The sequence below is a fragment of the Erpetoichthys calabaricus genome, chromosome 13 (genome assembly GCF_900747795.2).
Source record: "Erpetoichthys calabaricus chromosome 13, fErpCal1.3, whole genome shotgun sequence".
NCBI lineage: Eukaryota > Metazoa > Chordata > Cladistia > Polypteriformes > Polypteridae > Erpetoichthys > Erpetoichthys calabaricus.
Genome location: NC_041406.2, coordinates 140,250,867 through 140,322,955, shown reverse-complemented (window position 1 = coordinate 140,322,955; position 72,089 = coordinate 140,250,867). Strand labels below are relative to the sequence as shown.

The 72,089-nt window shown below is 40.8% G+C and overlaps 1 protein-coding gene across 1 annotated transcript; it reads right to left on the bottom strand.

Annotated features, from left to right (window-relative positions):
- Nucleotides 1–32,089: 32,089 nt before the first annotated feature.
- On the bottom strand, nt 32,090–69,634 carry LOC114663662 (tumor necrosis factor receptor superfamily member 11B-like). Its single transcript, XM_028817554.2, has 5 exons — nt 69,266–69,634; nt 57,694–58,054; nt 37,394–37,609; nt 36,737–36,961; nt 32,090–34,609 (listed from the first exon to the last, which is right to left on the bottom strand). The coding sequence occupies exons 1-5, from the start codon at nt 69,296–69,298 to the stop codon at nt 34,218–34,220; spliced, it is 1,227 nt and encodes a 408-aa protein (XP_028673387.2). The 5' UTR covers nt 69,299–69,634; the 3' UTR covers nt 32,090–34,217.
- Between the last annotated feature and the right edge of the window lie 2,455 nt (nt 69,635–72,089).

The following is a 72,089-nucleotide window of genomic DNA, read 5'->3' as shown; positions in this document are numbered from 1 at the left end:
AGTTAACATAGAAAGGAGTAAGGTCTGATGGCCAGGGTGGACAGAAAAAACAAAAAAAAAACTCGATGCTGATGGTCATACAACAGGACACCGGAAAAGGAAACAGAAGAGAGAGTAGGGGTTAGTACAGATTTTGAATGAATAATTATAATGAATTGGATGTACAGAGTGTCAGGATTAAATTACAGTGAAGTTATGAGAAGGCCATGTTAAAGTAATGTGTTTTCAGTAGTTTTTTAAAGTGCTCCACTGTATTAGCCTGGCGAATTCCTACTGGCAGGCTATTCCAGATTTTAGGTGCATAACAGCAGAAGGCCGCCTCACCACTTCTTTTAAGTTTTGCTCTTGGAATTCTAAGGAGACACTCAGTTGAGGATCTGAGGTTACGATTTGGAATATAAGATGTCAGACATTCCGATATATAAGATGGGGCGAGATTATTTAAAGCTTTATAAACCATAAGCAGAATTTTAAAGTCAATTCTGAATGACACAGGTAACCAGTGTAGTGACATCAAAACTGGAGAGATGTGCTCAGATTTTCTTTTCCTGGTTAGGATTCTAGCAGCTGCATTCTGCACTAACTGCAAACGATTGATGTCTTTTTTGGGTAGTCCTGAGAGGAGTGCGTTACAGTAATCTAGTCGACTGAAAACAAACGCATGAAGTAATTTCTCTGCATCTTTCGATGATATAAGAGGTCTAACTTTTGCTATGTTTCTTAGGTGAAAAAATGCTGTCCTAGTGATCTGATTAATATGCGACTTAAAATTTAGATTACAGTCAACAGTTACCCCTAAGCTTTTTACCTCCAATTTGACTTTTAATCCTAATGTATCCAGTTTATTTCTAATAGCCTCATTGTATCCATTATTGCCAATCACTAAGATTTCGTTTTTTTCTTTATTTAATTTGAGAAAGTTACTATTCATCCATTCTGAGATACAGGTTAGACATTGTGTTAGCGAATCAAGAGATTTGGGGTCATCAGGTGCTATTGATAAATACAGCTGTGTGTCATCAGCATAGCTGTGGTAGCTCACGTTGTGCCCTGAGATAATCTGACCTAATGGAAGCATGTAGATTGAGAAGAGCAGTGGACCCAGGATAGAGCCTTGTGGAACACCATATAGAATATCATGTGTCTTTGAGTTGTAATCACCACAACTAACAAAGAATTTTCTCCCTGCCAGGTAGGACTCAAACCAATTTAAGACACTGCCAGAGAGGCCCACCTATTGACTAAGGCGATTCTTAAGAATATTATGATCAATGGTGTCAAATGCGGCCAAATGCGGCACTCAAATCTAAGAGGATGAGAACAGATAAATGGCCTCTGTCTGCATTTACCCGCAAGTCATTTACTACTTTAACGAGTGCAGTTTCTGTGCTGCGATTTGTTCTAAAACCTGACTGAAATTTATCAAGAATAGCATGTTTATTGAGGTGCTCATTTAACTGTATAATGACTGCCTTCTCTAGAATTTTACTTAAGAAAGGCAGGTTAGAGATGGGTCTATAATTTTCAAAAGCAGAGGGATCGAGATTATTTTTCTTAAGTAGGGGTTTAACTACCGCAGTCTTAAGACAGTCTGGGAAGACCCCCGTATCTAATGACGAATTTACTATGTCAAGAACATTATCACTAAGCACGCCCGATACTTCTTTGAAAAAATTAGTTGGTATTGGGTCAAGGGCACAGGTGGAGGGTTTCATTTGAGAAATTATTTTATGTAAATCAGGTAAATCTATCCTAGTGAAAGACTTTAATTTGTTTATTCTAGAGGCAAATGTTCACGTTGATCACATTATTCCTTCTCCTGGCTGAAATAATCTGAATATTTCAGAAAATGCAACATTTATGTTGATGAGCTGAACTTACAGAGCAAAATTCAGCAACACAATCTCGGGAGCAGTAGGGTAACACATTAAAAGTAGTCCATGGGTGCCGCCAGTGGGATCTGAAGGAACAGACCGTCCCCACTTTAAAGAACTTCACCTGACCAGGAAGCCCTTCCTGGATGTGCTGTGGTGGCACCAGAAGTATTCCTGGGTCCGGCATAAAAGAAGCTGAGTTTCCTGTATGGGTGGTCAGAGTCTGGAGGAGGCTGGATGAGACTACGTGGGAGGGAAGTATAAGGAGACAGGAAGATTTATATTAGTGCAGGGAGATATAATTGTGGAAAAGATTTGGAGGTACTGTAAAATAAAAAAAAATGTTGTGTTTGAACCCCGGGCTGTGTTGTGTGGTCGTGTATGGGGGTTTGGGGTGATGCTACACCCCCTACTGGTCACAACAGACACAACAGTAAAAAAGATTTTCCTAATACAGACCTGGGGGGTATTTTTCGTACGTGGATTACTCGTTTAGCCGGATGTAATTGTTGACGGTTTGGCCTGATCCTGATCCGTCTGTTTTTCGAAACTCTTGCTGGATGTGTTGTCATAGCAACACATCCAAATCCGCAAACCTGCTCGGAGCAGTTTGTTCTGCGTAAACAAGGATTAGTTTACACACGTGATCAGTGACGGTGCGTGGAAGTCATCCAGTCAGGGCTTCGCCGTTCATGAATGAGCAACCAATTGATATCGGTGCGCAAATTATACGAAGAGAATTTCATACAGAGAGGGTTTTGCGCAATCAGCAAGATCTTTTATTGCCCCCGGAGGAAATTCTGTACAAAAGATACCGCTTTAGCCAAGGGGGAATATTGTACCTCAAAGATTTATTAGCTCCGTATATTCGAAGTCAAACTCTGTGAAGTCGGGCTCTCACCACCACACAGACAGCAGGCATTGCTTTGAGGTTTCTTGCAAGCGGCACTTTTTTATATACTGTAGGCGATGCGGAACATCTATCGAAAAGTGCAGTTTGCCAGGCAATTCGTAAAGTCTGTTTGGCTCTGAAACATTTCCTTCAGGTTTTCATTGTGTTTCCTGGACACCTGCGTGTGCAGACAATAGAAGAGGCGTTTCATGCCATTGCAGGTAGGTAATACACAGGCAAAAACACCCACAGTTCCATAAAGAATTTCACAATCAGCCTAACATTCTCATTACCAGGATTTCCAAATGTGATTGGGGCACATGGAACTGATCAGAGTGGAGTTTGATCAAACATTATTTGGAAAATGTACCTCTCCTCCTGATGAATAATCAGACACAGTGTCTTCATCAAATATTTGACCTTCGTTAATATCTCGTTGGTCAGACACAGGTTCAAGGGATATGACATTCCCTGCAACTGACCCAACAAAAAAGAGGGCTATATGGGACATACCTATGGCACACATGGAGGACAAATATATGCAATGACCATCCTTTACCTGACATGAAGTGACCACTGCATCCTGCCACTGGTTCTGAGGAGGAGCTTCACCCTGGAATGCCCTCAGAAACTGGGCGATGGGCATTTTGCTGGAGAGCCAACTCTTCTGCAGGGGTTAGGTCTGGACCGCATGGACCTCCACTTGTTTTTTGCTTGTCTGCCTTCATATTAGCTTTAAAATTAATGTTTTTTATATTATATATGATTCTTTATGTCAACAATTCTTTAAATAGTTATATACCAATATTTACCAGTTTGAAGTATATTCTTGTACTTCACTTTAAGCTGTTCTCGTGTTCTCCTTGTGCTCACGTTTGATCTGGAATTATGACATATTAAATAATAATTAATCTGACACATAGGAAATGAAACGCTGCTTTCAGTAAGTACAATGCACACTACTTAGCGTTTAATTTGTCAGTCACTTTTTGCCAGCCGTCTTTTCTGGTTTGGGCTGCTTTTGCAGTGTTACCCCTTGTGCATATTAAATCTTGAAATTCTTCATGTCCTTCGAATAAAAGGGCCTGCTCCGCTTGTGTGAAAAAAAAAATGCGCCCGTTCTTTCGTCATTTTGTTACAGCCTATCAAAGACTTGCTGATCGTGTTTTCTAGACTCAATATATATGGGCTTTTCACTCAGTGCGGGCGCGCGCATTCATCTCAGATGATTAGATCCAGCTCGACTAATCTACTACACAGCTGCGTTTGAAAAACCAACTTATCTGGATGAGTTTCACTGGCATTAACTTATCTAAGATGAGGCATCTGATCTCGGATGATTTAAGCGACGTATGAAAAATACCCCCCTGTTCTTACCACATTATTTTGAAACAAGAGCATCGGATTTTCCACAAACTTATGGTGCAGACGTAGACTTTCTTGGTGGCGTTTTTCAGATTTAGCATGGCTGACCTTAGGGGTGTGTGAATATTATGCTGCAGTGTAATGTCTTGCGATCGATGAAATCCTCATATTGATCTGCCTTCTTTTTATTCAGATTACTGTGGCTACCTTTAAGGTAGCAGATGGTCCTGGACTTTTCATACGTCTACAATGGCATGTGGTGCCTGACCTCAGCTGGGAAAAGCTTAAACAAGAGGGCGGAAACACATAATTAAAATAATGATATTAATAATAATAATCAGCATTCCACATTTTAATACAAGTGATGACATTTAAGCCCCATCACTAAACTAGACGGTTCAGGTTGCACATGTGCACTGACAGCCAAAGGGTTCAGAGAACACTGCAGGGCCAATAGGTCCACCTCTCAGCTGGTAGCAACTGCTATGAAGATAATTTCACACGACTACAAAAGGCGAGATTTTAATAAATTTCATAAAAATTTGAAAACAAGAAATGCTAATGAAGACAAAGCTGAGGGTTATAGAGTATGTGAATTTAATAAAGTATCTATCTATCTATCTATCTATCTATCTATCTATCTATCTATCTATCTATCTATCTATCTATCTATCTATCTATCTATCTATCTATCTATCTATCTATCTATCTATCTATCTATCTATCTATCTATCCTAAACATTTTAATAAGAATTTAAATTACTAAGAGAAGTTTATTATTCATTTTGCATGACATCAGCCGGCACTGAGCCCCACTGGCCGTATCCACCTTTTGTTTGAGGTCTTCTGTTTATTCCTCATCTTGCCAATTGTTTGTTTAGTTCTGAATTAACAGTGCGGGGCTTCACACTAAGTCTGCAGTCCTTACATCCTGTTATGGCTTCTTCTTCTTCTTCTTTCGGCTGCTCCTGTTAGGGGTCGTCACAGTGGATCATCTTCTTCCATAGTTTCCTGCATGTCCTCTCTCACCACATCCATGAACCTCTTCTTAGGCCTTCCTCTCCTCCTCTTAACTCACAGCTCTATCCTTAGCACCCTTCTCTTATTATACCCAGCATGTCTACTCTGCACATGTCCAAACCAACACAATCTCGCCTCTCTGACTTTGTCTCCTAACCGTCCAACCTGAGCAGACCCTCTAATGTCCTCATTTCTGATCCTGTCCATGACTGACATCCTCAATTAATTTTTAAAATTTAAAATTAAGAGTGTCATTTTGTTTCAGCACCAAGTGCCGCCATTTTGAGAGTATCACTCACCTGTTGTCCTGGTGATGCAACCAACCGATAATTCACCAGGTCAGTGCGTTGATGACATCATTACCGCATCTATATAAAGTTCACTCCTCTCAGTTCTAATTCATCAGAGATCAAATAAAAACTCTTAGCAATTCCATGCAACCATGATACCTTGTTGTTTTGGTTTTTGTTTTCTTTTTTTTGACTCTGATTTGGTTAGCATCAGTGGCTTGATCATCATGCTGGTTTTCATCTTCACTTGGTTTTTCGGGCTACGTCTTTTCTCCTGATCTTTCCTCATAAAATCTTCCCTGACAATTCTTTTCCTGTTAGTGCAGGCCACAGTCACCTGAGAGGCCTATAAAAGACTCCTGTTGGCTGACTGTTCTTTGCTCGCTGCGCTTTGCGGTGTTCTTCCTTGTGACTTTGCTCTTGCACTGGAGTTTTTCCATCTCTTTTGAGATATTTCCTTTGCGATGAAAGTGTTGGTCTGTCTTGAGACATTTGGTTAGATCAGGGGTGGGCAGATTCAGTCCTGGAGGGCCGCAGTGGTTGCAGGTTTTTGTTCCAACCCTGTTGCTTAATTAAAAACCAATCCTTGTCAATTATTTAATTTCATTGCGTGTTAGTGCTTTAACTCTGCTATGTCAGGCCATTCTCATATCCTAGATTTATTTTCCTTTCTAAGGATATCATCCAAATGATTTGAAGTCTAAAACAGATGAGTAATTCTCAGTGTTTCACTTTTTTCTCTTCAATTTCCTTCTAAGTATTTAATTTAACCCAATAGTGCATGAGAAATACACACAGAGGTGTAAATGGAAACAAGCTAAATGTAGAAATGCTGGTCTCTTTTGTCATTTGCATCTTATTGCTAATTAGGAGCAATTAAAAACCAAGACTACAGCTGTTTAAGAGTAAAATAAGCAATAAGGGTTCAAAATCTTAACGAGTGAGATAACTAAAGTGAAGCAGAAGTGTTACTTCAGCAATACATGCTTCTTATTAAACAACTGGGTTGGAACAAAAACCTGCAGCCACTGCGGCCCTCCAGGACTGAATTTGCCCAACCCTGGGTTAGATAATTGCCTCATTCATTTCTCAGAGGTATTTAGTTTAAGTATTGTAATTATCTTCTCTTTTGACTCATTGTTTTGGTCTTGACTACTGGTAAACAATTCCTGGATTTGTGACTTATGGTGTTATTCCTGCTGCACTTCATTTGTTTTGCTTTCTCTTTAGCTTTGTACCGTTGATAATTTAATTGTTTATGTTGTGACGGATGGCCGGGGCTCATGCCTGGCTGGGATGCCCCTTCACTACATCCGCCAGGGGGACATGCTGGGAAGCCCTGTATCTCCCCCTGGATGCTAGATGGCAGCCTCCCTGGGTTGTAGCGGTGCCTCGGACTCCCCCAGGGCTTCATGGGAGTTGGAGTTCTGTGTAGCTCTGTGGGGTTCTGCAGGCGCCACAAGGGGGTGCTGCAGCAGGAGCTGCAGGCCCCTTTCAGGCACTGGTTTCGCCTTACCCGGGTACCCAATAAAAGGAAGCCAGCAGCCAGAGTTGGGTGGGAGGAGGACAAAGCTTGCTGAGGAGGAGTGGTGGTAGAAGAGAGAAGAAGAGTGTGTGATTTATTTGTGTGTCTGTGCTTTGGGACTGTGTATTGCCTGTGGGACATGGGGAAGACGTGCGCCCACAGGGGAAGAAAAATAAATAGCTTATTTAATTTACGCATGCCTCCCGTGTCCAATCTGTGTCGGGTCGGGAGCTATATAGCGTCTCTCTTACAATTTCTACGTTTAGAGGGAGTTTGTTGTTTGATTTATCATCACCCTTCCATTATATCAGTTTTAGTATAAATTATTTTTAAATTTTCAGCTATGTGATTCAATCTGTATATCTGTATCATTTAAATAATGACATCTTTGATGAAATCTCTGCATAGTCTGAACTCCTCAGTTTGGGAAATTTGTTTTTCTCTTTCCCAATTAGCTAATTACAACACAAGTGTTGTATTTTTCTATTCGCTCTGTACAACAGCAGGTCGTGTCACTTGCAGGAATTCTCTGATGATTCTGCACTTATGGGATGTATTAGTAAGGGGGTTGAACGTCAGGGGGAGAACTTTGTCTGCAACTTAACATCAGTGGAATCAAGGAACTGGTTATTGACTTTCAGCACACCAGAGAGTCTCCATGTCCGGTCACTATTCAGGGAGTAGACTCGGAGGTGGCCTACTCTGACAAGTACTTGGTGGTCCACATCAATAACCGGCTGGATAATAGGAACTAGGGCGGCACGGTGGTGCAGTGGTAGCGCTGCTGCCTCGCAGTTAGGAGACCCGGGTTCGCGTCTCGGTTCCTCCCTGCGTGGAGTTTGCATGTTCTCCCCGTGTCTGCGTGGGTTTCCTCCCACAGTCCAAAGACATGCAGGTTAGGTGCATTGGCGATCCTAAATTGTCCCTAGTGTGTGCTTGGTGTGCATGCCCTGTGGTGGACTGGCGCTCTGCCCAAGGATTTGTTCCTGCCTTGCGCTCTGTGCTGGCTGGGATTGGCTTGTTAGGATATAGCAGGTTGGATAATGGATGGATGGAAAATTGATTAAACAGAACAGACATGTTCACACGACTGAGTCCAAAACAGAACTGATTTGCTGCCTTAAAATGGCGGCCTTTAGAAGTGATGAAGTGATGTCATCAGGGCCGCAACTGGAAGTGACGTCATTGGCTGCCCCGGATCTGGGCGGGATTTCCCAAGAATGGTCTGTAAGGAATTGAGAGAGATAATTAGTGCACCTCGCCACCCCCTGGTCAGACATGGTATTACTATTATTCAGGCCCTTTAGTTGTCTCCTAATTCGCACGTGTGTGACACTGTGACACTGAGCTCTTGTACCAAATCAGCTTCTAAGTCACCCACAGGTAAAAAGCAGACCCATCTTTGGATGGGTGGAAACAGAGTTTCTTGCACTCCGATTGTCTTGTTTTTATTACATGGTGTCACACACGTGAAAATGGGAGACAGCTTCTGGGCCGAATGAGGGGTTGGCGCTGTGCTTTAATACGATCTCTCTTCCTCATTTTGCAGAACAGAAAGCTGATGGCTGCTGCACCATTGACATCACTTCTGTTATCCACCCTCCTGGACCGGCCCCTTCATGCCTGGAACCCATATGACCGGACGATTAGTCATTTTGAGTTCAGTTCAGTTCTGAGCTCCTGTCTGAGAGGACATTATCCAACAACTTGTTGTATGTTTTTCCTTGCTTTCTTAATTCAATTATATGGGGTCACCGGGGTGGTGCCCCAACACTTTGACATAATTTTATCTCGTCTTTACAATGGCCATTTCCCAACTGGTTACCCTTCACGGAAGAAAAACCATATTCCAACATGGCGGATACAGAGGAGTTGCTTCCCATGGCGCTTATTGTGTTGTTTACCTTTCTGTCACTGATAAGACTGCCAGTCTGTACCTTCAGCCTCTTTACTCTCCTTAACAATTCTTCATCATTGTCACTCCAAACAAAACAATGTTTTTTTTTGTGTGTTTTTTCCGTATTCACTATTGCAGTTTTCTGTGTGTTGTCTTGCATGTGTTCATGGGCGCCAACTTCCTGGCTCCCGGGAGGAGAGGAGGCTAAAACTGTCCTCTTCTTATTCCAGTGCTGCCAGTCTAAGACGGATTGAAATTGAAATGATCAACGCAGACCTCAGTGTTACCGTCAGCAGTGCAGTGCACCATCTGTTGGTATGTATTGTGTAATGCATGTAGTGGTAAAATGCATTGCATGTGTCACTCCAACAGATGGCGCATCACAAACATTTGTAGTGATTTGACTAATAGATAGATAGATAGATAGATAGATAGATAGATGTGAAAGGCACTATATAATAGACAGATAGATAGATATTAATTTTAGTGTAGTAGGCAGGATTGATAGATAGATAGATAGATAGATAGATAGATAGATAGATAGATAGATAGATAGATAGATAGATAGATAGATAGATAGATAGATAGATAGATAGATATGAAAGGCACTATAGATAGATAGATAGATAGATACTTTATTAATCCCCAAGGGGAAATTCACATGTTTGTAACATTTACTGTTGTGAGATTTACATTTGCACCACTAGCTGGTTAAAAAAATGACTAAAGAATAACATTTAACAAATGAATCCAATGAATTCCAGGGGTGTGGAAATCTAATTTTTTTCTACTTGTCCACAGACAAGTAAACTTAGAAAATCCACTTGTCTGCCAGTTAAATTCACTTGCCCATAAAAAAATAACAAAAGTGAAAAATAGTTTATTTTTTCTGATCTCTTTTATTGATACCAAAACTGCCTTCCATTTTAAAACTGAAAAAAGTTCTTTCAGGGAGTAGTATTTTGCCACCTTGCTCTAGAACATTCTATAAAAGATTCTCTTATCATTTTAACTCACTAATAAACAATGCCTTCATTATAGCTACACTAGTTCTGTTTCACGTATTACAGTTACATAACAGAACACTGTCCTGATTCATTTTCTGCCATGTTCTTCAGCTTTTGTCTTGCAACATCTTCTCCCCCAAGAATCTTTACCATCTCAGACAGCATGGGCTGAATGCTGTTCATTTCTGTTTGAGCTGAACTGCATGGTTCCTGGACTGATGGTCCTGCAGAAGTGGATGCTGATGACTCTTCAGGTTTGTTATGAGTGATGTGCCTGTTGCCAGATGACAGCCAGAATTCCACAGCTGGCAGTGGGTCAAACTCTTCTAAAGGTTTGCCATCAACAACAATGCGCATCTGGTTTTGAAGGTTTTCCCGAGTCAGGCAGGTTCTTAGAGAACTCTTTACGAAATTCATATTGGAGAATAATCTCTCACGAGAAGAAAAAATAATCGTGTCTAAGTGAAGATTTTTATAGATATTTCATAACATTTGGAAACCGTTAGAATGTTTTCTTTATTTTTAATAAACTGACAGCGCGAAACCAACTTGTTTTATATGAAAAATTCTCTAATCAAAAACGATCTATAGACAGCCCATCAAAATTGATGTGGTCACACAATAAATTTCTTAACTCCTCAATACAGTATATCACAACCTAAGTGAAATCGCAAATTTCAGGAAAGATTATCTGCCAAACAAGCTTTGTTATGTGGTGAAAACAATCGCATTGTAAGTAAAATGACCGCATTTTTATGTAGAAACAATAAATTTTATCAATCGACTTCTATAATACGCTACCGTGGCTGTTCGTTTATCTGTCCAGGATTTTAAATCACCTGTAGCTCGCAAACCGTTTCACCTATTGACTTGAAATTTGGTACACATATACTACATGACGTCTACTATCTGCTTTCGGGGGTGATGATTTGTATTACTCTTCATTTTTATTTAATTGTTGAATCAACTCTCTGCACCGCATAGCAGGGAGGTCGTGTGGCGCATGCGTATATGCGCCGTTCTCATTCCTCACCACCTTCGCTAATCATTCTTGTGGCAGATTGGCACTTAAGTGAAAAATTAAAGAAAACGTACTAAGTAATTGCTACACAAAAACTAACTTAATCAGTTTTAACGCGAAAAGATGCCAACGAAAGAAGAGAAGCAGTGAGCCGCTAGGGTGGAGAAAAGAAGAGCTGCTCGGGAAACAGCAAGCGCATCAACCTCTGAGCAAACGAATGGTAAACGTACAGAGAAAGAGGATGAAAACTAGGAATGTCAAGTCAAGTGTATTCACTGCACGTTATCCAGGGCTGCTGCTGGCCAAATGGGTGCCCTAAGCAGAAATTTACTTTTGTGCCCCCTCCCCCAAATATTACGGAAGTAAAAATAAAATAATAAAAAAAACACCTACTATAGGGGCCAAAATAGAACTTTATTTAAATAAGGTGTGCTTAGCCTACTCTGCGTTCACCGTAAAATGCAACATATACGTTTATATTTTTGTTTATTTGTATACTGTATGTATATTATTAATATTAATTTATTATTATAATATATAAAAACGATTTTTTTTGAGCAGCTGGGATGGTGCCCCCCTGGGAGTTGGTGCCCTACGCAGACTGCGTACTCTGCGTATAGGGAGCGGCGGTACTGACGTTATCGTGCAGTACGCCGTTACTGGTAATATATAAAAGTTATTGATTAAAATGAAAAATCATCAGATTACATCGTAATGTCAGCATGAAAAAAATGACCGCATCTCCAAGCGTGTAAATAGTAGGATAAAATACTTCTGTAAGACCGTAAGAGCGCTTCCCCTTTGAAAAATCAGCCGTCATTTTATAAACAATATTGAAGACCAATTTCAGACATGAAGAACATGCTTAAGTAGACGGTTTCCGCACGAAGTACGTACCCAAATGTTTAAAATGTGAAAGTAGTGGTAAAGATGTGCCCTTCACAGCACATATAATTATTTTTTCTCTTGTATCTTACACTTGTCCGCGGACAACTGAGACCAGAAAAACACGCTTGTCCGACGGTCAATTTACAGGTGTCGTACGAGTCGGGCGTTGGATTTCCGCACCCCTGAATTCAAATTTCATGTCACAAACGTTAGAGCTTTAAATGTTCTTTTCAACATTTGTGTATAATCAGTCTTTACAGTTTTACATTACTCTATTATATTAGAACTCTTGAAAGATGAGCTTTTGTTACTCTGTTTCCAAGCTATCTGTGAATATTAACAGGACTGACGTTACTTGTAGTCAATTAAGTTTATCCATTCAAATATATGACATATGTGCTTTTACGATGTTCGTCACATCTCAGGGTTTATACTTTGGAGCATTCATCTTCCTTTTAAAAAAACAAATTAATGACACACATTTAGCATCTACATATTTGTATTCACAAATGAATTACCGTGTGGTTTTGACGTCTTAGATAACCCATTTCGGTCAACTCAGTTGCACATTTTGTATTAACAGGAAGATGTGCTTGAATGTTATATTGGTTTTAACAAATGGTGCAGCTTATTTCATTGCCAATTCCTCCCACATCCCAGAGTCCCATACACGTCATTGTGAACGTCTGCGAGTTTTCCCCTTGCAACTCTGGATAACAATACACAGTTAGGTCCATAAATATTTGGACAGAGACAACTTTTTCCTACTTTTGGTTCTGTACATTACCACAATGAATGTTAGATAGATAGATAGATAGATAGATAGATAGATAGATAGATAGATAGATAGATAGATAGATAGATAGATAGATAGATAGATAGATAGATAGATAGATAGATAGATAGATAGATAGATAGAAATGAAACAACTCCGATGCAGTTGAAGTGCAGACTTTCAGTTTTAATTCAGTGGGGTGAACAAAATGACTGCATAAAAATGTCAGGCAACTAAAACATTTTGTGAACACAATCCCTTCTTCATTTCAGGAGCTCAAAAGTAATTGGACAAATTAAATACCTGGAAATCAAATGTTCATTTCTAATACTTGGTTGAAAACCCTTTGCTGGCAATGACAGCCTGACGTCTTGAACTCCTGGACATCACCAGATGTTGGGTTTCCTCCTTTTGAATGCTCTGCCAGGCCTTTACTGCAGTGGCTTTCAGTTGCTGTTTGTTTGTGGGCCTTTCTGTCTGAAGTTTAGTCTTCAACAAGTGAAATGCCTGCTCACTTGGGTTAAGATCAGGTGACTGACTTGGCCATTCAAGAATTTTCCACTTCTTTGCTTTAATAAACTCCTGGGTTGCTTTGGCTGTATGTTTTGGGTCATTGTCCATCTGTATCATGAATCAATGTGACTGCTGTATTGAGCTGGATTTGAGCAGACAGTATGTCTCTGAGCACCTCAGAATTCATTCAGCTGCTTCTGTCCTGTGTCACATCATCAATAAACACGAGTGTCCCAGTGCCACTGGCAGCCATGCAGTCATCACCCAAGCCATCACACTGCCTCACTCCACCGTGTTTTACAGATGATGTGCTATGCTTTGGATAATGAGCTGTTCCACACCTTCTCCATACTTTTTTCTTGCCATCATTCTGGTAGAGGTTGATCTTGGTTTCATCTGTCCAAAGAATGTTTTTCCAGAACTGTGCTGGCTTTTTTAGATGTTCTTTAGCAAAGTCCAATCTAGCCTTTCTATTCTTGAGGCTTATGAGTAGCTTGCACCTTGCAGTGCACCCTCTGTATTTACTTTCATGCAGTCTTCTCTTTATGGTAGACTTGGATATCGATACGCCCGCCTACCCCCTGGAGAGTGTTGTTCACTTGGTTGGCTGTTGTGAAGTCGTTTCTCTTCACCATGGAAATGATTCTGCGATCATCCACCACTGTTGTCTTCCGTGGACGTCCAGGTCTTTTTGCGTTGCTGACTTCACCAGTGCTTGCTTTCTTTCTCAGGATGGACCAAACTGTAGATTTTGCCACTCGTAATATTGGAGCAATTTCTCAGATGGGTTTTTTCTGTTTTTGCAGTTTAAGGATGACTTCTGTCACCTGCATGGAGAGCTCCTTTGACCGCATGTTGTCTGTTCACAGCAAAATCTTCCACATGCAAGCACCACACCTCAAATCAACTCCAGGCCTTTTATCTGCTTCATTGATAATGACATAACGACGGACTTGCCCACACCTGCCCATGAAATAGCCAAAGAGTCAATTGTCCAATTACTTTGGAGCCCCTGAAATGAAGGGATTGTGTTCAAAAAATGCTTTAGTTGCCTCATATTTTTATGCAATCGTTTTGTTCATCCCACTGAATTAAAGCTGAAAGTCTGCACTTCAACTGCATCGGAGTTGTTTCATTTAAAATTCATTTGGTGATGTACAGAACCAAAATGAGAAAAAAGTGGTCTCTGTCCAAATATTTATGGACCTAACTGTATGTCAGTTAGAAATTGAATGGATTCTTGGATGATCATCATTATAATCAGAGAATGAATGCACAAGTCTCCACTCCCAAATCAGGACTGTGTAGGCCGCGCGTTTTTAAAAAGAGATTCATATTACCATCATTTTATCTCCTCTTACAAAAATTGTGACACTTCAAGTTTAACAACTGAACATTAGAAAGATTTAGATGAGAACTGGTCATTCAGCCCAACAAAGCACACCAGTCCTATCCACTTTCATGATTTCTCCAAATTAAACCAAGTTGAGTATCGAAGTCCCTAACATCCTACTGTCTACCACACTACTTGGTCACGTATTCCATGTGTCTGTGGTTCTCTGCTTTGTGTCAAATGTCCCCTTAACAAGTTTACAAACTGTGTCCCCCGTCACACACACATACGATTAAGAGACAGGCTCTGAGGTTAGGGATCTACACTGACAATCAGAAGGTCGCCGGTTTGAATCCCATAAATGCCAATAGGGACTCTGCTCTGTTGGGCCCTTGAGCAAGGAAGGCCCTTAACCTGCAATTGCTGAGCACTTTGAGTAGTGAGAAAAGCGCTATAGAAATGCAAAGAATTATTATTGTTATTATTATTAGGCTCGAGTAAGTGTGATTATCCACCAGACCAGGGGTTGGCACTGTTAGGTAATGCTTTCTCTCTTTCCTCCTCTGCTGACCATCAGAAAGAAGTCCTGCCTGACAACCTCACTTCTGGTCCCAGCTCTAGTGACCTCACTTCCTCCTCTAACTATGTAGAGCCACCATTTTGTCTGCTGAATTTCAGTTCTTTTTTTCTTCTTGGTATGAGATGACACTATTGTGCTTCATTTCCTTGATAATTGTCAAGTGTACTGGGTGCTACCCCAAACCTTTTTGTTGTTCTTGTGATTTCATCACACCCCGTGTTCTTGATGAAGTCATTTTAAAGTCACCGTCTTGATCCACTGGACTAATTCCCTTCATAATTTCAAACTCTTCAATCATACCTGCTGTGGCGGATGGCCGGGACACCTCTTCTGTATATGGTCCTGGGGAACAGGCATGGAGTGAACAGTACCTCCCCCAGAATGCTAGATGGCAGCCCCCTCCTGGGTGGCAGTGGTGCCTCGGATTATCGCAGGGCTCCATGGGAGATGGAGTTCTCTATGACCCTGTTGGGATCCGGGGTAGCCACCAGGGGGCGCTGCAATGGTTCCTGAGCCCATGTGGGCAGTTCTTCCACCACACCCAGAAGTGCAGTCAGAAATGGGTCATCAAACACCTGGAGCACTGGGCTATAAAAGGAGCCAGCGGGAGCCAGAGTCGGGAGGAGGGGGACTGAGCTTGACGGAGAGCAGTGGAGAAGAAAGAATAAAAGAGATGAAAAATTGTGTGGTACTGTGCCTGTCGGAAACGGGGCAGGTGTTGCCCACAGATGATGAAAAAGAAAATAACAACATTTATTAGTTTTACCAGTGTGCCTCCTGCGTCTGTCTGTGTCGGGTTGAGTACTGGTATAGAGCCTTTTGTTACACTGCTTTCAATCTCCTTCTGCTTAAGCTCTTTTAATCTTTCCTCATAACTCATCCCCTGTAGCCCTGGAATCAGCCTTGTCGCTCTTCTCTGGACTTTTTCTACCACTTCCATGTCTTTATGGAGGCTAAAACTGCACCCAGTACTCCAGACGAGGCCTCACAGAACCTCCATGACTTGTTCTTCACACGTCAAGGCGCTATATAACCTGACACTCTGTTAGCCTTCTTAATGGCTTCTGAACTCTGCCTGGCTGTTGATAATGTAGAGTCCGCTACGGCTCCTAAATCCTTCTCATAAGATGGACTTTCGATTTTCTGACCTCCTGTTGTGAATTCAAGCCTCACGTTTTTGGTTCCACCATGTAATGCTTTATCTCTACTGACTTTAAATTTCATCTGCCACAAATCTGACCAGGTCTCCAGATGAGGCCTCACCAGTGTGTTATAAAGCTTCATCATAACCTATATGGACTTGTACTCCACAGATCAGGGCGCTATATGACCTAACATTCTGTTAGCCTTGTTAATGGCTTCTGAACACTGTCTGGAAGTTGAATCCACGATGACTCCTAAAACCTTCTCACGAGGTGGACTTTCGATTTTCACACCACCTATTGTGTTTTTTAATTGTAACTCACATTTGATTGATTATATCATTGCATGCACAAATCTATTTCTGAACTAACTACCTTATGAGATAAAAGTAGAAATAATAAAGAAAAGTGTGTGTGTGTGTGTTTGCTTTGACTTTTATTTTTTTAATAATAAGTACAATTTCTACAATCGAAAGTTGAAATTCTCCTGCCTTGAACAGAATGCAATTCCAGACGTGACTTTTGCTGTTTTTCTTTTAAACGTCTGTTAATGCAGTACAGTATCATCACCACTATGAGACATTTTCAGGTGTGTGAGAAGCACCTACTGCAGTAGTCATATCTGTCTGTCTGTCCACACGAATCACTCGTCTGCCACCAACAACGGACCGATTTTGTTGAAATCTGGCACACGTATTCTTCCACGCAATTGGTCAAGACAGTTTTCATTGAACTAACTCTAACAGATTGTGCAGTACATACTGTGGTGGGCTAGTGCCCTGCCTGGGGTTTATTCCTGCCTTGCGCCCATTGTGCTGGCTGGCATTGGCTCCAGCAGACCCCCGTGACCCTGTGTTAGGATATAGCAGGTTGGACGATGACTGACTGACTGACTGACTGACTGACTGACTAACAGTACATAGTTACACAATTTCAAAATCTCACATTGAAAAGCTTTGGCAAATTTACAAACCTGTCAGCCTTAAAACAGAGAAACTAAAACAGAGAAACGTTTTAACGTGGATGATTTGGCACATTCTGTACATGTAGGCGGTCAGAACACTGTATGCCTCAGCACTTTTCCATTTGCAGGAAGACAATCTAATCTGTCTAACAGTCCAGTTTTCCACACTATATGGCCAAGTATGTGGACCCCCTGCTCCAAGTGATTGAGTTCAGGTGTTTCATTGCTATCAGGAACATAAAATCAGCAGAGACTTTAAGTGTGACACTGTCCCAGGATGCCACCTTTGCCACAAGTCAGCAGGTGATATTTCTGCTCTGCCAGATCTGTCCCGGTCAATTTTGAGTGCTGTTAATGTGAAGTGGAAGCATTGAGGGTACAATGACAGCTCAGCTACGAAGTGACAGACCAGGCAAACTTACAGCGAGGGCCAATCAGCAGCTGAAGCACAAACAAATGACGTATCCCCTGTGGCATCACTCACAACAGATTTCCAAACTGCCTCTGGAAGCAACATCAGCTCTAGAACAGAGCATCAGGGGCTTCAAGAAATGGGTTTCTATGGCCGAGACCTGAGATGACTACGTACCATGCCAAGCCTCAAAAGCATGTCGCCATTGGAGTGTGGAGCAGTGGACATGTGGTCTCTGGAGTGATAAATCACACTTTAATATCTGGCAGTCCGATGGAGGAATCTGGGTTTGGTGGATACCAGGAAAACTTTACCTTCTAGTAGTGCTGGGTGGTATGACCAAAATTCTATATCACGGTATTTTTCAAAATTATACCGGTTTCACGGTATTCAACGGTATTTTTTTTCCATGCATGAGTGGATGTTAACCATATTTTCCTCTGCAATTACTGCAGTAGACTGGCTAAGAATTACCTGTTCCACTGTCATGAGCATTGTACATTATACAAAAAACATTTTAATGTCACTCAGTCAGTCATCTTCCAACCCGCTATATCCTGACACAGGGGCACAGGGGTCTGCTGGAGCCAATCCCAGCCAACACAGAGCTCAAGGCAGGAACAAATCCACAGGCAGGGCGCCAGCCCAATGCAGGGCACACACACACCAAGCACACACACTAGGGACAATTTAGGATCGCCAATGCACCTCACCTGCATGTCCTTGGACTGTGGGAGGAAACTCACTAAGGGAGGACCCGGGAAGTGAACCCCAGGTCTCCTTATTGCGAGGCAGCATTTTAATGTGCACACAAGTATTAATACTAGTGATAGTTTTCAAGGGGGTGGCACTAATGAAGAGAAGGAATCACATTGCATGATAGTTGCAGTCAAAACATAGAACCTTTTTATTGAACGCATTTTGCAAACAAACTATAATTTTGACAACATATTTTCAACCATCCAAAGAGGCATTTAGACTTAGTCCAGAGGTGCTTGTCAAACGTTGTATGGCACTGAACACGTCTTAGAAAAGGAATACATAGTCAATATTTTTTGTAAACCAACTCCACTTTCTGTTCATGTTAACAGTCTCTGTCCACTGACACGTTAGCTATATGGATTGTAATGGCGTTGGTTCTCTCGATCCACCGCTTGCTATTATTGTCGTAGGCAGTACCTCCAACAAACGCGTCTGACTCGAGTGTCCTCTCACTTTTTCAGTTTTACCTGAGGATGTGGTGGATGCCAATCTTAGTTCCATACATTCATGGTACTCCAGAGCGTGTTTGTGGCTAAGATGGTGCAGCAAATTGCTTGCGTTGCTGCCTCCAGTGACAACTTTAGCTCGACAGCATTTGCAGTAAATAGTTGTCTGGTCCACATCCGAACTTTTAAAACCAAAGTAATCTCCAGACAACAGACACGGCTCCTTTTTTCAGCAAAAGTTCTTCTGTGTCATCATGTCTGCTACAGCTTCAGTTTCGGAATGTTGTCTGTCCATTTTCACCGCTCAATACCTCGACTAACGCATGTACTCCGTTGCATGCATGTTTAGTGGTGTAGCAGTGAAAAGGTCCCCCCTTAAACAGTTTCCCGCTATGCCACATTCCAAACGTTGTTTAGGCTATTTAAACCAGTGTTGTGGTATAAGAAAAATCCACGTCATAACAAAAATAAAAAACGGTTTTCGGTATGAACCGGTATACCGCCCAGCACTACCATCTAAACTGCATAGTGCCTACTGTAAGTTTGGGGAGGAGGGATAATGGCAGGGTTTAGGCTAGGCCCATACTGTTAATGCTACAGCAGACAATGACATTTTAGACAATCGTGAGCTTCAGTTGGTAGAAAACCCTTTTCTCTTCCAGCATGACTGTGCCCCTGTGGTCCATAAAGACATGGAGGAACCTGCACAGACCCCTGACCTGAATTAGTACTGAATATCTTTTCGATGAATTGGAACACCCGTTGCAAGCCAGGTCTTCTCATCCTACATCAGAACCTGACCTCACAAATGCTCGCTTGGTTGAATGGGCACAGATTCCCATAGACACACCCAAAATCTTGGAGAAGAAGAGGTGAGGTTGCTTACAACTTTATCTTAACACTGTAGTTACATACAGTAAGTGCAGAGTCACTTAAGAATTTCTGTAGTGACTGCTCTGGTGTTATATTTGTACAGAGTGAAGAGAAAAGGAGACAGGACCGTTCCTTGTGGTGCTCCAGTGTTGCTCCTAGTCCTTGATCCTCACAAACTGTGGTCTGCCCGACAGATGGTCCATTATAGAGGACACCATGTGCTCCTCTGTCTACATATCTCGAGAGTTTACCCCTGAACATGGATGGCTGAGGGGTACTGGGGAAGTCAAATAATAATAATTCTTTTCATTTATATAGCACTGTTCTCACATCTTAAAGTGCTTCAGTGAGTGGGGAGCCACTTCAACCACCACTCATGTGTAGCACCCACCTGGATGATGCGACAGCAGACATTTTCATGCCAGTACACTCACCACATGCTAACTGTTAGGTGATAAAGCAGTGAGAGCGATCGTTAGCCAATTAAAGACAGGGGATGATTAGGGGGCCAGAATGACCGAGCCGTGGTCAGCAATTTTAAACAGGACATCAGTATACACCCTACTCCTTACGAAGAGTAGCTGACTGCAGCACCTGAGGGTTGTTACCCCAACCAGCGGTCTCACTCTTCCTCTATCAATAAATCTATTAATTAAACTAACAAAAATAAATATTTGTTTGCGATATTTCATCTCATATCTCACATATTCCAGTGACAACAAGATAAAAAAGAAGAATAATCTTTGACTCACTGAGCTCATGTGGAGCAGAGTCAGACTTTTGAAACTTGAAAATTTTATGTGAGTCAGAAGCAGTCACCCGAGTACTACAGCTGATTTGGAATAATAATGTACGATCATCAAGTGTCAAAGCAGTAACATTCCAATAACTAAGCACTGGTCAGAATGATCTGGGAAAAAAAACATCAGATGACAATAGAGTTACCAGCAGATTTGCAGCTCTTAAATCACATGGAATGATATTTTTAACTTCTAAAATGGGAACTCCACACATTCACTCCTAAAGATATCAGAAGATGTCTAGGATGTCTCAAGACAGCAATTGTTTCCACCTCATGAATCAAATCTCTTTCTGGCTCTATGGCAATGAAGGAGGAAATTGAGGAGGAGGAGGAGCCGTAAAAGATGCGTGAACACGATGACCTGGCATGGAGTAGGAAAGACCACTAGAGAATTGGGAAATGGCTTCAATGAACAACAGACTGAACTGAAAGGAGCTATTCTACCTTACAGATAACGTCTTGCTAGGAAATAATGAAACATGCTATGCACTACATAGATAGATGTGAGATATTTTATGGTAGCACAAAAGGAGCAAAGCTGTAAAACATTTTATGAAGAAAAAACTTCCTGAAACGTGTAAACATAGCCATTCATTGACATGTTTGGGTTTCATCGCATTGTATGTTAAAAATATTTGTAAATGTGTACAATGTGTGAGCTTTTTAAATGCACAGTTCATTCATCCGTCCAAAGATAGTATTTGGCGTAGTAGGCAGGATTAGATAGATAGATAGATAGATAGATAGATAGATAGATAGATAGATAGATAGATAGATAGATAGATAGATAGATAGATAGATATTTTAGTGTAGTTGGCAGGATTAGATAGATAGACAGATAGATAGATAAATAGATATAATGATAGAATGACAGAATATCATTTTGCGCTCTATATAAAGATTCTTCAGTCCCAGTTCCCTAGCCTCACTTTTGCTCACCTATCACAGTTAGACAAGATTCGATTATGCCAGCCAATTATTCTTCCTGCTCAGCATGTCCTTTGACACAGTTCATTACTCAGCCATTGCTGACATCACCAATCTGTCACGATTACTTGTTCTGGTCACACTTTTGACCTATTTCACTCAATGTAATGCCTTATACTGCACTCTTGAATCTAGTGCAACACTTTCAAAAATTAAATTTGCATCTTACCCATCTAATCTTACACTGAGTTAATGTTCAGCTCCATTTCTACTTTTTTAGAGGCAGGATCCTTTTCTCGGTATCATCATCTCTTCTTCAACTCCACATTTACTTATGTGCTGAATCATAGGAAAACAGTACAAAATACAGCAGAGCAGGTCAATATTTTCAGACCTACTTCATCTATTTTAAAGTAGCAGGTAGCTGCATCAGACACAACACAAACCATGGCCTGGGATGGAGTGCAAGTTCAATGAAAAGAACGCAGTGGAAAAACTCAAGGATGCCAATAAACCAAACAGACTCATCTCAATATGTGGAAAGAAATGAGAGTATCTGAAAAAAGCCTACAAAGACACAGGAAGAACAAGCAGACTCCATATAGACAGCAATCTGGCAGTGCATTGGGACCTCGGATGCTGGATCTGGGAGGCAACAGAGTCCACACATAAACTGGGCAGACATCCAGCAATTCACGATTGCATATAATAATAATAATAGTACATTTTACTGATATAGCACCCTTCCCATGCTCAAATCACTTCTCAAATATTCAAAAAGGATGCAAAATGAATACTTGCCTAGAAAAGGATGAAATTAGTATTGCTGGATACAAACATGAAATGGCATTAAACAATACATTAATGTACAAAACACAAAGTTCAGAATTAGAATACGGAACAATAAACACAAAATGCTAGAAGACAGCTGTGAAAAAATAATTTGTGTAAGGTTATTTGTGAGAATAGCAACAGTGATATGAAATCATCCAACAGAACATGCAAACCTCCACACAGACAGGGTTCCGGGTCCAAGAGTCATCAGCACTAGCCACTGTGCCACCACGTCACCTGGACAGGCAATGTGTTCCTCATAACTGAAAGCTGCCTTTATTTGTGCCATCACAGGGCCAGTGCTGATCCATGGTGCAAATCCAGTACCCCGCCAGATCTCTAGAGATGAGGGGCAGCAGAGCTAAACACTGTGCCGCCTTTCAATGTTTTTTTTTTTTTTATTTTCTTGAGGAAGTAGCCTCTAATATCCTTTGAATATGGTACACTGTAACAAACTGTAATTGGTATGCAAAATAATGTAAGACTGAGCCCTTTCTTAGTACCATGCAAATTAGGGGTGAGCAGCCGTGGCCCTTGGTGGCCAAGCATCTTTGTGAACTAAAGCAAACTCAATGTGCAGATTCAAATTTAACAGAAGTAAATTAACCTCATAGCTTGTACTGAGTTGCAGGATTATTAATAATTAAAAAGTGATTTAAAATGAATGGATCCAGGTATGGTGGCACATTAGTTAAAGCTCGTGCCTCACAGCTACAGGGAGCTGGGTTCTAATTACTTACCAGTCGCTACTCATTTGTGCCATGCACATTCGCTACATGTTTCTGTGCTTTTTAGATTCCTCTCATAGCAAAAAGATGTCATAGATCAAACATGCCATTTGACTCAGGATTCCGGATTGATATCTGGCTAAACTCTGCCTTAAGGATACCCAAGATTACGTAATTGGAAATATTAGTTTCAGAAAGCAGACAGATGGCTAGAAACCTCCAAGTGTTGGTTAGCACACTGGTCAACAATACTGACTCACACATCATGGGGTCCAAGTTCAACCACAGTCTTTGTTCCATTTACTTCTTTACTGCCACATCACTGGAAAATGGCCTAGCATTGGGGAATTTGGGTGTATATATGAACTGAATACTGCCTCTGAAAATGTAGGGGAGTGGCACAGTGGCGCAGTGGTAGCTGCCTCGCAGTAAGGAGACCTGGGTTCACCTCCTGGGTCCTCCCTGCATGGAGTTTGCATGGTCTGCGTGGGTTTCCTCCGGGTGTTCCGGTTTCCTCCCACAGTCCAAAGACATGCAGGTTAGGTGGATTGGCCATTCTAAATTGGCCCTGCCCGGGATTGATTCCTGCCTTGCGCCCTGTGTTGGCTGGGATTGGCTCCAGCAGACCCCCGTGACCCTGTGTTCAGATTCAGCGGGTTGTAAAATGGATGGATGGAAAATGTAGGGATGAGTGCCATGTCTAATATTTCCTAGCAATTTGGTGTACTTTTACACTTTCGATGCATTATTCTTGCATATATAGAGGATTCAGAAAGTACTCTGACCCCTTCACTTTCTACACACTTCATTGTGTTGTTGATTTAACAGAATAAATATAAATAGAATTGCCGTTTTTGCCCATCAATCTACAATAAATATCCCATAGCGACAAAGTGAAATAATGTTTTCAGAAAGGTTTGCAAATTTATTAAAAATCGAAAACTAAATTATCCAATAAATGTAAATATTCAGACACTCAGTTCAGCACTTTGCCAACAATTGCAGCTTTGAGTCTCCTTGGGTACGTCTCTGCAAGCCTTACATACCTGGATTTGGGCCTTTCATCCCATTCTTCCTGGCACATTCACTCAATCCAAGTCAGACTGGATGAGAAGTGTCTGTAATCTGTCACCTTCAGGTCTCTCCATACATGTTCTATGGGGCTGAAATCTGGGCTTTGGCTGGGCCTCTCAAGGACAGTCAGAGGCTTATCCTGAAGCCACTTCACCATTGACTTAGCTGTATGCTTTGGGTCATTGTCATGCTGAAAGGTGGACCATTACCACAGTCTGAGACGGTGTGCACTCTGAGTCTTCAAGGACCTCTCTGTATTTGTCCTTCCCTCACTACCAACCAGTCTCCCTGTCACTGCACTCCCACAGCATGATGCTACCACCGCCATAATTCACTCTAAGGATGGTATTAGGCAGGAGATGAGCAGTTGCTAGTCTTTGCCAGAAAGAGTGCTTGAAGTTGTGCCCAGAGAGTTCACTTTTTTATGTCAACATAATACAAAATCTATTTTTCTCATTCTTTCAGAGTCCTTTAAATAAATGCATTTTACTCAAGAGTGGTTTCCATCTAGCCATCCATCCATCCATTTTCCAACCCGCTGAATCCGAACACAGGGTCACGGGGGTTTGCTGGAGCCAATCCCAGCCAACACAGGGCACAAGGCAGGGAACCAATCTACCCTAATTGCCTCATTCATGGAGAGCAATTGAAATGGCCATCCTTATGAAAGGTTCTCCTATCTCAGTGGAGGACTTCTGAAACTCTATTAGAGTGACCATTGGGTTCCTGGTCACTTCCTTGACCAAGGACCCTCTAGTCACACAGTTTAGTCAGACAGCCACCTCTAAGTTGACTCCTAGTGGGTTCTAAACTTCTTCTGTTTCATGATTCACAGGCCACTGTGCCCCTGGGAACACACAGAGCTTCAGAAAGGGTTTTACCTCGTTTCCTTAATCTATGCCTCGACTACAGTTTGATCACAGAGGCCTATAGAAAGTTCTGTGGACTTCCTGGCTTGGTTTTTGTCCTGATATGCACATCATCCATCTATCCAATTTCCAGGGGCAGGCTTAGCCTGGATAGCCTGATCCTATGCTGATGGCAGGAAGCAGTGACCAGTAGTGGATGAGACTCCAGAAGTTTAACACCCTAAAAAGTACTTTTTATTTTACCAAAGAACTTTGGTTTCTAAATACATAGCAGTAATCCAAATGATCATTCTGCATAAATTCTTTATTATTAAAAATAGTAATATGACATTCTAGGCATTGTAGTGGACACAAACACATTAAACACAAAATAAATCTGGGTATGAGGTTTGCAATAAAACTTACTGATTAACCAGTCTTTACTGATTTCACCATTTTTTAATCTGACCATTTGTGAAGACCACTAAATCTTTAAACATGTGCACTAATATGTTATCAGATGATAAAGTTATTAGAATTTAAAACTGAATATAATAAAAAATAAATAAAGAAAAATTATAAAAAATATATCAAACACATTTTTTTTAGCATACTGAACTATGACCCATCACTTACGATCTGCCTTATATTTAAATGCATTTTTTCTACACAGCAAAAGTGAAACGAGGAATACAAAAGGAGCAAAGCCGCAAAACATTTTATGAAGAAAAAACTTCCTGAAACATATAAACATAGCCATTCATTGACATGTTTAGGTTTCATCGCATTGTATGTTAAAAATATTTGTAAACGTGTACAATGCGTGAGCTTTTTAAATGCACAGTTCATTCATCCTTCCATCATAAAGCCTGTTATTTCTAGTTTAAGGTCACAGAGGCAGAGCCATATCCTAGCAGCACTGGGTTCAAGGCACAAACCAGCACTGACTGGGGTCACTGACAAGACAGTGACCAGATCACGAAATGAGCACAGGTCAAGTGGGACGAAAGGGTGTCACTTCAAGCATGTTGTACACATTCATCTGTTCAATTTCTACACAACTGATGGCGAACCCAGTCATACCGGAACAATCTAATGGTAACAATTAACCCAGTGGCATAGCCAAAGGTGGGCATGAATTGGTGACTGCCTGCCCACCCAATCAACTTTTAGTTTTCAATTTGCCTTTGTGTGGTTGCCGATGGTCAAGTACTATACATCGTCTTATCAGGGTGAAATTATTTGCCCACCTACTTTCATATATGCGCACACACCAACAAATTTGTGGATACGCTACTGAATTAACCTAATCTGCACATCACTGAGAGGAATAATCAAGGAAAACTTGCAAACTAAACAGTAAGTAAACGTAATAGCTGTGGGAACAGGACCTGGAGCTGTGAGATGGCAGTGGCGGTGCTCTGATATGCGTATACTGTACCTCTGTCTCCCAGACTTGATAGATAGATAGATAGATAGATAGATAGATAGATAGATAGATAGATAGATAGATAGATAGATAGAATTTGGAATAGTAGGCAGGATAACAGTATTTGGCATACTAGGCAGGATTAGATAGATAGATAGATAGATAGATAGATAGATAGATAGATAGATAGATAGATAGATAGATAGATAGAATTTGGAATAGTAGGCAGAATAACAGTATTTGGCATACTAGGCAGGATTAGATAGATAGATAGATAGATAGATAGATAGATAGATAGATAGATAGATAGATAGAATTTGGAATAGTAGGCAGGATAACAGTATTTGGCATACTAGGCAGGATTAGATAGATAGATAGATAGATAGATAGATAGAATTTGGAATAGTAGGCAGGATAACAGTATTTGGCATACTAGGCAGGATTAGATAGATAGATAGATAGATAGATAGATAGATAGATAGATAGATAGAGAAATAGATAGTTAGATAGATAGATAGATAGATAGATAGATAGATAGATAGATAGATAGATAGATAGATAGAGTTCAGAAAGTATTCAGACCCCTTCACTTTTTCCAGCTTTTGCTATGTTACAGTCTTGTGCTAAAATCATATTAAGTCACTTTTTCCCCATGTCAAACATCACCTGAGAATGAAAGAATACCTGAGAATGACAATGTGAAAACAGGGTTTTTGCAAATTTAATTAGAAATGAAAACTGAAATTTCCTACTGGCACAAGTATCCAGACCCATTGCTTTGGCTCAGGTGCATTCTGTTCTATTGAACATCTTTTAGATGTTTGTACATCTTGTTTTGAGCCTCCTGTGGTAAATTCAATTGATGAGGAAAGGTGTACACCAGTTTATAGAAAGTCTGAAAGTTGAGCTAAATCCAGTGTGGAAATGGGAGAAACTTCAAGAAGGACAACCAGCACTGCAACACTCTGCAGGCTTTATGACAGAGTTTCCAGAAGAAAGCCTCTCCTCAGTAAAATGCATGTGAAAGCCCTGATGCAGTTTGCAAAACGGACCTAAAGGACTCCTAAGGCTGTGAGAAACAAGATTCTTTGGTCGTATAAAACCATAATTAGTGTCATGTTTAGAGGAAAGGCAGTTACTACTCATCGTCTGTGCTACACCATTCAAATAATGAAGCAAAGTCATAGCAACATCAGTGGCTAGGGGGAGACAATAGACAGGGTTGAGAGGACAATGAATGAAGCGAGCAAAGTACAAAGATATCATTAATGAAAACCTGCTCAGAAAGTTTTGAACAATTATGAACCAAAGATTCACCTTCTAACATCACAAAAGAGAGGCTTAGGGACAACTCTGTGAATGTCCTTGAGTGGCTGAGCCAGAGCCCAGACTTGCACCCAAACAAACACCTCTGGAGTCCTGAAAAGGGCTCTGTCCCCAACGGTCTCTAACCAAACTGACAGAGCGTGCAAGGGTCCTCAGAGGAGAAGAATGGCAGAAAATATCCAAATTCAGATGTGTGAAGCACATCATGTCAGACCCAGGAAGACTGCGGGTTGTAACTGTGCCTAAAGATACTTAAACCAAGTACTGTACTGGGCAAAGGACCTGAATACTGGTGTCAATGGGGTATTTTAATTTTTTATTGTAAATCAATTTACAAAAACTTCTAAAATCCAGTTTGCACTTTGTCATTCTGGGGCACTGAATGTTGCTTTATGTAGGAAAATAGGATTTTGAATGATTTTCGCACAAGTCTGCAAAATAACAAAATCTGCAAAGATTGAAGGAGTCTGAGGATGATAGACAGTTAGATAAATAGAGGTCCCCGCTAATTTGCAAAGCTAATCTGTACCTGACAACTCCTCCAAAAGGCGAATTTTCGTATCGCGAACAGATTTATATTAATTTACATTGAACAAAACCTTATAAGGATTCCTTGTCCACAAAAATGACGCCCAGTCTGCTGCTTTCTCAAACGTGAAAAATTATAGTTACTGTAACAACATCATCGTCATAAAAAAAACCTCAATAAAGCACGTACAATTATTAAATAGTGTTTAATAAAGTTATTTACATGCGATTTACCACTTAACACTTAATGGAAAGGCCTTTCAGTCCCTTACGGCTTTTCCAACTCTCGCAGCCCTTTTTGGGACGCTCAGGGTGTCCAGAAAAGAAGAAGCGGGAATAGCACACGTGACGAGTCGTCGACGTCTCAGCGCAGGAACGCGGCAAGAAGGACTTACTGCGAATGCGCGTCAGCAACGTCAGTCCACTCTCGCCGCATTCTGCACACCACGTGGTCTGTGTGAAGCGGCTCAGGTGTTAGCGCTTTTCGCGCGCGTTTCATCATCGTTCCCGGCGCTGTTCAAATCGGCAGCTTCATTGTGACTGGTAAGGACATAAAATGGCTAATGTTTCATTATTCAATTGTTTATAATTATGTGTATATTATATATATATATATATATATATATTATATGTGTATGTATGCCCGTCCTTTCCTGTGTTGCCCAAGCCCTGCTCCCGTGCGCCGGGTACGAAATGTTTAATCAAAGGATTTAACTGCGGTGCCTGAATTTGCAGGGAGTAACGTACCCGGCGCATGGGAGCAGGGTTTTGGGTAACACAGGAAAGGACAGGCGGTAGAATAGTGCCTGCCGGTGCTTGGGAAGAAGTTTGGCTATTGCCTCATAAATATTTTATTGCAAACGGAGTACGGCGAATTTAAGATTAGAAATACGACTTCTCTTGAGAAGCACTTTCTTCAGAAATTAATTAAAGATAACGGATGGTAATTGTTTCTTTTGGAGAATGCAACCAGAAACGGCGCAGCATCTCTTTAGGCGCTGTCAGTACACGAAATGGCTCTGGAAGGACATCTCCAAGTTTTTTACTGGGAAACTGTATAGTGGCTTTAATTGGTTTAATGCGGAAGCGTTTTAGAGCTACGGAGAAGAAGAAAAGTACGGAAACGATGAAGAACAAATGTGTATGTCGAGGATGAAGTCAACATGCCGACTTTATTCTCGACATTTCCACTTTAATCTCGACATGTTGACTTTATTATCGTAGTTTATTTTAGTTATTAAAGTAGGCCTACAACGTCGTAAACCATCATAAAATCAATGTTTAATTTGCTAGATTTTCTCAAGCCCTGTCATAAGTAATGTAGCACATTAAATACTTCGTATTAAGTGTTCCCCGGTACATGTTAATTCATCTGAGCATTGTAAATGTTCAGATAGCAGGAATATCATAAAATGAATGTATTCTGTGTGGTGATCTCTTTATTAACACAGGTCGGGGAACGCTTAATACAAAGCATTTAATGTGCTACATCAGTTACGACGGGGTTTGAGGAAATATAGTAAATTAAACATTGATTTTTAAAATGAAGTCTGCGACGTGGCAAAGTTAAACTAGAGAGAGAAAAAAGAAGGATGTAAAGTGAGAATGTCGACTTTAATCTCCACATAAACGGCGAATATAAAGTGGAAATGTCGAGAATAAAGGCAACGTGTCGACTTTATTCTCGACGTACTTTTTCTAATATGCTACCGTAGTTTTATGATTATGTGCTGTTTGGATTTCTCAATTACAACACAACTGTGGGAAAGAAGGCATATATTGTTGGCCCATATCAGTATTGGCCGAATATGATGTATACAGGTGTAAAGTTTCCAATAAGAAACCTTTTTACGAGAATGCGAAACGTACGTGTAAACTTAGATTCTCCACAAACAAAAAAGCCCTCAAACTGCAGACGTTTGTAATGAATTCAAGTCTTTTGTATTATGTTTATAGCTATCTGATATATCTTCTTTTAAATTATAATCCTCTGGCAATTTGCTTTGTATAGAACGGGTATAAACTGTTTGTAATTGTTTTATTTCTGGTAGAATACAGTACGTGCAGATAGATAGATAGATGGTAGGCATTCAGCGTTGTCATGTGCCACTTATGTACTGTTTTAATCATATTTATCTTACAGATAAAAATTTGCAGGAGAATCATTATCAATACTATGTAAGTAAATCAAAAATTATTACTGTAAAATTACTTCCTATCTCAGAATGGCCTGCATTGTTCTAAAAATATAAGACACACCATTTGGTCTTTTCCTTCTATCCATTTCTGATGTATTAGATGTGTATTTATTTTATCTTATTGTGTTATCTGGAAGCATAATGGAAGAGTCTTTTAATGTCAGTGAATTTCCCATTGTTGTATTCTGTCATTTAAACTGATAACATCTAAAATATCTCTTAAGATATCAGGACTGTCACCGTCTGTTTCCCCTGAATTATTCTTTGTTGATTCACATGTCTGCTTTGCTCCTACACAATTACAAATTATCACTCTAGTTCATATGTACATCTTCAGTATTCTGGAACTTTATCAGTTCTTAATACTATCATGATGGCTTATCTATTTCACAAGAAAAACAAAATTCCTTGTAGAAGGCAAGTCTTAATTACCACTAATACTCATATATATATATATATATATATATATATAAAAAACATAATTTTGAGTACTATATACAGTACAGTGTGTATGTAGTGTCATGTCATGTCATGGATGGCTGGGGCACTTGCTCGGCCGGGACTCCTCTGCCTTGGAAGGACCAGGGGAGCAATTGTTGACAGAGCATTACCTCCCCCAGAATGCCAGATGGCAGTCCCCCTGGGTGGCAGCCGTGCCTCAGACTCTCGCAGGGCTTTATGGGAGATGGAGTTGGACACAGTCCTGTTTGTATCTGGGGGTGCTGCCAGGGGGCGCTGCAGCTGTTCCTGAGCCCGTGTTGGCGGTTCTTCTGCCACACACTGAAGTGGTTCTGGAAGTGGGGCAATGAGGACCTGGATCACTTCCGATGCCTTATATACGGGGCCAGCGGACAGTAGTCGGTGTGCCAGAGTGGGGAGGAGGGAGACAAAGCTTGCAGAGGAGGAGTGGAGGAGAAAAAGAAGAAGAGTATTGTGATTGGGACTGCGTTATACTGTGGGAACAGGGAAGACGTTGCCTACAAGTGAAGAAACAAATTAAAAAACATTTGTTTTTATCAGTGTGCCTCCTGTGTCTGTCTGTGTCGGGTTGGGTGGTTGGTACGCCCCCGCCCTAGTGGTTCTATCACAGTATCTATAGCCTTCTACAGGTGTGTTTTATATGTAAAATATATAAATATGCACCCTTAATTTATATAATGGCATTAACATCATGCACTGATTGCTGTTTAAAGCAAATGTTTCGGGGAATTCTGTTAATTAGAAAAAAAAAAAGATGTAACTCTTAATTAGTAGTAGTGTGTGTGTTTATGAATATATTTATATGTGTAGGTTTTATGTGGTTATTCAAAAAATTAGAATATTTCAACAAAAAAACCAATGGAAAATACATAGTAACATGAATGTGTTTTTTTTTTCTTTTAGTTTGTCTCCAGTCCATTGCACATGTGCACTTGGTCAAATTTAGAATCCCTCGTTAACCTTTCTGCATGACTGGGTAGCATCAGGTGCCACGTAAGAGCCGGTTGTTCACAGGACACACTCGCATTCACGCAGGTCACAAATCAACCAACACCACGTCTTTAGGACTGGGTAAAATGTCACATGAACTTAGAACATGCAAACAACACTAATACGGAGAGCCCAAGACCTGTGTGTGCCACTCTTGTTCATTTTCTGCCCCTGCTTTCACTATTAGTTTTTCTGGGAGGTTGAGCCCTAACCTGGCACAGTGTGCTTTTGGGTGCACTTTCTTTTGTACATGTGAAGTTCCAGTCAAATCGAGAATTTCATGAAGTATCTTGTTTCAAGCACATCCATAAACAATATCACTTTTAATTGCATCTTTTTAGGGTCCGGCATCATGATGAGATTATTAATGATAATCTGAACGGCTCAGCATTATGGAAGACACACTGGGATGAGGGGGTGACCTGCCCGACAGTTAACAGGACTGGACCTGAACAGAACCGCATGTCCTAGAGAAGGGTCTGAACTCTGATTACAAACAGAATTGGATTAAATAGTTAGAACCCAATTTTTGGTGGGGGTTTGTCTTTTCCACTTTTGTCAAGAAGGATAACGTCTAATAAAACATAAAATATAAGCAGTCATTCTTGGGCAAAAGGATCTGAAAGTTGAGTGGAGAAATTCTGGTAGATCAAAACAGCAAACTGAGCTGGCCAGAAGGAGGTGTCACTGAAATGTACAGTACCAGGTACTGATCTACACTGTTCACAAGGACATGTTTCTCTTTCTTGAAAGGCCAATTGAAATTTTTAAAAAAGGGAAGTTGTTTCATTAATATCACTTTATGTGCTAGAATTATTGTACATTCCTCTCTATGGGTGAAAATTGTGCCAGGCTCTGGAGTCATCCACACCCCCTGTTGAATGGGCCCTACGCAACTGGGTATGGCAGCATCACCCACACATTAGTCTCCCAAGTAGAGTTGCCTTCTGTCTTGTACCCAGTGTTATTAGGATAAGCTCTACCCCGTGAAACCCTTCTAAGCCCATTTGTATGGCACCTATTAACCAAAATGGGTCATACATATTTTGGGGGATTCTAATTTATGTGACATTTTACACAATTATGGTATTATGACATATTTATAATATACATCCATCCCAATTCTATTTTACATGAACTTCACTTAAAATCTGTCTTTTCAAATATAAATATTTTTGTTTCAAAGTAATCACACGCCATACATGGTTTGGCCAGGACTGTACATTAAACAGCTCTTAACCTTCAAATGTTTAGACATATTAATACATTAAGGGGGAGGTGGCTGCAAATGTAAAAGGCTACTCAGCTGGTACAGCATTGCAATAGGCTGCCATGGGCCTTCTAAATAAATTGAAAATCTGCACTGGCAGCCAGCTGAAGTGCAGCTTTCAAGTGGAACCACCAGGGGGAACTAAGCTGTGCAAGAGCAGAAGCTAATGATCTTTAAGAAGCCTATTGAGAGGGAAAATATGTCAGCCTTAAAAGAATCCAGAAAACCTGCCTCAGAATGCTAGATTGCAGTCTCCTGGTGTTGTCCCCAAATAAGGACGTGCAGGGTGAAATGTGCCATGGTGTTATGCCCTGTAAAAGGGTCAAAGGCATTCAATGGACCAATATTGAAATTTTTACAGGTTTTGTGTCATACCATTGTACGTCACATAATACTTGAGTGCCTGTAGTAAACACCTTATAATTTAGAAATTAATTGAACTACTTAGATGGGGCGCTATAATCCATGATGGGTTCCATGTAGTACGGTGAGTTGCATAGTAATTACTACACTTCTTAACATAACAGTGTCCTGCTAACACAGTGCCTTGACCTGTAAAAATTTATGTGGCGGGGTTTATCTACATAGGGATATTTTAGGATCATTTCAGTATAGCGTGGCCACAGAACCTTTAGGCCTGACCCTGGAAGTGACTCCATGGATAGCCTAGAAGTGAAGGCCACCTCCAGTTGGGAGGTGAGCTGGGCGTAGGTTTCATGTGCCTGTAACCTACCAATGGGATGCCTTTTGTTGACTGCTTTGTTTCTCCCTGTGCTCATCCCTTGTGACATATTTTTGGAGCTCGTTGCCCAACCCACATTACATCTGAAACAGGTTTTTATGCCAGCTGTACCCGTAAACATGCATATAACATAGAAAAAAACCTCTTGTAAATCACTATAGGGTCTTCGTGACCTTAATGCAGTAGCTGCCATGTTTATAATAACAGCTTATTGTACGTTAGTAGTCAGAACTGCCTATCGGTAATCCTGCAGGAGAGTATCAAAAATTCCACCAAGGGCAGTTTTTGCTTATTGATGGCAACCTTTAGTCAGAAATAGCTCTGGAACTGAAGTCCAACGTAGAGGTAAAGTAAAGCATTCTGCATGGAGACCAAGCTCATCTTGTACTTTAGGATACAGAGGGCACCCGGGCACGAGTGAGCTATGGTAGCTGCATCGGATGTTATAGAAATATGGGGCGTCTAGTCGTTGAAGACTTTGGAATTCCAGCATTTGCTTCCCTGGATGATTTCAAAGAACATTTTCTGATAAATTCGATAGATGGCAGAGCTGTTAAAGAGCTTAATGATCCTCTTCAGGCCTTGGAGTAACCTCTTGGGCACTTTGTGGGATTTCAGCTTTTTGACAGTTTGTAAGAGGCCACTTGCCGTGTCCTGGTCTCCATTCTGAATCTTCCACAGGCTGAGGAGCTGCAGCACATACTGCTTGGAGTCGCATGTTTTCACGATTCTTTGGATGTCACTCTCCTTCACTTTGTTTCCCGGTAGGCTATTGATGATGGCATTGAAGTGGTCCAGGGTCAGGTTTTGAAAACCTACACGCCTTGAGATGACCCTTTCACACTCATTCACATCTGGGGGGGGAGTCAAAAAATAGGATATAAATGAAAATGAGGGATTGGCACTCACCCTTGACAAAAATTATCAAAAGAAACCTATGGATCTAGCACATTAGGGTCAAATTAATGAGATCTGAAAAATCAAATATGTGAAAAAAAGATTTGCCCCGTCCTAATATCCCCTATCTTTGCATATTTTACACAATGAATGGCTTCAGAACATCGAGCAAATTGTAATAGTAGAGAAAGGGCACTAAAATGAACACAATGTGGATTCAGAAAGTTCAGACCCCTTCACTTTCTGCACATTTTATGGTGTTGTACAATTAATTTAAATAATCCTCAATAACCCCAATGACAAAGTGAAAACTCATTATGGATTACTAAGTATAGATTGATGGGTACAAATGGCAAATTTCTCCAGCTAAAATGAAATGTAAAACACAAAGTGTGCAGAATGTAAAGCAGTCTGAATACTTTCTGAATCCCATGTATTCAAGCTTGTGCTTAGTACAGCAACTCACATTTTAATTACTAAAAGAATAAACTAGAAATTGTCCTCAGTGCTTAATGAACAACAGGCTTAAGACCCAAATGTGTTTATTTTATGTGTAAACTTACTAATTATGTAGCCTTATCTTCTGGATAAACACCTTATTGTACTTGTTTGGCTTTTATCCATAGCAACTTACAATATTTGATAAACATTTGGTTTATTTCCTGTTTGTTTTTCCAAATGGAGCAGAGTCAGGTGAAGTCCGGTGAGGTGACTTGTTCATAGTCACACAGAGTCGACAGCACCATTTAATACCCACGACTGCAGGGTTGGAAATCCATAGTCTTAACCACTACACCACACTGCCTAACCTTATGAACTTTTTTTTAGAATTGTGGCTTGTAATTATGAAAAGCATTTTATTTTATGCTGTATGTATTATAGATAAATATTTTGCATATGTGATTTATTAGCTAAAGTCTGTATTTTAAGGAGATTTTATTTTGAGTATTTTATATGGTCTTTTCACAATACACCTACAGAATTTCATGTTACTAAATAAAAATGAACAGGAAACACCTGTTGTTGGCGGTTTTTAAAATTACTAAGGTTAACAATTCAATATAGAACATAAAAAAAAAGCTGGTTATAAGGGGCTTAGAATATAAAACGGAGGACAGAAACATCATTGGATTCAGAAGTTTATAGTAACTTGCAATTGGTGATTGATACTGGTCATAAAAGAATCTGACTGGAGTATTCCTACTCAGTTTGTACATAGCATTAATTAGTTGTTCTTTTTTTTATTCCTCTTGTAAACTTTGTAATACTATTAAAGTTCTTCAAGCACTGGAAAGGCCCTATATCAGGGGTCTCCAACTCTAGTCATGGAGAGCTACTATGGCTACAGGTTTTCATTCTAACCCTTTTCTTAATTAATGACCACATTTTGCTGATAATTAACTCTTTGCTTTAATTTTAATTGATGCACAACTAAGGACTCAGGCCCCTTAATTATTTATTTTTTTTCTTTAATAAGCAACCAAACAATATTAAGACACAAAATGAACCAACATATAAATAACAACCTGTGTCCATCACATAATACCTGAAAATAAAGAAAGGTGAAGGCCTCAGTAATGTTGATCTGCTCAGGTCCACAAAACATTTTGACAGCGCTCTTAAAAAAAGAAAAATCAACAGTTTTGGAAATGTCTGCCATGGCAGAATGAGCGCCATGGAATTAAATAACGAGTTTAACTAGCCAACAAGAATTGGCTTCAAGTTAAGGAACTGAATGAAGGTTGGAGTTTGAGGTCCAAACTTAGTTGGTCATCTGTTGGCTCACTTCACATCAAATTTATGTTTAGGTGCCGTTTAAGGAATAAAGAATCAATTCAGCGGCCAGAGTCTCAAGAAAAGTCAATTAAAATAAAGGGAAATAGTTAATTAGAAGTAAAAACTAGACACTAATTGAGAAAAGAGTTAGAATGAAAACTTGCAGCCAGGACTGGAGTTGGAGACCCCTGCCCTATATACTGTATGTTGGACAAAATGACAGTTCTAAATGGGTTCTGCACTGGCAATTCTGCCTTGTGCCAGTCTCTCCTTGTCATGTTACGGGTTTGAGAATTAGCCCAACCTACCTTGAATGATGCTGTAAATCTTTTCCTGATCTTTATTCTGGTTCATCCACATTTTAAGAAGGTAAAGGATGTGTTGCTTGGGGTTGCACATTTGTTTAATTCTTTCAATGTTTTTACGGTCCACTTTCTTGCCAGGGAGGTTGTCCATTAAGACTTCTAGCTGGTACGCCGTTAGCCCCTGAGAGGCAATGAATCGAAAAACGGCCTCCTCACATAGACTGATGTCTGAGGAAAGAAAGAAAAATGTCTGCTTTCACTGATCCACTGAACAAAATGGCTACTTTAAAAGTTTCAACATGTGTATGAGAAAAGTGGCTAAGGCTTTGGAATATTAACCTTGATTGAGCTTGTTCAACTCAATATATGCAGAAGCAATAACTTAAGCAAATATATGTATGTATGTATGTGTATGTATTTAAATTTGGCTTGGTTTATTTGGATTTTGATTTAAGATTTGTCAAATTGGACTTCCTATATTCAAAATTCATTTGATTTGCCAGTTTAGGGCACCTTGGAACATATAAAGTGCAATTTGTTATTCAGTGTGCTGATTAAATGAGAAGGTCAGCGTGTACAAGATGGACAAATGGATGGACATGCTAGTAAAATGGCCGATATACTTCAAAAGGCATCAGGTGTATTGCTGGTGTACTTTACCTGCATGGCATTCATACTGAGAAGACAAACACTGAGAGGATGCCACTTTGTCATTTCTGTCACATATAGCATCACGTTCAGCAGATCCAGGCATTAGCAGTCGCAGTTTCAGCTCCCCGCAGTCTGTGTGCTTCATGCATGGCTTTGTTGCTGAATGTTCATTGGAAAAGTAGCCATCAGGACATATTTCACAAAGGGTGTCACTTTCTGCTGTACCTGTTGAACAAAGTAAGATTACACTTGTTTAATGAAAATTTAAGAAAATGAACTGGATGAAGCAAGTTCAGTAACAGTGATGGGTGTTAATTTAATGCTTGTTCAGGGTGGAATGCCATGCCTTCACGCCCTATGGAAGACCCTCCCACTGTTAAACAGAATTCTCCAATTGCATGATCCATATTAAGTGGTTTCTTTTGAGTGGCTCACAGATCTGCTGACCTGAGTTTGAATCCTGCACCTAGCCACTGGGCAAAACATGAATGTTCTTCTTTTATCTCCCTGAATTTTCCTCCAGTTTACCTCATATCCTCAGAGATGTGTTGCCGGTCAGAAGGTGATTACCTACTAGCCCAGTGTGGGTGTTTTGTGAGAGTGTAATGGCACACTGTTCAAGGCAGTTTACCATCCTGTAACCCTGAATCAGATTAAGTGGGTTTGAGAATATTACATTGTTCCACTTTAAATGATAAAAGTACAGCTACAAAACATACAGCACCACAGCACTAATCTCATCATTACAAGTATGGCCGTTTAAATTGGGGTGTTCCCTTAGTAACTTTAATATGAATAAGGACATCACCCTAATTTTAATTTTTAAATAGGATCTTCCCATTAGTTAATTTAAAGTAGGGTATCCTCTTAATTACATAAGTTTATACTGAGGCTTCCCCTTTATTAATTTGTTTTTAAATTAGGACATTCCCAAATTTAAATTAGGGAGTCCCTTAAATTATGGGCTACCCCATGTTTAAAGTAATTAAGTGAGTTAGGCAGTTCCCTGTTAATTACTTTAATTTTGCTTAAGGCATCCTAAAATTAGTTTTAAATTAGAGAATCATAATTACTTTAAATGAGGGCATTCCCCTAATTACATTAAATTAGGACACTCCCCCAAATTTTAATTAAAATTAGGATGAGTCCATCAATTACTTTAACTTAAAGTAAGGTATCCTAATTACAGAATTGTTCATGTCTTGTGCTGTATGTTTGCTGCTTTAGGCTCCAACTCCAATGAACCTGCTCTGAATTAAACAGGCTTAGAAAATGGTATGGTATCTTCATTTAAATTAGGGCATCCTCAAATTAGTTTAAATTAGGGAATCATCTATTATTACTTTAAATTAGGGCATCTCCTAATTACTTTAATTAAGATAATTTGGATGCTGACCTAATCTAAATTAAAATTTGTCTGTTCCCATTACTTTTATTTAAATGTGGGCATTCCTTAATTAATTTAAATTAAGGCAGCCCTAAATAATTTAGTTTTGTGAGTCACCTTATTTACTTTATATTAGGACATCCTCTAAATTCAAATTAGGCAGTTCCCTTAATTACTTTAAATTGCAGCATCCCATAATTTAAATAAAGAAATTCTCAAATTACTTTAGGGAGTTCCCCAATTGCTTTAAATTGTTCCATCCCATAATTAATTGAAGACACCGCCAATTTATTTTAGTTTAAATTATGTTGTTCCCATTAATTACTTTAAATTAGGACATCTCAAATTTTAAATTGGGGCATCCCCTAATTGAATTTAAATTAGGGCACACCTCAATTATTTTAATTTGAATTTCTGTTCCCAATAGTTAAAGTACGCTATAATAACTTATAATTTTTGGGTGGAGAATTCCTTTAAATATCTTTAATTTCTTTCATATCATATCTTTCAGACACAGTATTATGAGAGTGATGTTTTTTCTGTTGATCTTCAATGCTGTGTTTTCTGGAAGTAAGCATTAAAAATATTTCAGAAACACACATCTTGCACATTTTCACAATAGGTGTGGGTGATGGCCATGTGGATTACAGTACTCAACACAAGTTATGAAAGTTTTTTTTTCTTTTTTTCTTTTTTCATGGACTTTTTCACATCTTTTGTAGTTGGACAGAACTGGTCACCATTACTGTCCATGATATCATAAACTGTTTTATCTTCATCTATCTATTATACAGTGTTTTTATGTCTAATATAAAGCATCTCCCATCCACCTGCCTGTGTACAGTATCTGTATGGTGCCTTTTCTATTCATGTACTTACAGTACCTATATATTCATTAAAATGAAGTTACTTACATTATGGCGAGGAGAGTGGTAACGTGTTGTATAGTGATTAGTTCATGCAGGTCAGAATTTCTCTGTATTCTGTAGATGTGAGATTAATGAGTTGAGAATCAAATTTACATATACAGTAAATGTAGCATAATGAGATCCATGATGGTAAAGGTTTGAATCAGGGTAGTCCCACTCAGATCCTGGAGTGCTGCAGCGGCCACGGGTTTTTGTTCTGCCACTTTCTTCATTGTTCACCAGCTGCTGCTGCCAGTTGAACAGAATTTTTCTTTTCTTTCTTTTTTTTTTTTTTTTAACTTTTTAATCTTAGACGACCCTAATTGTACCTAATTGTTTCTTTTTTTCTTAAACAAGCAGCCAAACTGTAAAATGGAGAGATGGAGATGTTTGCAGCTGCAGGTTTTCTTAATTTGAAGCCAAAAATGGCATAAATTGCTGGTTCCCAGGTTCACTACCCTTGCTAATTTTTATTCCAACCAATTTCTCGATCAGTGCATCATTCTTACTGTTAAAAGATGTCATTGTTTTTGAAGCCATCCTTTATTCTTTTATTTTAAGAAATTCTGTAATATTTCTTTTTTTGCCAAAACTGACGTTTTCTTTTTAATTTTCCTTTTTTTCCTGTAAAGTTTGCTCCCTTAATTGTATCCAAATGGTGTCAACAAAAGGGAGCAGTGACTTCAGTGCCAGACTGATTTGTCAGAAATGGACAAGTGGAAACCGCAGCGAGGGTAGAGCTCCTCTTTAGCATCCCGTTGCTGTTTTGCACCTGTGTCTGCACTGCGCATTGCTAATCATCAACATTTGAACATGATTATGGGAGCAAATGTTACAGAAAAAGGGTAAATTAGAAATGGAAATGGCAAACAAAACTTAAAAAATTAAAGCTATGGCAACCGATACAAATATTTATGAATTTCTAAGAAGAAAATGTAAGCCACTTAGCTAAGCAATGGGATCAATTAAGAGTTACGCACAGAGTGTGGAATTGTTTGGAATAAAACCAAAGCCATGGGACTGAAGGCATGACATTTCTTACTGCTGTGGTTTGGCCAGGGTTCCCATATAGCTTGAGCTTCTTATTTTATTGATTGTGCTCTTTTTTTGCCATTTATTTTAATATAATTTTTTGTATTTCTCTCCTTTGATATTGTGTTCATATGAATTATTTGTGAATGGTTTGAAATCACCTCAGATTTTTATTGTCCGGGTCTGAGTGGCCTCGACAGCCTGCATATTGTAATCTTTTTAGTTAGCCAATAAAAGGGTTCATTTTGCTTGACTTCTCACTAACACAGTACAACACCCTAGTATTACTTGTGTGAGATATAAAAGAACTCAAAGGGCGGAGCTGCACCCCTGGAACTGCCCCCTGACTTTACCTAGGACCTGAGCTTCCTGTTGCTGAGGCATAGAATTGGAATCAGAAAAAAATTAGCAGGTGGGGGTGGGAAAGAACCTGACAGTTGGTGAACAGTAAGATTTTAGGGACCTTCGAAACTACTAGACTTGATGTTATTTTGGACAGTCTTGGTGAATAGGATGAACAAGCTTATTGGGTTGGATGGTCTATTCTTGTCATAATTGATGTTATGTTCTAATGTTTTGCAAAGTGTCCACTAGTGATGAACAAAACAGGTAAGTTTCAATTCGCACACGGGGTTTGCAGCAATAACACCAAAATTAATTTCGCAGGAAAACATCATAATTGCAAAACATGAAACTCAGTAAAGAGTTTTATTTTGGGTGGTAAACTAGGACTATTGCACCCTAAAGCCTCATTCACACTTTTGTGTCTACCTGTTTTATTTTCTTCAGCTGTGTAATGCAGGTAATTGCCTTCACATCAGTCAATAAAGTGGGGCAAATTTCAGCATTGATGGAGAAAGTGGGCACTATGATGTGTGAGGGGTGATGGCACTTTGTCGCAATTTGCCTGGCTATCACTCCCATTGTTATGCATTCCTGTAATTTCATGCATTTGGGTTTACAATGATGGCTATCAGCATGGAACACTTCCTGGAAAATGAGAGCGATTCAAAAGAAAACAAAAAGGGACACACAACAGGACTTCCCTTTTTTACAAAAAATGACCAAGGGCATTGTCGTTGATATTTGAAACATCATCGGAGGAGGAGGATGTGCAAAAAAATGAAAGGGCAAAGGCAAGAGGAAGTTCAGAGTTTTTTAGGAAAGTAGAATGACATTTCTGGCTGTGCTAATAAAAGCGCACGGTCAAGGAAAGCAGTGTGCAGGTAACAGAACCCCGGGTTCAAATCTTACAGCCTATGTGGAGTGCGCATTCCTGCATCTGTGTGGGATTTTTTTTAGGGTATTTCCAAAGGTGGGGGTAGTTTTGGGTGCATAATTTTCACCACTAATTTTCATTATTAATTTGCAAATGGGGAAGTTTAAACTCCACAGCGAAAAGTTAATTAATATGAAAATAAAAAAAAGAGGCGTAAGAACTAGAAACTTTATGGAAAATACCAATTTTTATTCATTTCTCACACTACTGCTTGTGAGGCCCTGATTCCTGCAGCACTGGGCACCTACCCCTGTTGGGACATCTCGTAGTTCATAACCACAGATTTACTAGGGCAAGTTAGAAAACAACTGATCTTGTAAAAGTACAGATAGTCCATATTTATTAAGAAGACAAGTGTCACTATGCAAATTAGGCAATCCATGAATCATCCATCCATCCATTATCCAACCTGCTATATCCAAACTACAGGGTCACGGGGGTCTGCTGGAGCCAATCCCAGCCAACACAGGGTGCAAGGCAGGAAACAAACCCCAGGCAGGGTGCCAGACACCGCAGGGCACACACACCCACACACTAGGGACAATTTAGAATCGCCAGTGCACCTAACCTGCACGTCTTTGGATTGTGGGAGGAAACTGGAGGAAATCCACTCAGACACGGGGAGAACATGCAAACTCCACGCAGGGCGCTGCCCACTGCGCCACCGTGCCACCCATCCATGAATCAGTTAGTTGGAAATACATTCATATGGAGTGTAATTAAAATCAATCAAATAAATTAAAATACAGTTGAAACCAGTAAGAAAACAGAAATTTCACAGTACTTCCCTCAGAGCAACACAGTCAGAGCCCCAACGCCTCCATCCTCACTTGAGATGGTAACACAAGTGACTCCTCGTTCACTCCGTCTTTGCACATCTTCGAAACTCCAGTTCCCATCTGACAACATCGCGTCTCCTCTGCTCTCTGTCAGCAGACTTGACCTCTCCGCCGCACTCGGACTCCTGGGCGCTCTCTCTCTCTCTCTGCCACCTGCTTCGGTACCCACAGAGAGCTCTACTTAGTGCCTCCCATCATCCCTACTTCATACTGCAGTGGAACAGGTAATGCCCGTGCTCTCTTGGAAGACACACCATTCACAAAGGGATGCAACCCTTTCGGCCCATTCTTTCCGCCCCTTCTATCAAGATTTTCCATCTACTCTCAATCCCCCTTCCAGTCCATAACCTTTTCTCTTGATTGATCCATTCTTTTTCTTGCCTCACTTTTTTTCCTTTAAACTTAATTTTTTTTCTCTCTCCTAATGCTTACCCATAACTCTTTATGTACAAAACATAAACTACCAAACTCCCCAGCAACTCGGCAATTGATCATTCAACGTGATTTCACGAGTGTACTGATATTCCAGTCCCTGGTCATACTGGCCCAGGTTATTATAAAACAACTAGCCATGTGCGCCCAACTACGTTGAGCGTGTTAAAGTTGTCTGTGAAGGGCTCCCTGTTTAAACGCGGCTGCCAATCGTGAACTGGGCCCTTCGTCGCACAGCATTATGATTTTTTTATAAGGGAAACAAAATTACAAAAGAAAACCCTTGGACATTGGTTTGATAGGAACGGCCTACTTGGAATCACTGTCCGAATAGTAATTATGTGGTGGTGTAGGAGCATTTCTGCTTCTCTCCGTTCACAGTCCGTCTTGTTTTCACGACACTGTCATTTCTTCTCACGATCTCTTCTCAACCTTTCTCTAATCTCGCAGGTTGCGTTGTGGTAATCCAAAGAGTAAGGCAATATACACGGAGCAATGGTTATAAAAGGGGGACACATAGGTATCCAGGCTCTTTAAAGCATAAATAGGGATCACTTCATTGACATGTGAGCAAGCCACGGTACAACTGTGAGACGCACAGCACTCGCCGGCTACAACGTAACAATAATTTCCGGAATGTGCTGTTACATTGTCATTCATTTTACCCACTGTCTTTCTTTCATTCATATGTTACGTAGGCACGTACCTTTTATCTTTGGCAATCTCATTCTCTAACCAGGCCTCAGGAGCTAACCAGCGTAACTCTGTCTACCACCCCTTTTCGTTATTCTGGCACATTGTTGACATTCGTGAGTAACAACAACGTACTAAACTGGAAGGTGGTCTACGCATGCGTGGAATTCGCGGACAAACAAAGATCAAGATCCAAATGAAGGTTATATATAAAGATTAGTTAATTTAAAGCACAACAATTTGTTTAGTTTGAATGTCTGTGTTTTGAGGTGTGACTGGAGTACTACAGTCTTCAGTAGTATAAGCCTGGAGGAGATTCTTTATGCAATGCCTATGTTTTAGCTGTCTCTCTACTGCCATCTGGTTCTTCTTCTTCTTTGTAGATAAGGGATGCTCTTACGATAAAGGTGTATGAGGGTGTGAGATACAAAAAACACAAATCTGTGCAAAAGTTGCTTCAGAATAGTTTGGGTATTACCGTGTGGTCACATAGGCACAATAGAGAGAGAGGGAGAGAGATAGAGAAGTTAGGAGCGCACGCTGATACAGCGCATTGACACACCCACACAGAAAAAAAAGGCCATTTGCTCCGTGGTTCCTCTCTCAGATGTACGTTAGCATATCATAATTTCTTGGACTAATAGCGTGAGTGTTCCACATTCGACTTATACGACCAACATTTTAAAATACCAGGAATGTGAGTTTTCCACATTCTACTTATACGACCAACATTATAAAATACCAGGAATTATACTGTAAAATCAAGGCCCAACTTATTTGCAGGAGAACTTATCCACAAGTATATTTGGTAGATATCATGTGTCACTAAGCTGTAAGAGGTAGAATTAAAAAGGCTTATGCTACATACAACATTTATTTTTATAGCAGATTTTCATATAAATGATGTAGCTCAAAGTGCTTTACAGGATGAAGAAAGAGAAAATAGACAAAATGTAAAAATAAAACTAGGCAATATTAATTAACATAGAATAAAAGTAAGGTCAGATAGCCAGGGAGGACATAAAAAACAAAAAAACTACAAAGAGCTGGAGAAAAAAAAAAGCAAAATCTGCAGGAGTTCCAGGTCACAAAACCACCCAGTACCCTCTTGGCATTCTACCTACATATAATTTTATTGTTTTGTAGAAGCCTGAAAACACCAGTTTTTCATAAGCCAAAGGTCAGACGTGCTAGAGAGCTGAAGAATGGGCCTCTTGTTAGAGAAGGTAATGTGACCTCTTTAGTTGTAAATCATTGTAGAGGGAGAGAATAGCCCTTATCAACCAGATAAGATGGACAGCCGGGGTTTGACACCCCCTTAACTAAGAATTATTAGTGGAATTAATTAGAGGAAGGACTGCTAGAAGTCAGATGAGGAAGAATAATGGCTTAAATGATGATAAGAATTGTAATAAAAGAAAAAGGTGCCCATTGCTGGAAGCTCATTGTTCCATTTTAAGTGAGCGTGTCATATAATAAAGCTTAATTCTGCTCTGAGTCTCCGAGTGCCTTCATTGGGGTTAAGGGTGCCCGTGTCCGCCTGCTTCAACATATCAAGTATTTTGCAATGAACAGAAAAAGAAGTAGCCTTGGTCTAGAAGACAAAGAAAATTCTTTTGTTTGATTAAAAGAAGAAAATCAAAGTCGGCATGAGAAGAAACCAGAACAACCCGCTTTCTGTAACAGAACGTTAAAGGAACTCCTTAGTTCTCCACATTGTTGATTTGATTTGAAATTCCTGTCATGACCTTGATGTCTCTCAGTTAATGAGCTGCACTTTGCTGTCGGCTTAGACGTTTTGTTTGGAATGATCTGGTGGTGACTGACCTGGCACTGAAATCTGATCTCAAGGGTGAATCTAATCTCTTAACACTTGGCTACTAAAAATAGCCACTACAGTATTATTTCAATTTAATTTGCTTTTGTTTCTCAGCAGCTGCCAGGTTTTGGACCTGGCTGAGCGACTCTGAAGCTGTTCTTTGAACAATATCTTTTTTAACTCCAGTTTTGCATAACATATCATGAGGCAATGGAAAGGCACACCCATTGTATTTATTCCTTCAGTTTGCATACCATCACGGTCAGTCCATAGGGGATGCCACAACCGCTTGCACTTCACACCATCCTGTTAAATTTAAATAATAACTGCTATGACATGGTCCACTTTATAGGTTGGCATTTAATACCGTTGGACTGTCTTAGCTAACCACCAAACTCCTCAAGTTGGGTCTTGATGCCACCCTCTGCAAACTGGATTTTGGACTTAACTGTTATAGGCAGATAAACAGCATTACGTCTTCAGTGCTGACCCTCAAAATGGGCAGTCCACAGGGTAGTGTGCTGAGCCCTCTTCTGTACTCCTTAGGCACCGTGTAACAGCCTAAACTACCATCAATAAATTTACAGATGACACCACCCTTAGGCCTTATAAGCAACAATAATGAGACAACTTACAGAGCACATGCATACCTACTGAATCAGTGTTGGCTGGACAACAATCTAATGCTTATGTCAACAAAACAAAGGAACTGATCAGACACTGCAGAAAGCAGAATGTAGATCACACTGACATCTGCATAGGAGGAGAGATGTAAAATTTCTTGTAGTGAACCTCATTGATAAACTGAAGTGTGCACAACACATGTTGGCTCATTTCAAAAAGGCTCTCCGGCACCTCTGTTACATCAGACATCTGAGGGCAGCTCACATTTTCCATCTGTTCAAATGGAGTACATCCTCTCTATAGTGTCATCATATCCTGGTAGAGTATCTTCTTGGCACAAGTACATAAACCACTGCAGAAGTTTGGTGAAGGCGGCACAGAATATGACCAGCACCCAGCTGCCTTTTGTTCAGGATATACTCAACACTCACTGCCTTAGAATGGATAACAGCATTATTAAAAAGCTCAGCAGTCATATATACTGTACCTGTGTGTGTGTGTGTGTGTGTGTATATATATATATATATATATATATATATATATAGTGGAAAGTGGCCCAGACAGGCAGACATCGTATAATCACCCACCACACGTTTATTATACATTACTCATTACTAATATTTACACAAGTGCATACAACCCCAAAACTCCCCCAAAGTCCAGGCCTCACAATGCCTTTCTCTTGTCTTCAGAGCCACCTCCACTCCTCACCTCCAAGACTTTGTCTACACCGCTCCCGACTCCAGCCATCGAACGGAGGGAGGTGGCCCCTTTTATAATCACCCGGATGTGCTCCAGGTGCCTCCCGATAATCTTCCGCCGGCACTCCACAGTGTGGCGAAGTACCAGCTGCGCACCCGGAAGTACTCTGGGTGTCCCTGGTTGTCCCTCCTCCAGTCCTTCCGGGCAGCTTGCCACAATATATATATATATATATATATATATATATATATATATATATAATATAAGCCATCCCCCGCAGCTTTGGCCCGCGTATTAGTGAAATAGGACAACGAGGAGGGCCCCGCCCAACTCTCTACTCCTGATGTCACTCTTCCCCCTCCCCACAGCCTATCTCTCAGATTAGCACGAATATATCTCTCATGTAAGTGAACTGATTCTTAGTATAATGAGAGAAATTGCAAAATCAACCGGAATGTTCAAGCAAATTATACGTAAAAAAAAAAAAAAAGTTCTAAATCCGTTACTTTTCTCATTCGCTAGCTAAGCGGAGTTCAGGTTACACCTTGAGGCAGACGCATGAGTCTCTCTCAGATTTGCGCTAATAAATCGGTACCGCAAGCGAACTGTGATACTTAGCAGGATGAGAATGTTGCAAAGTATTTTATATATAAAAATCCAACATCTGTATGTCTGTTACAAGAGCACTACTTAATGAATCTAGATTGGGTTTTTTTCTATAATTTGCCTGAACATTCCGGTTCATTTTTGCGACTTCTCTCATTACGCTAAGTATCATAGTTCGCTTACAGGAGTGATTTATTTGCGCTAATCCGAGAGAGAGGCTGCGGGCTGAGGGGAGGGGGAAGTGTGACTTTGTGGAGGGCTCTGCCCGGCTCCCCACTCCTGGTCATGCGCCAGCCTTGGAACCTACCTTGCCTCCAGCTAAGCTAGCAAATGAGAGAACCACTTAACGGATTTAATGTTTTATTTTTCTCTATAATTTGCTTGAACATTCCGGTTGATTTTACGACTTCTCTCATTGCACTAAGTATAATAGTTCGCTTGCAGGAGCAATTATATTCCTGCTAATCCGAGACGGAGGCTGTGGGCCGAGGGGAGGGGGAAGCGTGACGTCCACCAAGGAAAGAGAACCTCGCTCAGCTGTTAATGCACAACCGATGCCATTGACTGAGTGAAGTGCCAGAATCCATGGCTTCTAGGAGCCTGGGCTTTTTACAGCATGGGCTTACACAGCTAGTTTATGTATAATACAACCATATACACTCACTGAGCAGAGTATGAAGACTCACTGAGCAGAGTATGAAGAACACCTTCTTATTCATACATCCAATCATGTGGCAGCAGCACAATGCATAATATCATGCAAATTCACCTCAGGAGTACTTCTGAAACATCTAATTAACTGAGGCCTATTGTCTTATGAAATTTATTGGGCAAAGCCGGGTAACACAGTTAGTATAATAGAATATAATCCAATGCAATTCATCTGTTTTAGCCTCTCCCGGTGACATAGCCTTGAACGGTGTGCCAGTCCATCACAAGGCTTTCTCACACCTACTCATATATCTGCCCTTTGGCAGTTACCATTTTTGGTATGTCGAACCCTTCAGTTTCAGAAGCCCCATATTTTGCTACAGTGACCGTCTGTAGAAAGGCAGCTGATGAGCCTTTCCTAGAATCTGCCCTGGATGGAACACTATTCCTTTACAGGCCCATGACACGCAGAGCCGCATCAAGCTTCCTAGATTATGTCAGTTTAGTTAAAAGCAGTGAAGTTCCAAGGAAAAACAGCATCTGAAAATACACTCCTCATGGCACGCATTCCTCGAGTACATTTCAAAATTCCCAGAACTCAGTTTTCATTTTCAGTGTTTTTGTAGCCAGTTCCCCTGTAGCCTGTTCCTGCTGCCCAGCTCTCAACGTATGAGATAACATTCCTTTGAATGTAAGTTGACGTAAGGCGAGCCGCTTCCAAAGAATAACGTTCTGATGTGAAGAAACGGCCCTCTTATCCACGACACTTTGCATCTGGAAGTAGACTGTATAACATCAAGGGAGCCCTTAAGGAAAAATATGCAAAGCAGACTTCCTCTTAAACATGCAGTTGGGACATTTTAAAGAAAGGAGAATTTGGGAATGTGGTACTTCCTTATGTCATTACCAAAAAATGTAAAACTACAGCAGAGTGTTACGTCTGGGTGCACAGCCAGCACTTCTGTCACACGGGAGTGTTAGCAGAAGAGTGTCAGGAAGCACCTGGAGCCAATCCGGGTGTGAATAAAAGGGGCCGCCTCCCTCCATTCGGGAGCAAGAGTCGGGTGGAAGTGGATAGAGTTCAGGAGGAGAGGAAAGAGGTGGCCCAGAAGAAAGGAAAGGCATTGTGTTGGCCAGGACTTAAGGGGTGATTGGTGCTGCGGCACTGGGTTGTGCTCACTTTTGTATGGTATATAGTGTAAAATAAACGTGTGTGTGTTTGGTGAAACCATCATGTCTACCTGTCTGTGTCCGGGCTGTACCCCACAACAGCTTTATGAATGGTATGTTACATTATTATCAAATATGTTGTAACGAACAGCTGGGATTGTGACCTGGCTGGGACGCCTCTAATGGAAGGACCAGGGGAAGGAGCTTGCATGGAGCAATACCTCCCCCGGGATGACACGAGGCCACCCCCCTGGCTTGCTGCAGGGCCGCGGGTTTGGAGCATGGAAGCTCAACCCTGCTGGGCCCCGTGTCCACTGCCAGGTGGAGCATGGAAAATGGCTGACCCTCCCAGATGTGGCAGCAGACCAGCAGAGAAGTGCGGCCAGAAGGAGATTGTGGAACACCTGGAGCACGTCCATTCCATTCCCGACTCCATTGAGCGAGCCAGAGTTGGGAGGAGATGGACGAAGCTTATCGGGACAGGAGTGGAGGTGGTGAAAAGAGAAGGAGAGAAGAAAGGGACTGGGCTTTGGTTTGCTTTACTTACAGCTGGGCAGTACTTTTCTCTGCTCCCCACAGCACAGTACATAAACGTGTGTGCTAGACTGGAACTTGTCTCTGCCTGTCTGTGTCAGGGCAGGGTGGCGGTACTCACCCCGGTGGTCCACAATGTCTTATTACAGACCGTTGTCCCATCTTGAGTAGGTTTCTGTATTAAGGCTGATACTGCCGGGATAGGCAGCGACCTTCTAATGGATCAAGCTGCTGTGAGATTCTTATGTTGTTTTTTAATTATGCCCATTAATGGCCTTTTGACCAGTTCATGGTTGGTTCCTGTTTGATGCCTGATGTTGCCAGGACAGGCTTGTGGCTATGTTGTAGACCAAGTGGGTTTGAGACTGTGTGTTTCATTGTTTGTAAATGTGCCCCCTGAAGGACTGTTGTCCTGTTTGGGGTTTGTTCTTGCTTTGCACCTGATGCTGCTTGGGAAGGGCTTCAGTTCCCCCCAACTACAAATTGGATTATGTGGCTATACATTTCTTCTATTATGATTTTCTTTTTTTTCATTTTGTTAATGTTGGACCGTTCCTCCATCCTGCCTTGTGCAAGATGCTGCTCAGAATGCCCTATTGCTTCCTGTGACCCTCATTTGAATTAAGTCTGTTTAATGAGTGCTGTTTTAGGTTATTTTCTAATATGTAATGTTACAGATTGTTCTTCTGTCCAGTGTTCCTACACTAAGTCTGATACTGCCAGGATAGGCTTTGGACCCCCATAGTCCAGAAATTGATTAAGTGGGTATGAAAATATGGTTTTTAAATGTGCCTCGATAGACATTTGTCCAGTTCAGGGTGGGTTTCTGCCACATGCAGGGTGCTGCATGAGAATATTATGTTGCTTTTAAATACACTCTAAGTGGGACAATTGTCCTGTCTAGTGTTTGTTCCTGCCTTGTGCAGGATGCTGCCTGGCATAGTTCCTGGCTCACTATATTGAATTAGACAGCTTTATGAATGTTACGTTATTTCCATACTCTGTATGTCTTTTTGTAGACTGATGTACCATCCATGGTTGGCTCCTACACTAAGTCTGATATTGCTGGGATAGGCTTTGGACCCCCATAATCCTGAAATGGATTAAGCAGGTATAAGATCTTTATTTGTTTTTAAATGTACCCCATGTTGTGTTCCTTTATTATGCTTGATGCTGTCTGGGATGGGTTTTGGCACTAATTAAGCCCAATTATGGGTGTGACAATATTATGTTGTTTTCGAATGTGCCCCATGATGGACTTTTGCCCTGGTTTCCTTCCTTGTGTAAAAGGTTTTCTATGATCCTAAATTAAGTCAAGCAGCTACATGTTATATTATTTTGAAATATGTCCTGCTACAGATTGTTGTCCCATCCGGACTTGGTTCCTATACTGCCATGATATGCTTGGGATCTCCTGACCTTGAAATGGATTAAGCAGGTATGAGTTGTTTTTAATCATGCCCTTTGATGGACACTTGTCCTGTCTTGCATCCAATGCTGCCGAAGATGAGCTTTGCCCCCTCACCATGATGATGAATTGTTAAATTGCTTTTGAGCAGGATGCTGTTGGGACTGGCTGTGGCTCCCTATGGCTCAAGTTGTGTGTACAGCAAATAAATGGCTGGCAGGATGGGTTAAGTATTATAAACGCTGATCAGCCAGCCTGCCATCAGATGGCATATGTGAGTTAAACAGACGGCTGCTTTTAAATACCAACCTCTTCTTTGATTTCACATTGGCATCGCTGAATTGATGAGATCAGGACAGTCACATTGCGCCATCTGCTGCTGTTCACCATTTATGGTTCATAATTATATGAGTGCGGTCTGTAGATGGAGCACTAAGCAGCTGTAAAAGGTACCACAATGAGCAGCATATTTTAATGTGTTCTACATGCAAAGATGAAATATAATGGAACAATGTCTGCAAATATTATGAATAAGAAGTTCATCTTGTAGAAGTGTGAATCATTAGCAAATACAGCAAGTCCACTCTCCACATATCCATTACTGAGCCCACTGAACCCAATCCAGGGGGTCATAACAGGATCGCACAATCACGGAGGCTGCACACCACACATTCATTCATTTCTTTTTTTCAATGCAGAGTCGCAAGGAGGCCAGAGCCTATCTCAGCAGCGTCAGGAGTAAGGCAGGACTCCTCACTAGATGGAACGCCTGGCCACCTCAGGGCACACACAGTACACATCCACGGGGAGAACATTCAAGCTGTCCACAGAAAGTGGCCAGGCTGGGACTGGAGAGCATTAGAATATTTAAAGGATAGCTGGTCATTAAGCCCAACAAAGCCTGGCTTTCCCATTTAATTACTAATTCCTCTAAAATGTTCCCCAAAGTCCTTTTGTTCACCAATCTACTTGGTCACTTATGTGTGAGGAAAAATTTTCAAAAATTTGGCTAGCAGGTTTTCTTCCACCTGCTTGTTTTCGTTTCACATTCCAAACACATGCTGGTTAGCTTAATTTACGCATTGGCTCGCGTTGTTCGCGTACAAGCAGACCCGGTTCATCAGACCCGTTAACATGTTTCCAGGCGTCAACAGTCCAGTGTTTGTGGCTCCGCGCCCACTGTAACTGTGCAGCTTTGTGAATAGCTGGTAGCAATGGCCTCCTCCACGGTACTCTGCTCCAGATATCCATGGCATGTAGTTTTCCACTGAATGGTCATTCAGAAATGGCTTTTTGTGGACCTGCATTGACTATCTGCAATGTTCTTGCCTGGTGGCAAAGTGGTTTGCTGTTACAATACGTGACATACTGGTTTTCAATCACAGTTCTGGAGACCACTAGCAGTTGACTGTGATGTCCACCAGTACTGGAGTCCCATTGGATAGTATGCTTAGACACACCTGCAAAGTCAGCAAGCTCCTGTACAATGTGCCCTTTGGCACGGCCAAACATAACTCTTTTTGCCAATCACTCATGTCTGTCATGCAACATGTTTTTCATGGAGAGCCAAACACATGTGGCACACCACTACTCCCTGTCACTCTACAAACCCCATAGCACACAACACAGCTATTTAGAAGACAGTAATCACAGTGTGGTGTTTCTGTTGGTGTCTGAAATATGCATTACCTCTTATTTTTGCGGTGGCTCATTTTTGTCTGGTGAGCTTATACAGTATAAAATGCAAAGGTCTGTCCATCTAGTGGAGCTAGAACCTTGATTGAAAGTTTATGACGTGATATGCACTGGTAATTCAAAAAATGTGCAGTGGTGTCATGCTCGGAAACTGAACTGTGCTCATGAGCTTATTACAAGTGATCAGCAAACGAAGCGACATGACAGAAAGAAAAAGAACGCCAGTGACACCTACTGAGCATCAAGCAAATTGTGAAGGCCAGTTACATGACGAAGAACTCCGTAATAGGAAAAGGAAGAAGAAGAATAAGAACAGCAACATCTGCTGAACGTCAAGTGCAGGATACAAAAGTCAGGAACAACAAGGATGGAGAATTGCATGTGTTTGTCATATTGTCACGAGCAGGGTACTGAATGCAAGAATGATGAAGATGAAGGAAGGCATTCAGTGGTCACTTATTCAGAATCTGGAGAGAAGTGTGAGTTCTTACCTGTGTAAACAAATGACAGAGTTTACTGTTGTTTATATCATGTAGCCTTTGGGTGTCTTGATATGTTCTGGAAATTCCAAAAATCTTGGGAACATCATGGGTTTCTTAGGTCACAACTTACTGGTCACTTGACTGGTAGCCAGAAAAGTTTATTGTAATAAAAGCACAGTCCCCAGAAGCCCATCTATTAGTAATCTCCAAGGATATGGTACTGTAAATACGCAATCATAATTCATAATCAACTATAAGCATTATGTTGGTCATTGAACATGATGAAGAACTCCAAAATAGATAAGCAGTGACATCTGTTGAGCGTCAAGCATATCACTTAAAATAGAGCAACTGAGCGGCAGGAACACATGAAAATTCATAGGCATGCAAGACAAAATCCGGGATACAGAATGTAAGAACGAGAACATAAGAGGGATTCCTGATGATGAACAATTGCTACTTACGAAAGGTTGTGTTGTGTTCATAAGAATTACTTTTGAATGCTTTCAAATCACTTTTTACTTTCTCTTATAGGGAAGGTATTGGAATTGTCCATAAATTCGATGCCGAGATTTTGATGAATCTCAACGTTTTAGACCTTTCCGTGTCCGAAAATACCATTGTTGGAATTATGTCTGTGTCTGTGTGTGTGTCTGTGTATGCAAACATGATAACTTGAGTACGCTTTCACTTTGGTCAACCAAAGTTTTCATACAAGTATTAGGTACAAAACCTAGATTTCTATCAACTTTTGAGCTATTTCCACTAAACGGAAATGGTACTTAACTGAAACGTTTTCCCAAAAATCTTAAAAATTTGATAATTTCACAGCATATTATGGTAAAGCACCACATTCTACGATTTTTTTTGTCGCTTTGCATTTTTTCTAAAAATGATTTTCAAGATAATCACATTTTTCTGTTTGAAGTTCAAATGGCAGTATATACAAATATGATTTTGTGTCCAAGTATTACACACACATTACTAAAGTCTCTTGCAACTTTTGACCCACTTCCGCTTACTGAAAGTGGCAATTTACCCGACTCGTGGCAAATGTTTTATTCATGCAGCTGCAGAGTCCTATTTATTCAACTTTACTTTTATAATAATTGTTCAATATATTATTAATTTGATTTGATTTGTTGTTGGTGGTTCTTTAAAGTACATAATATAAAAAAATATAATCATTATTGTGCGGTTTACACCTCAACTATCCATCCCCATATCTGAGTATACAAGAAAGTCGAGTGGAGACCACTCGTTTTTTTTTTTATGTCTGGTGCCGCCTGTCTTATCAGTACCAGAAAGCCCCACATATGATACGCTCTTTGACTCGTCTTGATGCCTGGTTAATGCAAGAACTTCTGCTTATTAGGGTCCCCCTCTATTTTTGGCCCTCTAAACCCCAAAAAACCCTCCACTTTAGGTCAGTTTTGGTCCATATTTTGTTTAGAAAAGTACACCCTTATAGTAAAAAGTAAATCAAGAAGTGTCTTCTGCAAAAATGATCAGAAGGACTTGAAGTTGTGTATGCCACACCAACTGACTCCAGCAGTTCACCTCCTAATGGGATACAAGGAGTCAACGCTACTTCTTTTCACAAAACGTAGAAAAAACGGGCATCAGTAATACAAGAATGTCAAGTGTTGTTTTATGCTATTTCGAGATTGCTGATCACAATTATAATATTTTTGATATTTGATTCTTTACTGGTGGCCCAGTCCACTAAGAGTCTCTCCTAGAAGGTTAAAATGACAAACTGTAAACATAACCACGTGGGGTATCATTTTAGACTATTTCAAGGTTAGTGATTTATTTTTGATTTTTTTTTTTTAATCTTTTACTAGGGACCTAGCCCTCTATGCACCTTAATTAGTGTGTGGAAAAACTACAAATTCCTATTATAACTGATAAATTTTAGACTTTAAATATTTAAATTGAAGCCCACATGTTAAGATTTGAAATATCTGAGATAACTCTTCTTGGTTATTATTGTACTTCCACTTCCTGAAGTAAGTCATTACATTTCTTACGCACTCTTTGAATTAGGGCAGCTTTCGTTAATTAAGACTTTTTTGAATTGTATTTCTTTAATGGTGTAAACGGCTGCCAAACTGGAAAAGTTCAGCTTACCGCTGTTTGGCTAGCATTTCCTTTGTAGCATTTTATTTTAAGACCATATATCCGCATGCTTTACTAGTATTCATTAAAATGGAACATTTCTCCATTCTGCGTCTAAAAGAAGTCATGGCAAAGGAATGTTGGCATTGAAGGAGATCCGCAGAATGTGCCTTAATGTCTGAGTAGTGAGATCCACAGTGACAGCGGGATCAAACTAAATCATGATAAGGCTCTTAAGACTTTCATGGGTAGTGTTTCAAAGCTACTGCTGGGCTCTACTGTATCAAGTGTTCCATAGCGGTCACATTGTGGCATGGCAGTTCTTCATCCATTTCTCTAATGGGTGAACTCAGTTTTTCCTTCACATGGGCTGTGGGTGCAAGGCAGGCGTCAAACATGAACATAAAGATAGTCCACCACAAACCACGCTCCCCCAGTTTGTCTAACATTAATGGGACAAGATAGGGACCGAAAAAACACACAGACACCAGGAGATCAAGCAAAACATCCAGACTGCAAATCAAACCCAGAAGCTGTGAGGCATAAGCACTAATCATTATGCCACGATCTGGGAATTTCAGTTCAGGTTCTTCTTTGTGGAACAAATGAGCATCCCTATAATATAGTAAATTATTCAAATGCAGACAGACTCTACTGACCAAATGACTGATTACACAATCTGTGGAAAAGCAACTTGACCACTTCATATAAATAATGTAACTGGAAAGCAGAAGGAAAAACCTTCCAGTGTTAAAAAAGAAATGGGCAGCATCTCTCAGAGGGTGGAATTGCTGACGCAATGACCAACTAAAACTGGAGAACCACACACCTCTGATCTTTGGACTTAACTCTGTAAGTGCCTCACCAACCATTTGGGTCAATGAGAATATACAAGTTTTGGCTCCACTGCCTGGTATCCCTCATCATGCAGCCCTTAATTCTGCAGCGTGGTTGATTTCATTTTATTCTTGGCAGTCATCAATTTACCTTAAATGCATGCATCATCGGTCATTTATAGGTGGTTTATATTTAATTTGATATCTTTTGTTATTTTCTGTTGAATTGCATGGTTTGCAAAAAGCACTATATACAGTGCTATCAGAAAGTCTTCAGTGCCCTTCACTTTGTTCATATTTTGTTTTGTTGCAGCAGTGTGCTAAAATCATTTAAATGATTTAATTCCTTCATCAAGCAACACTCATTAACTCATATTGACAAAGTGAAAATAGGATTTTAGGAATTTGTGGGGGGAAAAATGAATTGAAATGATATTGGCACAAGGCTGCACCATAAAATGTAAAAAGAGTGAAGGGTCTTGGTACTTTCTGAATGGGCAGTATAAAATATACAAGCTGAAGTGACCTCTAGAGGTAAATTAATTTAAAACAGTTAAACGATATCTGCTTATCGATTTAAATTGACACCCTGCCTCCTAGAACCCTAGGTGACTATACTGCCATGTTAAGCAGTCACCCCCTGTCCATCCATTTCACTGCTCTGTTCAGGAAAGGAGGCAACAGCCATCAAGTTTGGGACGTCCATCCGATTAGAGTCTTTATCTACTACACAGGCTTTCTGACCATTCCATTTGGAAAGCCAGTCTATCCTTGCCTTCCATTTCGACATAGATGGAGCCAATCTCAGCACCACTAGGTACCAGCCCACAATGATTTGGCGGTCTACCGCAGGCTTGCTCAGGATAATCTAAGATCAATAACCCACAAAAAATGAATCCAGAGAGATCATGTAGACAGTGGCAAGGTTCTGGAGCAGTGATACAGCAGTCTCTGTGAGCATTAATAATTGGGTCTGTCCAAAATTATCCCAATTCTTATCCTATATCCTATAATTATCCTATTCTTACTCTTCTGCTTGATGCATCCATCCATTTAAAGCAGCCATGCAATTAAAGGTTAGAGCCACTTACCAAGCTTCTTTACTCCGTACCCCCGAGGACATGTCTTGTGTCGCACACAGAACTCCAGGTTCAGGTAGTAGCCGTCGATGCACCTGCACGCCAGGTTATGCGTGCTGTTGCACTTTTGCTGAATGTTTTGCCTCTCCTTGCACATGGCTGTACAGTATTGGCACTGCTCGTCCCAGTGCCAGTGTTCAGAGTAGTGTTGCTCAGGACATGGTGAACACAATGTTTTACTAGTTGCATTGCAGTGTTGCTTAACAAAGGTGCCAGGGGGGCACTGGTCACATGTATGGTAGATAGAGGTTACTTTGTCTCTGTGCCGATATTTTGGAATATCAGTATCCCAAGCAGAAGCCACAGCAAACAACTGGAAATAAAAAGACAAAGAATATTGAAATTTATAGTCTGCTGATTTAGAAAAAGCACACACATTATTTAAATCACAAAACTGAAGATGTGCCAGGTTATGTGAGACCCTGAGGATTACAGAATCAATACCTGCAGATCATTTCAATTAATGGAAACCATATCTCACCCTACAATGAAAAGCACCCATTGCTTTTTGCAGAGCTGGTTCACTGCTACAAGTACTTGGGGGTCCACATCAATGACAGGCCAGGCTGATCTAGTAACACAGAGGGACTACAGAAGACTGGGCAGAGCAGACTAGTTGTAGTAGCCTGCACTCCTTTAATGTGGGTAGTGTCACATTCTTTACATGTTGTACCACACTGTGATGGCCAGTGTGGTATGTGGGACTGGTAATTTCACCTCAAGGGTGGCTTGCTGAATGAACAAGCTAATCAAGAAGGCAGGCTCAGTTATGCGATGCCATCTGGACCTGCTGGAGGTAGGAGTGGAGCACAGAATGAAAACCAGACTTGAGTACCACTATGAACAAAGCTGCACATCCTCTCTGTGAACACTGAAGGTTTTCAGCCAAGGTGGTATTTAGTAGTTTTGGCGCTTGGGTGTAGGGGAGTTGTTTGTTATAATATTTCTAGAACCTCTGTAAAAGTGCTTTATTAGTTCTAAGAGATAAATCTGTCTATGTATCATTCTATTCTATTCCATGGGTGTAGAAACGTGCAGCAATATTGCAGTAGACCACTATTGTGGGTGGCTGCTGCTGAATTGTGTATTGTCCCAACTTACAGTAGTATTTAATGGGAATAGGTTGCGTGCAATTGGCAAAGTGTCTGTTGATGGGTTGCCACAGGTTTTTTAAGCAATTGACATTGCTCACCATGACTTCGGCATCAGTTCTCTAACAGGCACAATATGACTGTCGGTAGTAATTCTCCAAGTGTACCCCCTTCATTGAGTCCAATTTAAAGGTCAAACAGAGGAGCAGGCTCGGCTCCAGGGGGTCATTTAGCCATGCTACACCCCCTCCATATTGTTTGGAATTCATCACTGCTGTTTCTTTATTATAAGCCTGTAAGTATATCAGATGCTTCTCTTAACCAGACTGGTCAGGGGCCGGGCTTGTGGCCTAGTCTTGCGATATTCTTTAAAAAGTAAATAATGGCACCAAAATGATGTGTTCCCAGTCAGAGTGGATTTTGACCTCCTAGTCCACCTTCACTCTTTAATGAAGGTTAAAACACTGGCAGCTGGCAAGCTTGATATTGGTGGCCAACCACTGTCCGTGTTCTTCACTTCTGGCACAGAAATGCCGTTGTCCACAATGCCTGGAATTCCCAATTTAGCCATCCAGCTGTGCTTCCTGACTTTGTATCCCCAGCTGCTCTAAAGGCCCCCGCCAGAGGCTGTCTAACCAGATTTTTCCTCCACTTGGGAGGTCTGGGAGGCTCACTCTGGAGTCGTCTCTTTCCATGTTGGTAGTCAAAAAATTCACCAATAAGATTATTGAGAGCAGAGCTGTGTGGTTGGTGTTTGGTTATTCAATTAATTTCACATTTTGGCTGATCCAGTGTGGCCACTAATTCAGCACAAATTCTGGGAAGGCCTGGCAGGAGAAGAGAGGAGCATCAGCAGGAGCGCTGTGATGGGTAAAGCACAGCCGAGCGTGTAATGCCTCCCTCATGGCTGCTGAGTTTGACAAAATGTAAACATTTTATTGGTTTCATAAAGTCTGTGCATTTCTTTGTCAATTTATTATTCAGTGTGGTGAGCCTGCTGTAAACACAGAGTCTGATGTTTCAAGGCTTTGTGTTCAAAAAGCAACAAGCAGCCCACATGGTATTTTTAGCACTGCAGACGACATCTTATATCAAACTAAAATAAAATCACACTTCGCCCTGCTCTGAGACTTGTGGTGTAACTGAGGTTGAACGTGGGGGCAGCGGTGGGATAAATCAGGCTCAGTATACTCTTACACTTGACCAACTATGCTGGTTCTCATTCTGGTTTTGGCAGCACAATCGAGGTAATGACCATGTAAATATGACCCTGTATTGCATAGTGCCTTTCATATCTATCTATCTGTCTTGTCTATATGGCACCTTTCACAATTATTTAACATATAGTCTGTTCCTATCTATTATATAGCACATTTGACATTTATATCTGTTATATAGTGTCTTACATATCCATCTATTATATGGTGCCTTTCACATGTATCATATAATCTCTTCATATTTTTTCTTTCTATCTCTCTCTCTATCTCTCTGCATGTGTGTGTGTATATGTGTGTATATATATATATATATATATATATATATATATATATATATTATAAAATCCAAAGTCTGTCTGTCTGCTTTTCACGAGAGAACTATTTAACGGATTTAGATCGGGTTTTTTTGTCTAAAATTTGCTTGAATATTCCAGTTGATTTTACAACTTCTCTCATTGCACTATGTATCACAGTTCGATTACTGTTCCGATTTATTTGTGTGAATCCGAGAGAGATGCAGTGGGCCATCGAGGGGGCTTGGGGGGGCTCCTTACTAACACGCCAGCCTCGGGGCATAACCTTAACTCTGTTTAGTTAGTGAACGAGAGAACTACTTAACGGATTTAGATCTTTTTTTTTTCTTTCTATAATTTGCTTGAACATTCCGTTTGGTTTTGGGACTTCTCTCATTGCGCTAAGAACCATAGTTCACTTGCAGGAGCTGTATATTCCTGCCAATCCGAGACAGAGGGGAGGGGGAAGAGTGACGTCAGGAGTGGGGGACTGGGCTGGGCAGGGCCCTCCTCACTGTCCTGTTTCACTACTACGCGGGTGGAACCACGGGGACGGCTAGTATCTTACATAATGTTGTATATAGCAATTCTATAGTGACAGTCAAAACCAAAAGCTGGACTGAAGTCAAAATAACTTTGCTAATGGTCAAAAAACTGCATTTTTTAAATATAAATAGAAAGGTGAAGATTAAAAAATAATAAAGTACAGGGGTAAAAAAGACAGGAAGCAAGATTCAGGGAAGAAATTTTGTTTAAACCCATCACATATCGTTACCGAAATACGTTTAAAAACACAGATTTCAGCTATTTTGACATTGTGTTATAAATGTGACTTTTTATGCCTCTTATAGTGCCTTGCAGTTTTCTTGTTTTATTTCCTCAGATTCTAAAGTAAGAGATTTTTTTGTTAGCTTCTTTACCTCTGACATTAAAAATCTAACTGAACCAACTGAGCAAACATCAAGGCTCAGTACAGTTTGGTTCATGACTATCGACGGTTACAGGTTGAAGAGGCTCCTGGAAGCACCGGGGAGAATGGAGGCAACCCAGACCGTCACATACAATCCACCATTTGGAAGTGAAAAAAAACAGGAAACTACAGGCACATTGCAAGGTCTTCTTGACCCTTTAGGAATGGCACTTGTCAGGGAGGGCACTGTGATGCCATTGGGTACTCAAGTCAGGGTCTGTGACTGGAAGAGGACATGCACGGCTTAATCATCTGCAAGGTGCTGGCAAAAAAGGCCATGATGCAAGGGTGGCTGGGAATAAACCCTGCCTGAAAAAAACCAAACGTTTGTGGAAAGTTGTGGCAGAAAGTCTTGTGGTCTGATAAGACTAAAGCAGAACTTTTTGTCTTGATTTCTAAGTGGTGTGTATGGCATGAATCTAACATGGCACATCAGCTAGGTGACTCAGCGGCAGTGTCACATTGTGGGACTGACAGCCTGATCAGAGCTGATATGAATATGAATGCTGTACCACAGAGACAGAGCAGGGAGGGCAACCCTCTGTAAGAACCTCAACCAGGAAGGAGGTTTGTCTGTCGGCTGCGCTAGGAGTGGTTTAAAGTGAAGAAAATGGATGTCCTTGAATGGTCCAATTCTCCAAACTCGGAAAAGGGTTCAGGGAGGTCTAGAAAGGTAAAGCAGAATTGACTCTGAAACTCGAGAACAGAATTTGTGGTCTGGATATTGAAAAAATGGCCAACATTTACCGATCCCAGAAATGGGAGAGGGGAACTGAAAACCCCTGGTCCAAGGAACAGAAACACAATTTCTAAATAATAGGCACAAAGTTTATGTAGAAAAATGGTCAAGCGAAATAAGAAAATGTCACAGGAAAAAGAGGTAACAAAAGCGCAAACGGACCAGATCATTATCCAAGGTCAGTGCAAAAAAATATCCTACAAGCCAAAAGAATCTTAACAAAATCCAAAAGGAGAGCCTAAGAAAGAAAGAACAACAATGAATGAGGTGCTAATGCCCGAGCCCACAAGGACTGTATAGCGCACTTTAGGTCACACCCAAAAGCCCTTATTGCACAAAGGTGAGAAAAGAAGCCAGGATGAAATTAATAGTAATGGAAAAACATGAACAAATGACAAGCAAGGGAAGGGGAGAAATGGACACAATTCACAAAAAAATATAAAACACTAAAACGCAAAAATCTAATCCTAACACTGAGTGATCGTTAAGCACCCGCAGATTACCCAGCCACCATTCAAATGCCTGTTGATGCCCTTTAGGAGCGCCCCCTAGTGAAGCCAACGTTCCCCTCCCCATATGGCAAAGGACACTGCAGAGCCAAACTAGCCCCAGTCTGCCCTCTAGTGGCCTGAGGAACAACTTTAACAACTCCACCTTTGCACTGCAAGTTAGGCAGACTTTCACAATAAAAAGTCTGTAAAGAATGACATGGGGCTGTGATATGACACAAAGGTAAGTTCTGCATATCGTCAAACCTTATTTGGCAAAAAACAAAGCAGGTTGTAAGATAAACTGACATTTAAATGAAGAAGTCAAACTTTTGTACTTCCTGATTAAATGTTTATTGTGATCTAATGCCTAGCCTGCATTATTCCAACAGGCATATGTCCTTAAACCCTTATAACATCGTTAGGTCACATTTGGAAGGACATAGGGAGAACATGTAAACTCCATGCTGGGAGTACCTGGGACTTGAACCGCAGACTCTTGAAGTTGTAAGTTGTTATCCAATAAGTGTTTCGGGTAGATAAATTACCAGTTCTAGTTTGGGATGGTGCGAGTGGCTCAGCTCTATGATGAACTGGCATCTCTTGGGCTGGCACTCGGATTGGTTCAGATAAGCCCTGGCTCCATGACTAAATTCTAAAGATCTAAATGGCTCAAAGCACAGTCTGCATGGTGTGTTGTTTGTTAATAATTGTTTTATTTGTCTGTGTCTGTGCAAATGTCCTGAAATTATCAAATATAAATGCATTCAATTGAATTAACTTGTTTGATGAAATAATAGTACTGGCGTGTACAAGTTAGGTGCTGGTGAGCCAAATGTTTTGTTTTGTATATCCAGCTCTATCTTTGTTTCATCAAAAAACTGACAATTGTTGAAAGAAATCTCAAAATTATTTTCTTCCTCACTTAGCAAAAATACAATATGGCCATTACACAGCACCAGCCAGCCACCAGTTTTAATACTGTCATGTCCATTCATTTTTACTTTCCAACTTATGCCGTAGGTATACTGTATATGAATATGGATTTGTGTATAGATATGGAAGTGCTGTCCGTGCGGGAGTGGATGGAGTGGTATCCTGACTGGGACTGAGGACAATTCTCTACCCGGCCAGGAGGCCATAATGAAAGGAATGTAAGAATGGAGGAGCAACCTGGTGGTCAAGATCCTCAGTTTCTATCCCAGTTGGGAGGAGCAAATAATGGATGGATGGATGGAAGGAGAACAATGGGATTTTATAAACGGTTCGTCCCCCACCATGAGGGGAGGCAGTATGCCTCTGAGAGGGTTCCAGTTTGAACACCCATCTGGCTGAAAAAGGTGAGAAAGGCAACCCTGTTGAGGTCCTTAAGTGCCATGGGGGGTGTTGGGGAGCTGCGGAATGGTCCTCCCTATTGTGGGGAACTTCCACATGACCAAGAAAGGGCTTCCGTTGTGCAGGTGCAGTGGTGTGATACCAGATACTCTCCTGGGTCAACTGTAAATGAAAACGCCCACTCATCAGCATTAGGGAGTCAGATGGCAGTGGACAACACTTGCAGAGGATGAGTAAAAGGAGATGAAGTTGCTTATTGGCATATTACACAGCGCTGGACTGAATTAACCCATCTGATGGCACTATTGTAAAATAAAGTGTTTTATTTAACCTTGAACTTGTGTTCAGCTGACTAGCATCTGGTGTTTTGTGCTCTGAAGTGCCCCCTAGTGTCCACAATGGAAAGCTGTGAGGATAAACAATGCTAGCACATGGAAGAGCATCATATTTTCTTGTTCTTGTAATAATTCTTGCAGCAGCATTTTGGATAAACTGGAAGCTGTATAAAGAACAATTTGAATATTCAGTGAATGCAGCATTGCAGTAGTCAGTCGTACTAGAAATAAATGCATGAATTAGTTTTTTCTTGTCTTCTTAGAGAGTCAAGGCTGGGCAAGGTGCTGTCAAAAGGCAGGGGCTGTTAAAGCCCATTGCGGCACTCCTTGTGTGATTTTGAGCTATACAAAAATAAATTGTATTGTATTGTAAGGGCATCTCATGGAAGAAGGGTAGCATTCCTTCTTACGGACAGGAAGCTGGCATGAAAAGAATAATATAATGAGTGAACTCACATCCTCTCCAAGCTTGACTGGCCAGGAGGTCATATCAAAGGAGACTCAATAGGAGGGAAAATGAGTGCTGCTCCAGGGGAATAGTGGATGGATAGAAGGAGGCTGCCTCCCAAAGTCAGCTCTTCCCTCCAGGCACTAGGTGGCAGTGCCTCAGGTGTGGATACCTATACCTGCAGAGCTGCATGCTACCTGTGGTCTCAGAGGGCAGCCCTATTGGGTTTCTTAGGTGCTGCCAGAGGGCACTGTTGGGAGAGGACTCCCTTTTTTTGTGATGGTTCCTCCTGACCTGCTGTGCTTCCGAAATGCAATTTCTTAAACATTTTTCTTTCTTGCAAACACAACTGAGCACAGCAATTCAATCTTTTTTTCTTCTCTGTCCTCCACTCCTCCCAGGTGAGTCTTGTCCAGCTCCTCTCCTGACTTTTGACGTGTCCGTATGAGGCATGGCAGCACCCTTTATGGGGGGGTGGGGTGGTGCCAGGCCCTGGAAGTTCTTCCGGTGCCACAATACTGCATGCCGAAAGCACTTCTAAAGTCACACGGAATCAGCATGAACTATAAAGCATCCCCTGGCGGCTTTCTGGACTACAAGTCCCAGGCAGCCCAGCGGGTGTCCAAACTGGGAATCCTCCATGCTGTTGGGCAAACTATTTACAACATCCAGTCATCCTTCAGCCATCCACTATTCATTTATCCTGACTATTCAGAAACATCCATTCAGTTGATCTGTCTATTATGGCATCGTCCTCAACCCCTGCCAGGATGCTACTCCATCCTCTCCTTATATACAGGTCTGTGTGTGTGTGTGTATATATATATATATATATATATATATATATATATATATCGAAATCAGCCAAAGTGGGAAGTGTCAGGCCAAATCGGGAAATGGCCAATATCGCTGTAAATTGACCAGCCAATGTCTGATCTTTCCTTGATTTTTGGATTTGGCCAGACAGTTTGCGAAATAGCATGGGGCCATCAGCCAAAGTTGGAAGAAAAAAGGCATGAGCAGATTTTGGTGGGTCTGTATAATTTCATACTTTATACAATCTTGATATGTTGTGCACTTAGTAGTGCAATTGCATCGAGTGAAGCCTTTGCCACTGGTCAGTGATTGGGAAGATGCGATGGTTCGTAGTGATTTTTCTTCTGTACTTGCGGATTCCAGTGTGAGCAGTTTCTTGGGCAGAAAGGAAAACTCACTTCTGAATCTGCATCTGAATTTTTAAGCATCTTTGCACCTTGAGTGGATAGTCTTACATCAGCACATTGAATTTTGGCCAGGGATTTCTCGCCACTTCATGAAATGGCCGGCCAAAGTAGCATATATGCTAGTCATTTCTAGTAATTCGGACTTGGGCCACACCTCTTGGCTAAAATGCGAAATGGCTGGCCAATTCGGGAACTGCCAGAACCTCGGGTTTTGGCCGTAACATACACACACACACATATATATATACTGCATATACACATTGTATATAACAAGTATAAAAGTAAAAATGAATGAGCATGACAGCATATTAAAGGGGAGGATCTGAACATGGCTGACTCTCATATGCTGTGTCCTACTCCTAATGTATTTATGGTTACCTAGCAAAAAAGGAAGGAGATCATTTTGAGATTTAGTTTAATAGTCCTCTCCATTTAGATCAAATAAAAGAGATAGACCGGGATATACATAACAATCACACCCCGATAATATTCCTCGCAATCCAAGAGGATTACTTTAAGGACGCCAGTGTTGACAGATGGTTGTTAAGAGAAGAAAAGGATTATCTACAATAAGGAGGATCTGTCTAGTGGCAAAAGGAGGCAATTCATCATTTAATTAGGGGATCATTTTGAAATGTGTCCAAATCATATGCTTGGCTTCCCTTCAGTTCTTATTAACAGGTTTACTTGACTAAAGAATGAAAGATTTAGCGGTTACTGCGTGCGCACACACACAACACGTGCAGAGTAGACATGGACGCTTGTCTCCAGTTGCTTATCATCATACCTTGAGCATCTTCATGGCTGAGTCGTATGCTTGGAGATTTCCCTTCAGTTCTTATAGATGGCTTTACTTTACTAAACAATAAAGATTTAGTGACATTGGTCACCGTCTACTGTACATTTGGCAGTGCACAGAAATGGGTGTTTGTTTCAAGGTGGCTATCATTACTCAGTTAGCATGCAGACCAGTACATGTGCTGAAGGACAAATGTGGCTCGTTTTATTCGTTTTTATTATATAGTTTGGACCATATAGGCAGACAGACAGAGGGACAGACTAGCAGAATGGACTGTTTTTACCTTTTCTCTGCCCCTAAACATAAGCATTTTGGAGCCCCCAATGGTCATCACCCTGTTTGTCTGAGGGAGTCACTGGCCATCGGACCTAAAGCAGCACCTTAGCTGACTTATGCCACCAAACTGCCCTTCAAACAGACAGACAAGATGAGACAGACAGATGTTAAATGCACTTTATTGCAAAGATAGATAGGAAGATATATAGATAAAGATGGTAGATGTGAAATGCAAGATAGAATCTACTGTATACAGTAAATGATAGATATGAAAGGCACTATATAATAGAGAATGATACTAGAGAGATATGAAAGGCACTGCATAATAAAATGCACTGTATAAATGATAAATAGATATGAAAGGGAATACTGTATATAATAGTGAAAGACTACTAGATAGGATTGATTTGAATGGCATTATATAGTAAATTGCACAGAAAGGCTATATGATAACTACAGTATATAAAGTTAATTGTGTAAAGCACAATATAATAATGAAAGGCAATAGGTAGATAGTATGATGGATTGGAGACTGGTCCCTTACCAAGGTGGGGTGGTGGGGGCATTATGGAAGGATACTGTGGATGGATGCACACTCCAGTCTCCAGCCTGAATGGTTTCCCTTTGCCAGTAGGGTTAAAGATATACCGGATGGATGTGGGGAGACTGCCTCCCAAAGGCAGCTGTTCCCCAAGTATGACAAGTGGCACTGTTCTTCTGGCCCGACTCCAGTTTGGACACCTGCAGAGGTGCAATCTAAGTGTGGTTGTAAGAGGCAGACCTCCTTATTTTATGGTGGTTTGGTCTGACCCAGAAGTGCTTCCTGCGTGTGGTGTGCTTTCACCAGGAGTACAGTGTTTGCCTTGGAGGAGTGGAGGAAGGGAAAAGAGAAAGAAATATGCAAGAAAATGGGTTGTTTTGAACCCAGGACTAGTGTCTGTGCAGTTGAGGCTGAGGTTTGGGACCCCGAGATGCTCTCTACAGGTCACAGTATATAGGCAGATGTGAATGCTACCGTATAATAGATTGGTGAGAAAGCCCTTTATGGTAGATGTATATAACAGTTGTGAATGGACACAATATAATAGTAAAATTAATATTGTTTTTATCAATATGCTGCTGCTGGAGTATGTGAATTTCTCCTTGGGGATTAATTATCTAAAAGGAGATAGATATGAAAGGCACTATATAATAGATATGAAAGGTGCTATATAACAGGTAAATAGTGCCTTTCACAATTATCTAACAGATGATAGATGGATGTGAAAGGCACTATATAATACAGATAGATGTGAAGAGCACTATATAAAATACAGTTGTTAAACCTATCTCAGAGTTATTCATACAAAGCATAGCCCGTTACAGAACAAACCAAGGCAATGTGGCTGGTCTGAGGGCACCTGCAGGATGCTTCTCAACGTCTTCCAGGCATCAAGTCAGAACACAAATCAATGAATTGAATATTCAAAGTCAAATCAAAATTTTTGTCACATTCAAATTATACATGCAGTACATCATGTAGCGAAATTCTTAACACATCTCGCAGCGGGGCTGACATCAGTACGGTAGCAAAGGTACATTACTTAAAAATCTCAAAGCCGTTAATTCCAGTCGGGAGCCCGGAGCCTGCCATCCCGGGACAAACTGGCGCAGGGCAGGAAACAGCCTCGGCCAGGGTGCAAGTCCATCGTTGGATCAATTAGCAGTGGGCCATTAGCCTAACCTGCATTAAGTGTCCGTGATAAATGAAAGAAACGAACAACGCGGATGTAAAACCCCCCGAAAGGACACGAGAATCTGCAGGAGCGATGCGAGCATGAAGAATTACGGAGCCTAATATTAACTTTCAGCAGGGCCCTAGTCAGAAGGTGACAGGTGTTTCCGAGCTTCACACGTAAGCAGAGACGACGTCTGTTCGGATTGACACGTAACTGACGTCATTACCTCTGATACGAAACTTCCGAGCGCACGCAGGTGTCTCGACCGAAACAAAGCGCGCTAATCATAAATTGCAGAAGTTCGCGGCTGGCCACGTAAAAAAATGCAAAACTCATGCAAATAAAAAAAAATCAAATCAGACAAAGAACCGCACGCGTACGCGTTTGCCTAACCGAGTCGTTGGTGGCCTGTGGACCCCGTGTAAGTACACTTAAGCGCTCGTCTGCTCCTTTTTGATGTCGCATTGCGCTCTTCACTCCTTTCTATCGCACAAGCGCCGCGGCCGCTCAGCCTGCTGAAGAAGTGCAGCGCAGTGCTACAGGAAAAGGCAGTGGCGATCGTTTCGAGAAGGAAGTCGCGTTCCTTACTCACCATCATCACTTGTGTACAACACAAACCCCTCATTGCGGCTGGGACGGTGACCTCAGCGTACTGACAAGCTCGTCTTTCGTCGGAGGAGGAGAAGAAGACAGCCGACTGGAGAGAAAAGAAGTAGGCTGAGCAGCGCCTGGGATCCCATACTTATAGACTAATTTAAAAAGGGGAAGAAATGTTGCACTTGCCCAGCCCACTTTAGATTATTTTTAGTTACCAGCAACAATAGCTCTTTCCTAAACTTTTAGACTTTACCCTTGCGTGACACCGTGCATGTGTCATTTTAAAACTGGGCTATAGTATTTGGCCAGACGTCAGAGCTCGTCAGGGGGATCCGTTTCATTCCCCGTGTTCTAAGGAGCCACCGATAGTTCGCCTTTTTTCACAGAAACGAGATGATTTGCCTCCAATACCTCGCTGCAGTTCAGCTCCTTTTAGCCCTTTGTGGTGTAAATCGCTGTCCCCGGCGCGCAACCGAGACGCGGACAGGTGCGCGCGCACGCATCAATTCCGAGCATTCGTGAGTGGCACGTGGGCATATGAGGTAAAGCGACGGTACAAGTACAGAAGTGACCACCGCACTTTTATAAGCGGATTAACAATACGAAACAAAACGGTACAGCGGTAAAATACAAGTAAAAAAGAAAGAAAAGAACTGCATGAATGCTAAGCGAGATATCGATCTGTCCACGTCAGAGGGGATAAAGTGACACTGGAATTTCACAGCAATGTCACAATAGACCAGTGGGCGACCTATAGACAGTGTGGACGGGGAAGTTGCACCGCAGACCATCGGGTAATTGCATTGCTGATATTCTGCTGTATTATTCTGCAGTATCTCCCTACTTGACATTGGAATAAAAAGGGTACTGGTGTTCTCATGCCCACACCTCCATAAAGTATTCAGGCCCCTTCAATATCTACATACTTTGCTATGTTATTACCTTGTGCTAAAATCACTTAAATTTATTATGTCCCTCATCAAGCAGTACTCAGTACCCCCAAATGAATGACAAAGCAAAAACAGTATTTTAGGAATATTTGCAAATTTATGAAAAACTAGCTGTGTTATCTGTCTTAAGACGAGTTGCAATCTAAGTCATAAACATAGACCTCAGTATTAATGTTTGCAGTGCACCATCAGTAAATAAAATAAAATGCATTGCATTTGTCATTCCAACAGATGGCTCATCAGAGTCATTTGTAGTAATAAAATGCATTTCATCTGACATTCCAACAGATGATCCATCACACATATTACAAGTTGAAATCTAAGAATGTATTTTATAATGCATGTAGTAAAAAAATGTATGTATTCCAACAGCTGGAGCATGATCAACATTTGTAGTAATAAAATGCATTCACTACTACAAATGTTTGTGAGACCATCTGTTGGAATGGCAAATGCAATGTGTATGTCTCTGTTATATGCCATTCAGTTTGGGATTTGTAAAAGCATTGTTAATGTTTGTGACATGTCATCTTTTGGAATAACAACTGCAATGCATAGGTCTCTGTTATATGCTATTTGAAATGGGATTCATAAAGGTAGTATTAATGTTTGTGATGCACCATCTATTGGAATGAGAGACACATAGCAATTGGACGGACCAACAGACACAAAGGTGGATATAAACTGAAATATCCCATTGGCACAAGTATACAGACCCTTTACTCAGTACTTTAATGGGCAACCATTCCAGTCTGGAGTCTTCCTGGGTCTGACATGACAAGTTTCACACAAATGGATATAGATTTAGAAATAGAAAATATCACAAAAAGCTCAAAGGTTGGTGGGGAGCATTGCCTTGCCCACCACACCCTGAACCACCTGGATTGGGTCCCAAGTGCAGTAGGTGACAGCTCAGCACCACACTGGAGCTCAAAAAAGCTCAAAAGAGCAAAAAAAAAACCAGATTAAATAGATTAGCCTGAAAGTCAATCCTCATGCGAACAAGTCACAGAAGTTCAGTCCAAGTGTAATCCAATCAACAAGCATAAAGCTAGCAAAACCAGTACATCGAGAGAACATAAAGGGCATACAACTAACAGGAAAGAGAAAATCAGCTTCATCAGAGCACACCTGAATGAGCCGCAAGGCACTTCAATTCACCAGGCTGCCTTTATAGGGCTGGGGCCGTCTCTTCATGGTAGTGAACAGGCGGCCCTGACGTTCAAGGAATATAAGAGAACATAATTGCACACACAGAAACTAAATAAACATAAAATGAGTAATTAGGCAAATAATATTGATAAATAGAATACATTATAGAATTAGAAAAGAATAAAATCGGCATAATTTTTTACATACCTCTCCCGGTTTAGCTTAGTAAATAAATCGTTTCTCCGGACTTCTCGTTTGTTCATTTTCAGAGAAGTGACTTTTTTTTTTTTTTTTGTACATTTATGGTTAACTTATCTAAAGAAGCAGGAGAAGTTGTTGTAAGTAAGCTGCAAGAGCTGCTCGCATTTGCGCGCCCTGTCTCTGGTTTTGAAGTGGGGAACAAAATCTGCACAATATATAAGTTGGTGTCACCGCTGTCAAGGTACAATTGAAACAACAGGCTAATTTATAGTTGCAGTCGCACAGAATGTTTGTTTCTGTTTTAAGGTAGACGTGTTTGCAGATTCACCAATGCTTTTCTATCGCAGATTTTGAAATGTCAAAACCTTGTATGGCACGATCTGTTCGAGATACTTTAACGAAAACTGAACTATCTTGACAATTTTTTTTGGTGAATAAGTGTGATAAATTTCAACAGAATTGGGACACCAGAAGCCAAGTTTTTACATTCGGACAGACAGCCAAACAGACAGACAT

What these genes read in the sequence shown, in the direction of transcription:
- LOC114663662 (XM_028817554.2), bottom strand. Translation starts at nt 69,298, where the DNA reads ATGAGGGGTTTGTGTTGTACACAAGTGATGATG. An exon ending in GTTGTACACAAGTGATGATG is followed by an intron (nt 58,055 to 69,265) that starts GTGAGTAAGGAA and finishes TTTTATTTCCAG; the next exon opens with TTGTTTGCTGTGGCTTCTGC. An exon ending in GTACGGAGTAAAGAAGCTTG is followed by an intron (nt 37,610 to 57,693) that starts GTAAGTGGCTCT and finishes TTTGTTCAACAG; the next exon opens with GTACAGCAGAAAGTGACACC.